This window comes from Aegilops tauschii, chromosome 5 (genome assembly GCF_002575655.3).
Source record: "Aegilops tauschii subsp. strangulata cultivar AL8/78 chromosome 5, Aet v6.0, whole genome shotgun sequence".
In the NCBI taxonomy this organism is placed as follows: Eukaryota; Viridiplantae; Streptophyta; class Magnoliopsida; order Poales; family Poaceae; genus Aegilops; species Aegilops tauschii.
The window spans coordinates 572,106,838-572,178,159 of NC_053039.3; the positions used below are offsets into that span (position 1 = coordinate 572,106,838).

Genomic DNA, 71,322 nt, shown 5'->3' on the forward strand with positions numbered 1-71,322 from the left:
TGCCTCATTCCGAGAACCTCCATTGCCGCTTCCATCTCTTCTACAAACAACCCACAAACATCTCTCTTCGAAGCCCGCAGTCGCAGGAGGAGGGCAATGGCGGAGGAAGCGTCTGCCAAGCGTCATTGTGGCCAGACGTCCCACCAGAGCGGCAACCTCGACGTCGTTCACGTTCCCGGTCAGAAGCGCGAGTACACCGTAACCCTCACAGGGGTTGAGCTTCACGGCAAGGAGACGCTGGAGGTCGTCTGCACCAGCGAACCAGACAAGGCCGACGAGATGATCTCTAGGATCAGGAGGAGCGCCTGCGGCTCGTACCCCCACATCATGGGCGTTGATGTGGAGTTTACCAAAGATGATGAACCTCCGCAGATGGCAGCGGTTCTGCAGATCAGCGTGGAGGGTCTCTGCCTCGTGTACCACATCGCTGCGGCCACAAAATGTTGAAGTATCCTACTCATTCACCCTCTTCCATTCATCAATACTTCTCCCTCGAAATTTCATTAGACTAGTTTCATACTAGATGTACTAGTGTAGTTTGTGAAAATGGATGCACTAGTGCAGTTCCTCAAAGTAGATGCACTAGAATATATTTTGACCCTGATGCACTTGATTAGTATCTGAAACTGTTGCACAAGATTAATTTGTGAGGTTGATGTACCAGTGTAGTTTCTCATCTTGATTCATTAGTGTAGTTTCTGAACTTCATGTAGTGAAGTAGTTTCTGAACTTGGTCTGGTGTTATTTTCACCACCAAAAAAACTTAAGAACTTGGTGAAGCAGAGGTATATGTTATTTTATTCAAAATAATAAAACTAAACTGGCACTTAGAAAGCAAATAGGTCATTGACTCAACTATATATTCCGAAAAGAAAAATAACATGGTGTACTTGATTTTAATTTCAGAACTTTGTGTACTAGTTTCTGAACTACATTCATCCATGACTTATACTGTATAAGCATCTACTCCATGTATTATTCACTTGTAAACCGTAAAAACAGAAGATTAAATCTTGAAAAATAAACACTAGTACTCCATGTATTCATCACTTGTCTCTCCCCTAGCAGGCCAAAGCGCCTCAAAGAGCTCCTACAGGAGGAGAAGTTGTTCACCTTTGCCGGTTTCAGCATTAAAAATGACAGGGACAAGCTGAAGTTGTCTGGTTTGGAGATAAACCCCAACAAGCACATCGACATTCAGCGCAACTGGAGAGTTCCATACAACGGAAAACCGTACGACTCCTTGGCTGATGTTGCAGCCAGCGTCATCCACCCATTCTACAGAAAGATGAAGAAGAAGATCGATAGGGAGGCAGACCATAAACTGTGGGGGGACAGCCCACTGCCAAATTACCTCATCGAGTATGCAGCAATAGATGCGTACGCCACCTACAAGTCGTGGAAGATAATCGACAACATCAAAAGAGGTCTGGAAATTTCAAAAGAGCAGGAAGCGGACCCCTACTACCACTGCCACTATGCGGGATGAGGAGACATCAAAGTCTGCCTTCGTGTTGCTTGTGCTTGTGCTTGTCGTTTATCAAAGTCTGCAACTATGTTTAGACACCCAAGACCGGTATCGCTTATGATTTTCTCTACGTGTTTTGATGACAACGATTTCATGACTTTGGCGAGCCTTGACGGTGAGCACACTAACTTCATATGGCCGTGTTTCCTCAAGATTTCCTGCAAAAGTGGCAATAGATTTTATCGAGTATGAAAGAAGGGTCTGCAAGTACAATTTTCAAACGAAATGTCAACTACGTACCTCATCGGTCATTTCGGAGACGTGTTTTTGTCCATTAGCAGGACTTTTAACAGTAGTTTCCATTTTACTGGCACCTATGGAACAGAAGCAAAACCGGTTCAATTTATTTGACCTTCACGTTGAGAAATGTGTAACAAAAATAAAATCTTATACGCAGGCACGGATGAGTTTATTAAATAATATGAACTACATGTAACTTTAAGCACACTACAGATTTTGGTCATGCCTAACATTGGGACAGTTCAACTAGGGTTTTGGGATTGCATAAACATACGACGTGTTATTTCATGAAAGAGATACCCTTGTTGTGGTATTACCTCTTCGGACGTTCGTGTAGTGTGCCAAGATTGATTACAAGATAGTTATTAATGAGAGCTATGATCAGGTAATCTTGATGACTGGAATAACTTGTGGGAAACCTATTAGGGCTTTACTAGTAGACGTGCGTGTCTGAGAAAGATTAAAAAGAGCTATGATCACATAACCTTCTGTCATCGGCGGTGGCGGCCCAATGCTCCACGCGGATAGTGCGTCCCACACTAGATGTCGATGTGTGGCGCTCGATGGCAGCAACAGGAGCAGTGGCGCATTGACGCGCGTAGTAGGCGGCGACAACACCACTCCCATCCGACCCCTCAGGCGACGTTGGCGGTGGGCGGTGGGCGGCGCGCGGCGGGCGGCGGCTACAAGCTGATCTTGCAGCGGTCGTGGGAGGTGGTAGGTACCTGGATGCTGCGGGTGCTTACGAGGGAGGAGCTGTAATCGTGGGATTTCGGGAGATCTGGGCGGCGTGAGTTATGGGAGGTTGAAACATTAGCATGTAATTGGCCAAAACAAATGTAATGTTCCGAAGAAAAAACAAATGTGCCGTCGAGAAAGGAATGCATTTTTTAAGTGGTAAAATATGTTGTTTGTTCTGAAAATGCCCGGAAATTGGCCGTACATGACTAAACTTGCAACCTCGCTGAAAATGGTTGAAATTTGAAAGTACCCCAATAATTACCATGGCTTGCAACCCTGCAAAGTTGGGTTGATTTCAGGTAGGTCAACAAACCAGCATGTGATTTCGGAGGTGCCAGTCAAGGCCGCAAGGGCGTGTTTGGGGGCACCCCCATGTTTAGTAGATCATCTACAATACAAAATGATGTGTACTAATTCCCATGGAATCCCATGACCAAAACAAGCTGCCATACGAAATGCTTCTAAGTTTAGACTAAGATTTACATATGAAAAAACTTTCAAACTTAGATGAAAATGGTTCAAACTTGGCATATGTATCCCTAACATGGCCATGGATTGTAACGATACAAACTTGGCGGCCATTTAATATAGGTCAATAAACTCGGAGGGTACAAGGATAGCCCGGAAGGGCCCGTCTTGGGCCACCTCCTTCAATACACCATGTACATAGGATTCCAAGTTATTTTGATGCCATCCCATGAACCAAATCAAGCATGCATGCACAATGCGTTCAAGGTTACACATGATTTTTATGATTTTTTCACCTCCCAGACAGTCTACCCGTAGACAACCATCGAAAGTGGTAGCACATGATGCCTTCAAGCTTTATTGCCTAAGGTTAGACCTAATTGACACCATACCAAGTGCGAACATTAGTTCAAACTAGATTCCATCCATGGAGTCGATGCAGTACACGCACTGCCTCCGTCGAGAACCTTCGTGCTACACTGTCGAATGTACAAACCAAGTAGATCATGCTTCATGTGGAATGAACCCAAGTTATGACATGCAATGGAAAATGTTTCATTACAGGCTTCCAGGACAACATCAAAATGAGTTTCAGCAAAATTTGCAAGTTTTGGCAATTGCGGCCACTTTTCGAGCATTTATGACCGAAAAATTGAAGAAAATGGAAAATCTAGTAGAAACTTACAACCATTGTGCATGCATGCTTCATTTGGTCATGGGAGGCCATGAAATATATTTGACAAAATATAAAGATGGTGTGAACATGGAGGTTCCCCGACACAAGCCCTTCCGGCCGAGCCTGGCGCCCTTTGAGATCCTGGCTCGGGATCGGTGTGGTGTCAGGGCGCATCGAAGCGCAGGCGGATCCCCGCCAACGCGCACGAGAAAGGGCCATCGCACGCACGCGCGTCGTCACCCGGAGACAGGCCGACCGAATTAATCTATGCGGGCCCTGCACATGTACGCCTGTCGGGCCCAGTTCGATAATCCCGCGCGATCCGCCTGCGGTGCAGTTCCATGCATGCACGTAGGTTTCCCACGTCCGCCACGCCTCCTCCCCCAAAGCCCGACCCATTCAAGCAATTCAGGGCGGGCCGGCCCACGTCGCGCCGATCTCGAGCCAGGATCACGTCTTAATATTTTTAGTCCCACCTCCCCCCCCCCCCCCCCCCCCCCGAGCAAGTGGTGCACCGGCTTAAATACCTTCATCTATTTGATTATCACAAGCATTGGTCTTCCTTGCACTCTACGTGGAGGATATGTAGGATGAGTATGATTAATCATCTGTATTCATCCTATATATTCTTCAATTGGAGAGCAAGGATGACTGATGTATTTTTTAGGATTTATAGAAAATGCAAACCAAATATCGCAAAATAGAGAATTTGAAATAAGATGTAACATGTTGTTTTTTGAGTGGTCAGGTAATTTTTATGTAAGCAAAAGGAAAAGGAAAAAATAAACAAAATGAAAAGCATGGGCCAGCCTAGACATCTAGACCCACGCGTGGTCCAGCACGCGGGATAGGCTGGCCTGTGAAAGCCCATCTAATCTAGCCCATCGCGTGGGCGCACCAGGGCAAAGCAGACTGTGGTGGGAGTTTAGTCCCACCTCGCCGAGCGAGAGGGAGACGCACCAGCTTATATACCCGGCTGTGCCTCCCCACTCAAGCTCCTCTCATATGCAGGCAGTACTTTGCCTAATGTTTCATGCTCTTTGCCCAGTTGGCCCCACCAGCAGAAGAGTAATCTGCACCCCGGGCCTGTATCCTGGCCCATAAACTGTTGGGTTCCTAGTCGTATACAGGCCATGGTGTATGAAAACTCCTGCCTCTGGTATGGTAGGTGTGCATTTTTTTTGCATTCATATTGAAATTAGTCAACAAAATTTAACACATGCTCACTGACTTACCTAGCTTTGTTTGTGCAAGAGATCATGTGTGCCAAAATTTGGGTGATTTGGAGGTGGTCGAAAAAATCACCGCATTCCGGAGGGACCATTTGGTCTAACTTAAGCCATTTTTTGAACAAAGTTGATTTTTTCCACCACCTCCAAATCACCCAAATTTTTTATGACACGGTGACCCACATGTGCCAAACATGTCCATGAAAGAAAAAATTTGGAAAAAAATATATTCTACAATGCCCTCTTGAGGTATAGACCGATGTTATGATCAGTCAGTCTAGAGGGCAGTATAAATTAAAAAAAATCAAAAAAATAAAACCTTGGAAACCTAGCTTTGTTTGTGCAAGAGATCATGTGTGCCAAAATTGAGGTGATTTGGAGGTGGTCGAAAAAATCACCGCATTCCGGAGGGACCATTTGGTCAACTTAAGCCATTTTTTTGAACAAAGGTGATTTTTTCCACCACCTCCAAATCACCCAATTTCTCTATGACACGGTGACCCACATGTGCCAAACATGTCCATGAAAGAAAATTTGAAAAAAAAAATTTACAATGCCCCCTTGAGGTATAGACCGATGTTTTGATCAGTCAGTCTAGAGGGCAGTATAAATTCAAGAAAATTCAAAAAAATATAAAACCTTGGAAACCTAGCTTTGTTTGTGCAAGAGATCATGTGTGCCAAAATTGAGGTGATTTGGAGGTGGTCGAAAACATCACCGCATTCCGGAGGGACCGTTTGGTCTAACTTAAGCCATTTTTTGAACAAAGTTGATTTTTTCCACCACCTCCAAATCACCCAATTTCTCTATGACACGGTGACCCACATGTGCCAAACATGTCCATGAAAGAAAATTTGGAAAAAATATATTTTACAATGCCCCCTTGAGGTATAGACCGATGTTTTGATCAGTCAGTCTAGAGGGCAGTATAAATTCAAAAACATTCAAAAAAATATAAAACCTTGGAAACCTAGCTTTGTTTGTGCAAGAGATCATGTGTGCCAAAATTGAGGTGATTTGGAGGTGGTCGAAAAAATCACCGCATTCCGGAGGGACCGTTTGGTCTAACTTAAGCCATTTTTTGAACAAAGGTGATTTTTTCCACCACCTCCAAATCACCCAAATTTTCTTTTACAGAGTGACCCATAGGTGCCAAACATGTCCATGAAATAAAATTTGGAAAAAAATATTTTACAATGCCCCCTTGAGGTATAGATCGATGTTTTGATCAGTCAGTGGCAGTATAAATTCAAATAAATTCAAAAAAATATAAAACCTTGGAAACCTAGCTTTGTTTGTGCAAGAGATCATGTGTGCCAAAATTGAGGTGATTTGAAGGTGGTCGAAAAAATCACCGCATTCCGGAGGGACCATTTGGTCAAACTTAAGCCATTTTTTGAACAAAGGTGATTTTTTCCACCACCTCCAAATCGCCCAAATTTTCTTTTACACAGTGACCCACATGTGCCAAACATGTCCATGAAAGAAAATTTGAAAAAAATATATTTTACAATGCCCCCTTGAGGTATAGACCGATGTTATGATCAGTCAGTCTAGAGGGTAGTATAAATTCAAAAAAAATCAAAAAAATATAAAACCTTGGAAACCTAGCTTTGTTTGTGCAAGAGATCATGTGTGCCAAAATTGAGGTGATTTGGAGGTGGTCGAAAAAATCACCGCATTCCGGAGGGACCATTGAGGTGCAGGAGAGTTCGTGGCCGCAGAATATCCCGTAGCCCTTTATGGAGACAGGATAGCGACAGAATTCGAGGCAGATTAGCCTGCAGCAGCCAGTTTCGGGCGGTCCTGATCTTCTGTGGCAGCGGGCCGAGGCGCTGGTGAGAGTGGAGCCGCAGAAGATCCAGGGCGGCTCGCAGACTCATCATGAGCCCATGATGTTGCAGGCCCACTGGAGTCAGGGCCTGTCTCCACGTCCGCCTGGCGAACGGCGGGGCGCCGCTTGTAGCACACGAGCTGGGCCGCAAAGCGCGTGCGTCCCTGACCATTATCTGGTTGCCGCGTGGCCGCCGGTTATTGGTGCGGGCCGGAGGGGCGCCTCGCCCGGTCCGAGGTGGCCGCGTGTCGAGCGGCGGGTCGGAGGCGCGCGTGCAGCCGACCGCAACTGGCGCGTCTGGTCGATATGCCGCGGATCCGCAGCTGTCACCTGGCGCTGATCCCGGAGACGATTGCCTGGGCTTCTGCGACGGAAATCCCGAGAAGGATATGTTCCCCACGCCGCGGCACACGCGATATAACTCGCCCTGAACGATTTCTTCACCAGTTTCTTTGCCGTTTTCACTGTTTTGTTCACCTGGCTCCCCTGTAGTATGGTGAGTTGTACATGCAGATACAAACACACTGTGATAAGAAGTCGCAAGCAGTTTTCCTATCACTCTACGTGGAGGATATGTAGGATGAGTATGATTCATCATCTGTATTCATCCTGTATATTCTTCAATTGGAGAGCATGGATGACTAATGTATTTTTCGTATTTATCAGGCTTTTATTTTGTTTTCAGGAGCGAAATATAATTCCTCCATTACATCTATTTCCAAATTTTATCGTGCAACCTAAACAAGCTACACGCTGGCCACGAAGAAACCACGATTCTTGAGGTTGCACTTGAAAAACTCACATATAAAATGCAAAAAAAAATATCCCAAACTAATACTGTTACAAGGGAGTGGACAACCAAATAGCTGAGTCATACAATATGAGTTAGTCACTAACTGACAGAATGAAGTATTTTAGAGAAAAGGTCACACGATACTAGACATAGACGACAATGCACACACCAACATCAGGTTGATCGTCGACGTACTTGATGTCCGACTGTGCGCACAATGTTGTAGCTATCATAGTTCTGCTTTGAGATCCTGCACATAAGGATATTATTAATGCCATGGAATATATTTGGACACATTAAAACATTAAATTACGGCATATTAGGTACCTCGACGTCTTGGAGAGCCTCGTTCAAGCGTCGCGACGCAAGGCAACGCTCATAGTGCTCTAGCATTTGAAACAATGTCATCTTAGCCTCAAGATGCGTATGTAGCACCGAGTTTAAACTCTCACTCCGCTGATTGCTGCTCAATCCTAGAAAACAACGGCCCTCAAGATATGGAGCACACCACAGTTTTCTCATCTTATACATCTGATGCAGCCAGGAGTCCGCACTTGTTACTTTATTTCGTTGTAAGAAGTGTAACCATTTTCTCTCATGCTCTTCAATGGAAGATGTATCATATATGAAAGATCGGAATTCCTCCTTTACCGCGTCATCATGCAGATGGCGTACAATATTCTGCTGAATGTGCCATATACAGAGCCTATGGTTTGAGTCAGGCCACACCACCCTGATTGCTCTCTGCATTGCAAGGTCCCCATCCGTGATCACAGATATAGGATGCTTCTGTCCCATAGCATCAGAAAAGGTCCGTAACATCCACTTGTATGCCTGGCTTGTTTCATGTGAAATGATACCACATGCAAAAATAACGGTGCTGCAGTGGTGATTCAACCCGACAAACGGCACAAATGGCAGATTGTACTTATTGGTTATGTATGTGCTAACAAAAACAATAACGTCTCCGAAAGCCTCGTAGTCAAGTCGGGATTGACTATCACACCAAAACAGTCCCTTCAGATGGCCAGCTTCATCAACCAAGTACCTGAAGAAAAAATCTGAATCTTGCTCTTGCCTCGCCACCATGTGATTGATCACCGTTTGAGCATCCCCGGAAGAAATTGTTTCCTGCTTGTTAGCATGGCAGAAATTGTAAATGTCCCTCATAATGCATCCAACCTCATCATATCCACCGTATTGCATGCACATAATATCCATAATATGGTGTTTTCTGATCCCAGATTTTTCCATGTCTGCAATGTCCGCTTTCTGCTCATCGCTAATTCTTCTGTGTGAACGCAAAAGACACGACAGATCCCGTGGGACTAGAGGATGGTTGTGTTCATCGATGAAATCCTTGACAAACCACTGACCTGTTTCCTCCTGTCTTGCAATCACCAATTTAGCTTTACACCCTACACGAGTTATACTCTGTGGCCTCCTCTTTCTATCTTCCATCTTCCTCTTCATGTGCTTCTCTTCACGAACCCCTTCACGACTACACACAAATTTCCTTAAAATTATATGGCAGTTGGATCCATCCCACTCGACATAGCTTCTCCGGACACTAAAACCTTTCTCAAGACCATATTTGTTATAGAATGTATAACCTTCATCCTCACTATTAAACATCTTGTTGGCAATATGATAGTACTCGATCATTGACTCGTGACTTACGTCCGCCATGTCTTCCTGCATCACAATTCGGACGAATAAAAATCTGAAAGGACAGACATAAATGCATGCAAAACCCAGTACGAAATCTTGCATGGAATTTTAAACTTTGCTCCTTGTACATGTTATGGCAAGCGATCATAAACGTCCATAAACTGGGTCCCCCGTAAACTAGTGAAGTGACCATGGATGATGAAAAATTCTAAATTGAATTGCATGCACTAGGGAAACCTAAATCGATGATGACTAAACAAATCTAAGTAGGAAGTGCAGGCTATGAATCAAAGTAAGTTGAGATTCGGGCGATTCATACCTTAAGATGCAAGTCCGGAAGCGATGGGATCAGCGGGGGGCTTTCTCCTATACCGCCGCCGCCGTCGCCGCCGACACCGCCGCCGCAGATGTCACTTCTTCTTCCTGCCGCCGACCACGTCTTTTATAGTGAAGGGGACCAGAAGGAGGACGAGAACGACGCCGACGACGATGAATTGGTTCCTCTCGCCGGGCTCGTCGGACAGAAGGAAGAGGACGAGACCGACGCCGACGACGGTGAATTGGTTCCTCTCGCCGGGCTCATCGGACAGAAGGAAGAGGACGGGAAGGAGGACTTGACCGAGCTACTAGATCTATACATGGTTCTGGTCGTGGACGTGATCGGTTGAATTTTTTTTACCCTAGATCATTATGCCCTTCTCTGATTAAACTAATTAAGTTAATTCATTCTTAATCTCCCACCAGATCGGACGGCTAATAAAAATCGGAGGGGTAAGTACTCGAAAGTACTCCCAGTACCGTCCCAATCACCGTAAAGGAGCTCATATTCTATTCTGCATGACCTTCGATGAACGACTCTAAATGAGCCGGCCCATGGAAAGCGTCGATACATTATGCATGTATCGTTAAGCTTAAGTTGATAGAATCCCCTAAAAAGAGATATGGGTTGTGTAGTATTGTTAGGTTTAAGTTGATAGAATTATTCCATGGAAAGATAATATAAGATGGAAAGAAGTACATTTATTGCCATCATGTGTGCTCCATGATGATGAACATAGAAATCCACGTTTATCCATACGTAGAAACATTGCCGTAGAAAGATGAGATGGAGAGAAGCACATTTATTCACATCATGCATGCTGCATTCTGCTACACACATGGAAATACACGCTGATACAATTCTAATAAGACCTGCTTATTGTAGCCGCGTATAGTGCATTCTACAGTACGAACACTCATGATGATGCTACTGGATAATATGTGTATACACCCTAGCGCGGCTTGAGGGAAGATGACGTGCGTTGCAAGGCTTGAAGGCGACACGCGCTTCAGGTGCGAGTTTGTGCTAGATCTCGGGGGACCGCGGCTGCATTTCCGGCCAGGAGTCCTTCTCCGGCGAGCGCACCGCCTGGCCCTCCTCGACCTCGACGGCAGGACGGTGGACGAGCGGTGGCGGCGAGCCGACGACGACCTTGAGGCAGGTCAGCTGATCCGCTTTCCATCTCACCTGGCCAGGATCGCCCCCTACGACGGGGAGAGGCTTTCAGTAGTGAGACTTGACCGCAACGAGCTCGCCGGTGACCTACCGGGGCTAACCTCGCCGGAGCAGAGAAGATGGCCTGCGCTGTATAGATCGCGGCTGTCGGAGGCATGTTTTCTACCTTACAAGAGAGGTACCATTGTCGAGTCGGGGATCAGAGCGCTGCTGCTCGACGACACCGAGCGGGTCGTGGACAGCCGTGGACTCCGGCCCAGCGAGGTGGTTGCGGTACATCGCGTTTTCGACTTCCCGTGTCATGTGGTACACGTTGGTTGCCATCTGGTGGTAGGTGCGGTGGTGCACTGGGGGAATTCGAGGCGTGCGGCTGCCATGAATGCGGGGGGAAGGTGGAGAATAAATCCCCTCACCCCGGGGTTGGGCCGACGCACTTGGAAACCGACTCGACAAACCATCCCACCCCGACCTCGTCAGATCCAACAGAGAAGAAGGTGAGGGAGGTGATAGATGGCGGATTGGAGGATGAGGATGGAGAGGGCCATTGTCGAACTGGCCAACGGAGACGAGGAGAGGATGGACAAGGCCAAGGAGATCGTATCCTGGTTCCCGTCTCGGAAGGAGATGCGCCACGCAGCAAAAAGAGTGTTCAGAAACCTGACGGTGGAGGAGGACATGCGGCTCACCCCGAACGGCTTCACCACACCGTTGGGCGGTCCAGTGAGCTCGCTGGCCGCTCTGGTGTGGGCAATGGAGGAGACAAAAGGAGAAGATCTGGAGCAGAAGAGGAAGTGGTGGGCGTTCCGCTCGCGCCGCCGCTTCCCCGCGGGTCCAGAGGACTTTGTGGTGGGTGGAGTCATGTCGTTTCCAGCACCGGGGACTCGCTGGGTTCCAATCTAGATTGAATCCAGCGAGGGAGAAATGGAGCAGGACTCCGAGGATGCAGAGATGGTGGTGGCCGAGGAGTTGGAGATCCCGAAGCGCAAGGGGAAAAGATGTTTCAGAGCTACCACGCAGGTCGCCGTGTTTTCTCCGTCGATCGCCGCGCAGCCGCGACCTCGCCTCCCGCCCGGCGGAGGATTAGGCTACTCCCCTGCCGGCAATCACTTCTGGTTCCTGGCCGGGGAGGAGTCTGATGAGGAGAATGGGTGCTCATCAGAGGATTCAGGTATGTTTCGATGCAAATCTGATAAATATTTGCACTCCGTTTCTGAAGATTATATTCAGACTAGAGTGAAGGGCAGTAGAGGAAAAAATATGCAAAGAGGGGACGATAAGAAACTGATTAGAGATAAATCTATTAAAATCAATGATAGAGAAAATCTTGATGTTGATGTTCTTGTGAGAAATGATAAAAAAGCCAATGAGGCTCTGATGAAAAAAAATGCTATGAGTGGAGAAGATGTTAAATCTAGAATGAATTCGATTATACCCATCCCAGATTTTTGGTCAGAGATTGGGTTGGATTCAGACATTTTGGTGGTTAAAGCTGATATACACAGCAGTAAACCATGGGGGGAGAGAAATGACATTAAGAAAATGAATAAGATTGGAGATGGGATTGTTGAGGACTGGCCCTTGACCTAGGCCCAACAGGGAGTGACGAGCTATTCTCTTTTGGGGGGGAGCGGAGAGGTCCAGTGGGCCATCCAGCTCTCCTTAGAATATATATATACCCACCCCCCGTAGCAGAGAGCGAGAGAAGAGGAGAGGGATCCAAATTAGGGTTTGTAGGGGAGTGATACGTCTATTTTTGCATCATGTTTTCCTGCTGTTATTTATGATGTTTTTATGTATAATAATGCTTTTTGGAGTAATTGTAATGCCTTTTCTCTCATAATATGCAAGGTACACACAAAGAGGGAGAATTCCGGCAGCTGGAAATATGGACCTAGAAAAGCTACGTCAGGCTACCTATTCTGCACAACACCAAACAAGGTGAAACTTCACGGAGAATTTTTATGGAGTATGTGAAGAATATTGGAGCAAATAAGTACCAGAGGGGGCCCACCAGGTGGGCACAACCCACCTGGGCGCTCCAAGGAGCCTAGGCGCGCCCTTGTGGGTTGTGCTCACCCAGGCCCACCTCCGGTGCCCATCTTTTGGTATATAGGTCATTTTGACCTAAAAAATAAGGAGAGGACTTTCGGGACGGAGCGCCGCCGTCTCGAGGCGGAACTTGGGCAGGAGCACTTTTGCCCTCCGGCGGAGCGATTCCGCTGGGGGAACTTCCCTCCCAAAGGGGGAAATCATGGTCCTCATCATCACCAACAACTCTCCCATCTTGGGGAGGGCAATCTCCATCAACATCTTCAACAACACCATCTCATCTCAAACCCTAGTTCATCTCTTGTGCTCAATCTTGTTGCCGGAACTATAGATTGATGCTTGTGGGTGACTAGTAGTGTTGATTACATCTTGTAGTTGATTACTATATGGTTTATTTGATGGAAGATTATATGTTCAGATCCAATAGGCTATTTAATACCCCTCTGATATTGATCATGATTATCATTTGTGAGAAGTTACTTTTGTTCTTGAGGTCACGGGAGAAATCATGTTGCAAGTAATCATGTGAACTTGATATGTGTTTGATATTTTGATAGTATGTATGTTGTGATTCCCATAGTGGTGTCATGTGAACGTCGACTACATGACACTTCACCATATTTGGGCCTAAGGGAATGCATTGTGGACTAGTTATTAGATGATGGGTTGCGAGAGTAACAGAAGCTTAAACCCTAGTTTATGCGCTATTTCATAAGGGACCGATTGGATCCAAAAGTTTAATGCTATGGTTAGAATTTATTCTTAATACTTTTCTCTTAGTTGTGGATGCTTGTTAGAGGGTTAATCATAAGTAGGAGGTAAGAACAGCACCTAAGCACCGGTCCACCCACATATCAAATTATCAAAGTAGCGAACACGAATCGAACCAACATGATGAAAGTGACTAGATGAAATTCCCGTGTACCCTCAAGAACGCTTTGCCTATTATAAGAGACTGTTTTGGCCTGTCCTTTGCCTCAACAGGATTGGGCTATGTCATGGACTTAACACGGCAAATGCACTAGCAAAAGGACTTAGGTGTGGAGCCATCACAGCTAGGTTAGCTTGAAGGGGTTAAACGGGACAAATGACATAGAGAGATTGCACGTGAATTAAAACTCACAACCGGAAGCCTGGAATTTTTGAAATCTCGACAATTCACAAGAAAATCTTACCATGGAAGAAAACTCAGCAAGTGACCGCATATATGTCGAAAGTTTAAGGTTCAGATGGATTTTCCTTTTTCTCCGTAGAAACTCTCAACCTTTCTCTAAACAAATGACCAGGTAAAACTGGTTTTCGAAACCCCATAAGTTTAGTAGCTAACGTGAGTAACAGAACAACAGAAGACCATGTTGATGTGTCAAACCATAACTAAACATGTTTTTTGAGTAGTAGCTAGAGGTATGCTACACGTCGGCTGGCAGATCTTTTTGAAGTTCCGTCGGATTGCAAGCCATTAGATCCGGCGTAATCTCTTGGTGAGCACTGTTCTCACTTTTATAATATAGAAGTTGAGTGGCGAGACCACTTTTGCAACACAATTCTTGCTACAGAAACATTTGCAACAAAGGCTGTGCTGTAGTTTTTTTTTGCAACAAAGGTCTTGTTGCCACATTTTGTTGCAACAAAGGTCTTGTTGCAGAACAGAGGCCTTGTTGCTGACCTTTTTATAATTTGTTTGCAACGGAGGTTTTGCTGCAGATTTTTCTTGCAACTGATACCTGCGGCAGAAACTCTCTGCGTCCCCGCCTGTTCACCTTCTTCAACCTTCGCTCAGGGGAGGTGGGGATGACGATGAACCTAGTGATTTCCACCTTATCGGTGTCGGACCTAATGAATTTGCCCTTATCCTTTAATGTCGAGCAGTGTGTTCTATGCTTTGCATGTCAATGGAGTATGGGTCCGCCGATCTCGAAGAAGAGTAAAGCTGTTGTTTGTTTTATCTTTTTTTTGAGAAATACTTGTAATTTTATTCATACTCATAACAATTACAGATACGCTGATTTAGATCTAAAATCCAAAAAAAATGAAAGTAACTCCTATGACTAAGTTTTTTTTGCCAGGTCCTATGACTAAGAATTACAATAAAATCTTTTGGAAACACCTTCCTTGTGGTAACAATCTCTGCTACTTCCTTTGTTCCTAAATATAAGTCTTTTTAGATATTTCATTATGGACTACATATAGAGCAAAATGAGTGAATTTACACTCTAAAATATGTTTATATTCCTCGTAATTCCCTTGCTAGCCCTCCAGAAAAGGAAAAGTATCTCTGTCCTGATTGTTTGTATCTCTTCTTGTAGCAAAAGAAGAAAAATATCTCTCTGTCGATTGCATGTGTATCTCATACTTTCCTGGACTAACTGATTTACTTGCCACTAACCAATAAATTTTCCAAGGGTAATTTCGTCCTAATATGTCTATAATTATGTTCCTTGGTCACCGTGTCAAAAATAATACACCTTACATAAAAGAACGGAGGTAGTAGTTTGTAGTGGAATATGTAAAAAGACTTATATTTAGGAACGGAGGGAGTAAAAAAAATACTTCAAGACTTCGCTAATTGATTCGCTGCCAAAGTTTGGCATTGCCAAAACTAGAAGTTGCCATTTTTTTGAGAGATGGGTAAGAACCAATTGGTAGCCAACCAATTGAGAGATAAATTTTTAGACTTGCCAACAATTGGCGTGCCAATTATTGGCACCAAACCAATTAGGCTCTGGAGGCCCTTATTTTGGCGGGTTTTTTTCTTAGTAGGGGTGGCGTTTGGCGAAATCACTAATTAAGAAGTACTCCTTCAAAAGATCTCCTCAGGTTGAGATAAGTGGCAGTTTTTTTGTAGATCCATTTATTCAAAATGTTTTATCTCATAAACCGCGCGTCCAAATGTCGAACCATTTTCACCATTGGATTCCTCGCGTTGTGATCTTCAAAACTAGATCCCATGTTGATAGATTTTGATGAACATTTTTGTTCATGAAAAAACGAACGAAAAACCGCAGTGGGAGCATCTTTTTTTCCATTTCTGAAAGCCGTTCCCGAGAGGCACGACCGTGCCTCTCGCGAAAGCAAAACAGTGCCTCTTGTGGAAGAAAAAAACACGTTAAGCCAAACCGTGACTCAAACGGAAGATACCGTTTCAACTGTGCTTCCAATAGTAAAACACATTTTTTTATTTGCTGACGATTCTCTAATTCTCATGAAAGCAGATGTGTTAAATGCAACTTCCTTACAGCAAACACTAGATACCTATTGTCAAAGCTCAGGACAGATGGTGAGTTTAGCCAAGTCAAGCATTTTCTTTAGCTCGAAGACAAGTGTAGTTTCAAAGGCAGAGATTTGTCAAATCTTACACACTGATACAGAAGCGCTCTCTGATAAGTACCTTGGTCTCCCAGCCTTAGTGGGTGCAGACAGAAGTGATTGCTTCAGGCACTTTGTAGAGAGAATTAAAGTTAGACTGATGGGATGGATGGAAAAGATATTGTCTGTTGGGGGTAAGGAGATTTTGTTAAAAGCGGTTGCTCAACCTATACCTGTTTTTGCCATGTCCGTGTTCAGCCTACCTAAAGGAATATGTAAAGAGATCACAGATATAATTGCACAGTTTTGGTGGGGTGATGATGAGGAGAATAAGAGGATGCACTGGATGGCATGGTGGAAGCTTTGTATCCCAAAAGGTGAGGGAGGTATGGGTTTTCGGGATCTTTATTCTTTTAATCTGGCGATGTTGGCTAAACAATGTTGGAGGTTAATTACTGACCCAGACTCACTGGTTGCAAGAGTTCTGAAGGCTAAATATTTTCCAAATGGCAGTATCCTAGATGCTACACCAAAAAATGGATCCTCGTTTACATGGCAAAGTATTCTGAACGGGTTAGATACCTTCAAAAAAGGTTATATTTGGAGAATTGGGTCTGGAGAGCATGTGAACATTTGGTCGGATCCGTGGATACCTTCTAGCCCGGATAGAAAGGTAATCATGCCACGGGGCCAGACAATATTAACTAGAGTTTGTGAACTAATTGATCCTACGAGTGGAACATGGTGTTGGAAATATGCCCTAGAGGCAATAATAAAATGGTTATTATTATATTTCCTTGTTCATGATAGTTGTCTATTGTTCATGCTATAATTGTATTAACTGGAAACCGTAATACATGTGTGAATACATAGACCACAACATGTCCCTAGTAAGCCTCTAGTTGACTAGCTCGTTGATCAATAGATGGTTATGGTTTCCTGACCATGCACATTGGATGTCATTGATAACGGGATCACATCATTAGGAGAATGATGTGATGGACAAGACCCAATCCTAAGCATAGCACAAGATCGTGTAGTTCGTTTGCTAGAGCTTTTCTAATGTCAAGTATCATTTCCTTAGACCATGAGATTGTGCAACTCCCGGATACCGTAGGAATGCTTTGGGTGTACCAAACGTCACAACGTAACTGGGTGGCTATAAAGGTGCACTACAGGTATCTCCGAAAGTGTCTGTTGGGTTGGCACGAATCGAGACTGGGATTTGTCACTCCGTATGACGGAGAGGTATCTCTGGGCCCACTCGGTAATGCATCATCATAATGAGCTCAATGTGACTAAGGAGTTAGCCACGGGATCATGCATTACGGTACGAGTAAAGTGACTTGCCGGTAACGAGATTGAACAAGGTATTGGGATACCGACGATCGAATCTCAAGCAAGTAACGTACCGATTGACAAAGGGAATTGTATACGGGATTGATTGAATCCTCGACATCGTGGTTCATCCGATGAGATCATTGTGGAACATGTGGGAGCCAACATGGGTATCCAGATCCCGCTGTTGGTTATTGACCGGAGAGTCGTCTCGGTCATGTCTGCATGTCTCCCGAACCCGTAGGGTCTACACACTTAAGGTTCAGTGATGCTAGAGTTGTAGAGATATTAGTATGCGGTTAACCGAAAGTTGTTCGTAGTCGTGGATGAGATCCCGGACGTCACGAGGAGTTCCGGAATGGTCCGGAGGTAAAGATTTATATATGGGAAGTCCTATTTTGGCCACCGGAAAATGTTCGCGATTTTTCGGTATTGTACCGGGAAGGTTCTAGAAGGTTTCGAAGTGGGTCCCACCTGCATGGGGGGACCCACATGAACGTGGGTAGTGGGGGCAAGGCCCCACACCCCTGGTCAAGGCACACCAAGATCCCACCTTAGAAGGAATAAGATCATATCCCGAAGGGATAAGATCAAGATCCCTAAAAAAGGGGGATAACAATCGGTGGGGAAGGGAAATGATGGGATTTCTTTCCCCCACCTTTGCCAACGCCCCAATGGATTTGGAGGGCAAGAAACCAGCCCCCTCCACCCCTATATATAGTGGGGAGGCGCATGGGAGCAGCACCCCTAGCCCTGGCGCCTCCCTCTCCCTCCCGTGACACATCTTCCTCCTCCCGCAGCGCTTGGCGAAGCCCTGTTGGAATCCCGCTACTTCCACCACCACGCCGTCGTGCTGCTGGATCTCCATCAACCTCTCCTCCCCCTTGCTGGATCAAGAAGGAGGAGACGTCGCTGCTCCGTACGTGTGTTGAACGCGGAGGTGCCGTCCGTTCAGCGCTAGGATCATCGGTGATTTGGATCACGACGAGTACGACTCCATCAACCCCGTTCTCTTGAACGCTTCCGCTCGCGATCTACAAGGGTATGTAGATGCACTCCTCCCCTCTCGTTGCTAGCATCTCCTAGATTGATCTTGGTGACACGTAGGAAAATTTTGAATTTCTGCTACGTTCCCCAACACATGGGATGAGATTTTGATCTCAAATTTATTCAACCCGGTTGATTCACGCAGGATACTCCAAATACCTATTCACTTACAAGGATTTGGTGATTTTATAGCATGGCACCCAAATAGAACTGGGATTTTTTCAGTTCGAAGTGCTTATCATATGAAGTGGATGCATACTTTTCGGGTGCATGCAAATATGATGGGGCGCCCAAGTGGATCCACCCCTTTGACTGTATGGAGTACTCTCTGGAAGCTGCAATTTCCACGTATATTCCGCTTCGTGCTATCCTTACTAATAGGCATGTTGGTTCAAATGGTGCATGCCCCATCTGTCATCAAGGCGCCAAGGACATCCGACATCTGCTATTCTTGTGCACTAATGCACGGTCCTTGTGGTCCCATCTTGGGTTAACTCGTATCATTGACCAAGCGATACATGTTGACAGATCAGGTTCGGCCATCTTTGAATATATACTCTCACTGCCGGATCAACAAGTAGCTATGCATCCATCTTTGAACTTGAAACAGGTTATAGTCGTGGGAGGTTGGTACCTATGGTGGATCAGAAGACAAATAACCCATAATGAATCGGTTCCACCACAATGGAGATGGGCGTTGTCAGTGCTATCCATTGCGAGCAATCATCAGAGGGCGTCATCGCTCACCCCTAGTTTCCCTGAAGCAAAATGGAGTAAGCCAGACCCTCAATTTATTAAACTGAATGTTGATGCAGCTTTTTATCCAGATGAAGGTGCGGGGGCTACAGCGGCCATACTACGGGATGTTAGAGGAAACTTTGTGGCGGCACAATGCAAATTTATCCCTTTCGCTGCAGATGTGATCACTACAGAAGCTTTGGCAATGAAAGACGGTCTAGTTTTTGCTAATTCTCTTGGATTCAATCGGTTGGAAGCGGAATCAGACTCCCTATAGGTTATTAACTTCTGTAATGGTCAAACTAGATGGCGGGACTCAGCGGCGGCAATCTTCGCGGAATGTGTGGATACTAGTTCCTTGATCGGGAGGGTCATTTTTAAGCATTGTTATCGTTCTTGTAATCAAGCAGTTCATGCGCTAGCTAATTTTTGTTTCTGTAATAAATCTTCTTTTAGTTGGTTGGATGAGCCTCCTGACTGTGTTGTGAGTAAGCTCGTAGACGATGTAAACATTGTTTAATTTTAATAAAGCTAGCCATGATGGCCTTTCCTAAAAAAACATATTTTTTTTTCGTTTCCAAGAGGCTCACATCCAGCTCGTGGGGTGGGCTTAAAATCACAGCAGCCCGCCAGTCCGTGAGCTTTTTCTTTCCGTGGGTTTAAAGGTCTCGCGGACGACCCGCAACGCAAGCCCAGGCCCAGCCCATCTCCATAGCGAGAAGCCGCCCGCCGCCTCTCCCTCCCCTCGGCTTCCGCTGCTAGGGTTCTTCTTCTCCCCCTCGCCGACTGCCACGCCTCTCTTGGCCACCCGCTCCCCGCTCCAAACCGCCGCCGCCGCCGCCATGGTGAGGCTCAACGCCGACCTGATATGGAAGAGCCCGCACTTCTTCAACGCCATCAAGGAGCGCGAGCTCGACCTCCGAGGTTCCTTTCCCCTTATCCCCTTCCTCTCGCCCGTCAGATAGATCTAGGGCTCTGCCTTTTTTTTCTCCCCTGTCTAACCGGTGGTTCGTTTGGTCTTCGCGGCGGCAGGCAACAAGATCGCCATCATCGAGAACATCGGCGCCACCGAGGTGAGCTCCGCCACCTACCCGTCCTTCCTCTCATTGTAAGCTGTAATAGGGTGCGGGCTCCTCGACCCAACCTCCCCGGCCGGCGGAATCTGCTTCTAGGAAAATTCGTACTACTTCCTTAGAACGGGTCCAGAGGCAGAAGCTGTTTGAGCTAGGTAGCAAGTGACGCGGGAGAATTTAGTATGCGGCCTATCGATTTGCTTGGCGTCCCTTTTCCAGTTAGTGATGCGGCAGTTGAAGAGGCTAGAGAGGCCGGGAGGGGTAATGCTGCACTGTATTTCAAGTTACCCCATGTTGCTGACGGTTTCGGTGCTAGCCAAGTGACATTTCTTCTCATGGATTTGTAATCCCTGACCATGTAATAAGCAGGACATTTAACCTTTATGAGTGGGTATTGTGCTGGAGTTGCTATCTGTGTTGTGAGTACTGTTTGAGCTTTTTAGCTTAGTGTGTGCGCCCGAGAGTGGTGATTTTGTTGTCACTGTTCAGACTACTGCTTTTTATTACTGCTATACCAGCTACGGTTGAGAGGAATGACTGGTACTGGAATGCATCGTGTAGTAATTGTACAAGAGGTACACATTATATGCGTGCTACTGCTATGCAATGTTATGCTGGGCTTGCAAGGCGTGATATAGGTACTGTTTGAGCATTTTACTGTATTCTTCTCCTAAGAGTGGTGATTTTGTTGTTACAGTTCAGAATAGTGTTTTTTATGCACTGCTATACCAGCTAAAGGTTGAGAGGAGTGAAGCATTAAACTGGCATTGTGTAGTAATTTTACAAGTGGTACATATATTAGGATTGGTGCATGCACAAGTTGCTGCTAGGACTGTTTATATACTTGATCACCACACCTTTTAGAGTTCTGGCTATCGATTTGCTTGGCTGCAATTGAAGTGGCTACAGAGGCTTGGGGAGGTAATGCGGTAGTGCTTTTCAGGTGAGTGGATGTTAGTGCTGGGATTATCTCTGTTGGTACCCAGATGCTAGCCGAGTAACATATCTGCTGGTGGATTCGTAATCCTTGGCCATGTAGTAAGCATTGAGTTTACCTTTATCAGTGTGTGCTATGCAGTGTTATGCTGGTGTTGCAAGGTTTGATATTGGTAATTGGGTACTCTTTGAGCACTTTTGCGTAGTGTCGACCAAAGAGTAGTGATCTTTCTGTTACAGTTCAGAATAGTGGGTTTTATACAACAACTATACCAGCTAAGGTTGAGAGGAATTAAGTATTGGACTGCATCGTCTAGTAGTATTTGAGCATATTTTGCGTAGTGTCCACCAAAGAGTGCTGATCTTGCTGTTACGGTTCAGAATAGTATTTTTTATGCACTGCTATACCAGCTAAGGTTTGAAGGAATGAAATATTGGAGTGCATTGTGTAGTAATTTTATAAGAGGTCCATATTGTAGGGGTGGTGAAGCTGGATGCTTTTCCTCCCCAACAAAATAATTTACTCTTCACTATGAGCGGTGCAATTATAGAATTTGCTGCTAGGAATGTTTACTGTTTATATACTTGATCACCACACCTGTGTTCTGGTTACTTTTGCTTTCTTGTATGTAGTTGTCCAGGACACGACAGTTCTCTATATGAGGCTTGTTATTGTGTTACCAGCCTACTTTCTTGTACTGACTCTACCATCAGTGACACCTCTTGGCGATTTTTTGTATTACCGATGGCTTAATATTTAAAATGTTTAGCTTGATTTGAAATTGAAATCATAGGGTTTTCTTTATCTCATTTTGAATTGTTTGCAGTTGCTCCAGTTCCTTCTCTAGCTGTGTTTATATAACTGTCTTTGTTCCTTTTCTGATAACAGGACCAGTTTGACACGATTGACTTGTCAGACAACGAGATTGTCAAGCTTGAGAACTTCCCTTTCATGAATCGCCTTGGCACTCTGTTAATCAACAACAACAGAATTACACGTATCAATCCGAACCTTGGTGGTAAGAGGAACAATATCTTGTCTTGTTGCCATGTACTTTTGCTCCATACCTTGTCTGTTTCTTCAATTCTCTTTGCTTTGCTGTCATGTAGAGTTTTTACCCAAGATGCATACTTTGGTGCTGACGAACAATCGCCTCACAAGTCTTGCGGAGATTGACCCCCTGGCCTCTCTTCCAAAGCTGCAATTTCTCAGCTTACTGGATAATACCGTAACTAAGCAACCAGATTACCGGTTATATGTGATCCACAAACTGAAGCATCTGCGTTTGCTGGACTTCAAGAAAGTGAAACAACAGGTTAGCAACCACCAAATTCTGATAACACTATTATGTTTGATATTTGAATCATCTGTAGTCAGGCTTGATTTCTTGGTTCTCATGTTGTCCAAATATACTTCTGCACAGTGCCAATGATTTTGTTCTGAATGACATCTGTTTAATTTCGCTGCAGTTTTCTCTCATTTGATAGCTAATCATAGTTTCTAAAGTCAACATCCTATGTTTGCATTTTCTTTAATGGTGAAACATCATTTACCATTTGTGTGCCACTGTGCTGCATTGAACTTTGCTTGGTTCTTCATATACGGGAAACCAACTGGTCATGATTTCTTCAATGAACCCAGAAATCTAGCGATATAATGTCCGGACATAATATATTGCATGTATCTACGGCCCACATACATCTGCCCATATATGTTTTACTTATCTAAGATATGAGTTAGTTCAAACGAGCTCAAAATTTAGCAGCATTGCAGGCTTATGTTGTTTATGGCTTTATGGTAATCAATAGACTATGTCTGCTCTAAGTCATGTTTATTTTAATTGAAGAAGTATCAGTTGAGAACACCATCTAGATGCATTCGTGCTAGCCCTTTAGAGCATCAAGTCAAGATAATTCTTGGGACTTCTAAAAGAAAAAGAGTAACTGTCATTAATTGACAGTTTATGAGTTCTGTCAGCAGCTAATACTCTTTTCTTCTAATCGTTTTCTTCATTTCTTTTTTAATGGAGCTAGGAGTTGTTGATTTATACCATGCCATAATCGTTTTATCATGAAGTTTTTTAGAAGTTGTAGATATGCACAGAAATCCTGTCGCTGCTTGATTTGTTGATTTATTCCCCACAGGTTGATTCATTTCCTTCGGAATGATTTCCAAAATGATTTTGGAATTGACCGCAGAAGTGCTGGCAGCAAAAGGGGGAAAAGAGCAACTCTTTTAACTGATTATCTGTGAATTAGATGCATGAATGCCATTGAATGTTTTTTGGTTGGCATGTTCACTAGCATTTTTTGCCGTGCCTGGTTTTGTGTATGTTTCTGAAATTTTGTATGAGATTTTGTGTTTGTGTAGGAGAGAGCTGACGCAGCACAAAAGTTCCACTCAAAGGAGGCAGAGGAGGCGGCAAAGAAGGTTGCTGCCAAAGCTTATACTCCAGTAGTGATGGATGCTCAAGGTACCACAAAAGACCAGGGCCCTAAAGTAGTCGCTCCAACGCCTGCACAAATCACAGCTATCAAGGTACTTGACTCCCTCTTTCTGTTTCGTACACAGGCTGTTCATGTCATTATTGGAAGTTGAGTAGAATCCCTATTACTTCTGCATTCAGGGGGAAAATTATGGTCTGGTCTTTTACCCGCATATGTTTGGTATGGGCTTGATATTTACTTTCATATGTTTTAGTCTTACCATGATGTCCATGTCCGTCCCAGGTATTGAGACATCATTTGTTCTCAGTTACCGTATATATGTCGTCGTTAAAATGCCAGTATCTTCTATTTTTCCTTTGTAATACATCTGGCCGTGAATTCGTGTTTAAACAACTCTTTTATCTGTATGTAGGCTGCTATCATTAACTCGCAGACGCTTGACGAAGTTACAAGGCTTGAGAAGGTAACATGCCGTGTGTCATTTAGCTCCAGCGCTTTGTGCAGTTTGAAGCACCCTATGCTATGTACTGACACGCACTCGTTCGTCACCATGATATCAGGCGCTGAGCACTGGCCAAGTTCCTGCTGAGTTTGCGCTCCCCAAGCCTGACACCAACATGGCTGAGGCGTCAGAGGAAGCTGAAGCTGAGAAGATGGAGACAGATGGTCAGGACCAGGAGGAGGATGGGGCTGATGAGCAGAAGCAAGCAGATGAAAGCACCCCAATTCAGGAGGTACTGATATTTGCAGTGTGTTTTCTGCCTTTTACCTCACACATGGTACCTGTTGGTTCAACTGGCTGCTTCTTACCTGCTTGTGTTTGTTTAACCTTTGCCGCAGGATTGATGTCACGCGCATACATCTTAATCGGCCAGTTCTCGTGGGGGGGATGAAACCATGTGTGGTGACTCGGCGCCTAATCTCACAGAATTCTTGGTGAACGCTCTCCTAGTGTCGGTATTGCTGTATCTTGTGGATGCTAACAACGATTTTCAGTACATGGTACTGTTGTCCGAGTTGAGGAAGGTTTACGCCCAGCGGACCTAGATGTGTTGGGGTGTTTTAGACTGTAGAAGATGATGCGTTGCGTGCTGAATGAATGTTGCTGAGACTCTACTCCCGCAATGTGTTGACGAGGCCAACTTGCTTGGGCTCCATTGTTGTTAAATTTGTTGCGCTACCTATTGATAGATGGTTTTTCCTGTTGAATTTGGATCTTGCTGGGGTTGTAATTTCATCAGGAGAGGTAATATCTGCATCAGTTTTTCAGGCCTTTTTGCTAGCGCATGTCCGAACCAACCTTGACACACAACTTGACGAAATTAACTCAGTTATTTGGAAGCATCATAATTGTTTTTTTCTTCTTTGGGCCCAACCTGCTCGTTGATCTTGTACTCCCTCTGTTCTGTGGAGAGATTTCATTGTGGACCATATATGGATGTATGTAGATTCATTTTGGAGTGTAGATTCACTTATTTTGCGTCGTATGTAGTCCATAGTGAAATGTCTACAAAGACTTTGTATTTAGGAACGGAGGAAGTAGTTAAGTCACTAGCACGATCAATACTCTCTGTTCAATTCAGTTGGGTTTAGGGTTTAGGGTCCGGTCTACCGCGCTTGGTTCCGACGCCCTCTCCTCCGTCAGCCCGCGCTGGACTGGAAGAGCCGCCACCAGGTCAGCTTCTGCCTTCCTCCTTGCACGCCAGGTGCTTGCGTTTATTCCCACCCGCTCCACTTGGTCCTTCCTAGCAAGCTAGCCACCGCTCACATCACTTATTGGAGGCATCATCATGTGGAAACATCCGCAGAAAGCACGTAAATATGCCAAGTGAAGTCCACACACACAAATATTACTCCATTAGGCAGCATCAAGCGACCCAACTTGCAGCGCGTCGCTGTATGTAGCCGCAAACGCCATTTCCTTAGTTACCCTTTTAAAGGAGAAAACTCATATATCAATGCGCCCATGTATGGACGAGCTTGGAATGACACAAGTTGGGTCCTCGGTCAGGTCAAGTAGAACATGATTTGATTTCGCAAAAAAAAAGGTCAAGTAGAATATATAAGCTGATAAGCATGAATGTATATAAGCAAGTAGCTAGATTTAGATCATACATTTAAGGCAAGTGCACCGAGCTATTTAACTTGGCCAAGGCAAGCAAGTAGGAGTGTAGTATCCTGGCAGGCATCACCTACAAATCAAGTCAAGGCCATTATAACACACCCCCTCTGTCGCAGGAGTAGCTGTAGTTCAACTACTACAGCGACATATATTTCGGTTGATACTACTCCCTCCATCGCATAACATATAAGACAATAACGAAGTGATTAAACTGGGCGAATAAGGACAAGACTCGTGTATATTGATGTGCCTATGGACGACGAGCTTGGGACGACTCAAGCTGGGTCTTCAGCCAAGTTAAATATAATATGAGCAAGTTCCGCCTACCGACACTTGTGGTGGTAGTGGTATACATATATAAGCAACTAGCTAGAGGCTGACCATACGTTTAAGGCAACTGCACTGAACTATGCATCTGGTCAGGTCAGGCAATTATATGATTAAGCCAGACCCTCGACACTTGTGGTGGTATACACTCGATGTAAGCACCTATGACAACAGCGCAGTTACCCAGCTTCAAAGGACCCAACCTCTCACTTCTGACTTCTGAGTGCAGTGTGTTGGATCGGCTGTAGGTGTGAGGGAGCAAGAGCCATAGGCAGAGATCGATGGGCATCTCAGGTGCTGTGGAGTGGTGGGAGGAGTGGCAGCTGCGCATCCTCGTCCTCGCCAGCCTCTTCCTCCAGTGGATCCTGTTTATCTCATCTACCCTGCGTAAGCTTGCTCTTCCTTCCTGGTTCAGGTCCTTAATCTGGCTAACGTACCTAGGCAGCGATGCTCTAGCCATATACGCCCTGGCTACCCTCTTTAGCCGCCAGCGGAAGCAGGATTATGGTTCTGCAAACAGCGATAGCATCCTCGAGGTGGTTTGGGCGCCCGTTCTCCTGGTCCACCTTGGTGGACAGGACGGCATAACCGCCTACAACATCGAGGACAACGAGCTGTGGACTCGGCATGTCCTCACTGCTGTGTCCCAAATCACCGTAGCCATCTATGTGTTTTGCAAATCATGGCCTGGTGGCGACAAGAGGTTATTGCAGGCGTCAATCTTGTTCTTCGTCCTGGGGATACTCAAATGCATAGAGAAGCCCTGGGCTCTCAAGAGCGCTAGCTTCAGTAGCCTAGTCAGCTTAGCCGACCCTTATCTCAATCATCGAAGGATGGCGAGAAGGGCAGCAATCAAAGCTGCTCGACCTCCTTGGTTGGTGCGGTATCAGCAAAGGCTGAACTCCCTCTTCCCGGAGGCGACGATCAAGGCTGATTCGCTTTCGAGGATGGTAAGCAGGATAGGCAAGGACATTTTGCTTGAAGACTATGTGCAAAAAGCAAGGGCTTTTGTCCTGGCCGACTGTCGTTCTCAAGCCAGAGTAGAAGGTGGCGGAATTGACCATCAGCACAGCCATGTTCCTCTAGCGCAAGAAGCCAATGAAGTGGACCTTGAGGGCAACCATCATCGTCAAGCCCAAGGAAAGGACAATGAGGCTGACGGTGAGCCTGACCATGTTCCTCAATCACAAGAAGAACATGGCGAAGCTGACCTTGAGCTCAACCATGTTCCTCGAGCACAAAAAGAAGGTGGCGTGGCTGACCCGCCCAACCATGTTCCTGAAGCCCAGGGAGAAGGCGATAGAGTAAACCGCCTAATCCAATTAGGGAGATTGGACCTTGACACCCGTAAGTTATTTGTAGACCTTGCATCATCGAATTCTGATCGGCTAACTGTCCTAGAATTCTTCCTGGCGCATGAAGCATATGCTTCTTTGCAAGGAGAGCTATTCAAGATGTTTGATCTTCTCTACACAAAAGCGAAGATGATAACCATGTTTGCAGAAACACCCACAACAGACGGCATTACATCAATGAGTTTTTTTTCTGGCTGCGTACGTTTAGCAGCTATATTTCTGCCATTAGCAGCCATTGGCCTCTTCCACAAGAGTCGCAGAGACGCTTATAACATTAACGATGTCCAGGTTACATATACATTGTTCTGTTGTACTGCTGTGCTGGAGTATATTTCCATGTCCACTGTAATGTTCGTGTCTGCGCTGATGGATGCGATAATCCCGTCCGGTATGGTTGCCCAATATAGCCTCGTAGGTTTCTTAATCCGCAACAAAAGACACAGCAAGAAAATGTGCATCCTTAGTTCCCTCAATTGCAAGGATTTCCTTGACCAGCGTTTGTGCACGAAGTCATGTTCCTCATCTTCCAGAATTACAAAGTTGGTTCTTCAGCATGTGAAAGGTTGGTGGAAGGAACACATAATAGATGCTGCCAGTTACAGGAGGTTCAGTGATCACAGGGGGCAATGGACTATTCAGCGTAAAGAATGCGACGAAAGCCAGGAATGGGGGCTAAACAGGTCGTTCGACGAGAGTGTCCTTCTCTGGCACATCGCAACGGACTTGTGCTTCTACCAAAAGGGCGACACATCAGCCAGTCACGGAAATGCCACGGAATGCCGAGAAATTTCCAGTTACATGATATACCTACTGTTTGTCAAGCCTGAGATGCTGTTGCCCGGCGCGAGACGGAGTCTGTTCAAGACTGCTAATGCTGAACTGGAGGAGTTCCTCAAGGACGACGAGGCATCAGTGATGGAGATCCTCAAGGGAAAAGGGACATTGCCTGAGGAGACTGAAAAAAGATTTGTGGACAGGATAGTTGTCAAGTTGCAGCGCACAGAATGCAGAGAAGAAGTCACAGGATGCACAGAATTGCCACCGGATGCAGAGAAATATCCAGCGCTACGGCAAGGTTTGATTATCCACGACGCCTGGAAGATTTCTAAAATGTTGTTGGCTCTGGGTGATGAGAAGAAGATGTGGGAGGTAATTGAAGGCGTGTGGGTGGAGATGCTCTGCTTCTCTGCTAGTAGGTGCCGAGGGTTCCTACACGCCAGGAGTTTGGGCACTGGCGGGGAGCTGCTCACATACATCTGGCTCCTGCTGTCACACATGGGGATGGAGACCTTGCCGGAGAGGGTGCAGAGGAGGGACCTTTCAAGTGGAGGAGGAAACACCGACACCACTCCATCAACTTCCCAGGTCAGCACCCGCCGGGAAAGCCATTGTTTTCACTGTGATGTTTCATTTGTCGTTGTGGTTTTCTAAGTGTTATTGTTCTTCACTGGTGCCAAGTTTAGAGATATTATAACTACGTGATGATGTGATCTACCAGATACCTGGGAGCGAAGATGCACGACCCTTGAAACGCCAGAGGCCTCATGAAGCTGCTGGTGCTGGCGCATCTACCTCTCGACCTGAAGAAATACAACCAGCTGAATAGTCTGAGAAATCATTATCTCTGTGGTGTTCATACAGGGAAATAATCATGTGTCTGTATCACCCATCTGTCGTTCGTTTCCTTGGAGTCGTTGCTTGCAGCTGCTCCGTTATGCAGAGCTTGATGCACCAGCCCAGTTTGATGCCTGTCAGTCTGTGTGTGTGTGTGTGATGTTAGAGCTGCCAGATGATGTCATATTAGTCCGCTGATGCGTGTCCCGTGTTGGATTCTGTAGCATCAGTGGGTTTGTTAGAGTGAATTTGGTTTTTTTTTTTGAGGGGTGAAAAACAGTTTATTCCTCACCATAATCCACATGAAGTGGGATACATGAAGGGTCATGGGGGTTTCCAAGCCACATATGGCGTCCCGGACCCTGCGAAAGAGCAAATTTAGCTAATCTATGTGCCTCATAGTTTACGGCACGACCCTCCCAAGTAAAATTGCAATTAAACGTCGTAGCACTGAGTTTTATTTCGCTGATGATAGTACCATATCGGCCTCTGGTCCCCTTTTGAATGTCTGAGACAACTTGTTTGCAGTCTGAGGCAATGATGAACTGTTGCAGGTTGAGGTCCTCCGCCAAGGCTAAGGCCTCCCGGCAGGCAATTGCCTCCAACACAGCAGGATCGCAAATACCATAAGTGACGAGTGCAGAGCTCCCAAGATAGAATCCTTGGTCATCCCTACAGATAGCAGCAGCAGAGCCTCCCCGCTCGAACCTGACTCCTGCGTCCACATGAATTTTTGCATATCCCATAGGAGGTGCCTTAGGTCTAGCAGCAGGCGACGCATGCAATACCGGTCCCTGGACGGCCCGCGGATTGCTAGTACCAACGATATCCAAATCTGATATATACCTGTTTACAAACGCATGTGTGGACTGAGGGCTCTGAAAAATACCTTCATGTATCGCCTTTCGTCGTGCCGACCAGATAGCCCACAAAGTGACCGCAAACAACGTGAATTTCTGCTGCGATAGAGTTTCTATGAGAGTAAACATCCATTGCTTGGCAGAGGGTTCAGAGATTTCCATGATTTGCTGCACAAGATCACTGTCGCTGAGAGCCCAAGTGCACCTTGAAGCAGTGCAATCGATGAGAGAGTGCCGCCAAGAGTCAGGCGCGCCACACAGCCCACAGCTGGCTGAATCTGCCATGCGACGATGCATGCGTACATCATTCGTTGGTAGCGAGTGTCTGGAAAGACGCCACAAGAACATCCTCACCTTAGCCGGAACACTCGTCTTCCACAGTCGTTTCCAGCTGTTCTGCTCTGTGTTTGAACTCGAGGTGCCCGCGGTTCCCTCCAACCATGCTTCTCTTCGCTGCTTCGTTGCTACGAGCATGTTGTAGGCTGATTTCACAGTAAAAAGGCCATGCTTATCGTAGTGCCAACTCCAAAAGTCAGGAATATTGCGTGTGCAGAGAGGAATCCCAAGAATAACGGTGGCGTCCATTGGCATGAAAGTTGCATCCACTACCGTTCTGTTCCATGTTGCGGATGTATGGTCAATTAGTTCTGAGACCAAAGCCGGCGGGTTCTGTACTCGGCTGCCGTATGGGCGAAGCATCTCATCCCTGGGAAGCCAGTTATCGTTCCAGATGTGTGTTGTGGCACCATTACCCACCCTTCTTATTAAACCCTGCTTTAAGGTGTCTCTTCCTTCGATGATTGCCCTCCATATCTGACTAGGGTGGCCCCCAAGGCTAGCCTGCAAGATATCTGAATTTGGAAAGTAAATGCTCTTCAAAAGCCTTGCACTCAAAGTCTCAGGGTTCTGTAACAACCTCCATGATTGCCTTGCCAACATAGCAAGATTAAACAGCTCGAAATCTTTAAAACCCAGACCACCCATACCTTTCGGTTGGGTCATAGTTTGCCATGAGACCCAATGAGGTTTGCGTTTGCCTTCCTTGCTTCCCCACCAGAATTTTCTTATCAGCATATTGAGGTGTTCACACAATCCTCTTGGGAGCTTGAAGCAAGACATAGAGAAAACTGGCACTGCCTGAGCTACAGATTTGACAAGGACTTCCTTACCTGCTGCTGACATTGTGTTTGCAATCCACCCCTGGACTTTGCTCCACAACCGATCCTTAAGATATTTGAAGGCACCGTTCTTTGAGTTACCGATGTCAGACGGCATTCCCAAATACTTTTCGTTTAAAGTCTCGGTTGGAACATTGAGCAGCTCTTTGATCTCATTCCTCACAGCCTCAGGCACTCCTTTGCTGAAGAAGATTGATGACTTTGCAAAATTTATACGTTGACCAGTTGCCTGACAGTATGTGTCCAGAACCTGGGTTACCTCATCAGCACCCACACTATTGGCCTTGAAGAACAGCAGGCTGTCATCAGCAAATAATAGATGATTAACTGGTGGAGCCGAGGGGGCTACCTGCAAACCACTTAAATTGGATGACTCATTTCTGGATTTAAGGAGGCACGAAAGGCCCTCTGCTACTAACAAGAACAAGTATGGGGAGATGGGGTCCCCCTATCTGATTCCACGAGTTGGTGTGAACTCCTGCAATTTATTGCCATTGAACATTACGGAGAACTTGACTGTGGTGACAAGATTCATCACTATATCCACCCACCGCTCTGTGAAGCCCAGCTTTAGCATTATAGCTCTCAAATATTCCCACTCGACCCTATCATATGCCTTCATCATATCAAGTTTCAGTGCACACGTTTGGTGCTTCTTCGCCTTATTTCGCTTCATAAAATGCAGGCATTCATAAGCAGTTATAATGTTGTCGGTGATCAGTCTGCCTGGGACAAAAGCTGACTGCTCCTCAGAAATAATGTCAGGTAAAACTAACTTTAGGCGGTTGGATATTACCTTTGATGCAATCTTGTACAGTACATTGCATAGGCTGGTCGGTCGAAACTGGGTTAAAAGTGTGGGATTCTTTACCTTAGGTATTAGGACTAACACAGTCTCATTGATACTCGCCGCCGTCTCAGTACCCTCAACAATTTTCAGCACCACTTTGGTGACTTCCTCACCACATATCTCCCAATGACGTTGAAAAAAATGTGCAGGGTATCCATCCGGGCCAGGTGCTTTGAGTGGGAACATTTGGAATAAAGCATCCTTGACCTCCTGTTGGGTATACGGCGCGTTAAGCGAATCATTCATTGCCTGGGTGACCTTACAAGGCACAGTGTCCAGGACTTGATTCATATTTTGAACCCCCTCCGATGTGTACAAGTTCTCATAGAAAGCTGTAGTCAGCGACTCCATCTCACTTTTATCAGTGGTCATTTGCCCGTCCGATCTCTGTAAGGATTTGATCTGATTTTTTCTTCTCCTTCTGCTAGCTCTAAGGTGGAAAAAATACGTGTTTCTGTCCCCATGTGCCAGCCACTCCAATCTTGCCCTTTGTCTCCATAGCATTTCTTCTCTGTGATACAATTCCGTGAGGCGATCAACAATTTTAATCTCCAAATGATTGGGACCTGATCTACCTTGGGAGTCGCGTAACTCCTGTAGCTGTCTCCTTAACCGAGAGATCTCCTGCCGAACATTGCCGAAATGAGTGCGATCCCACCTCGATAGGTCCCCTGCCAGCACCTGCATTTTGTCCTTTAGCTCTCGGACCGAGGAAGCCCCTGTCGCTGTCCATGCAGTCGCGACCACAGCCGGCAGCGCTGGGTCTCTCTCCCAGCATGTTTCGTATTTAAAAGGCCTTGGCCCAGAGCTGCATGCATGCACCTCGCTGTAGCTTACGTAAACTGGTACGTGATCGGATGTAGCTGCTGTTTTGTGCTCCACCGTAGCTCCCGGATAAGCAATTGACCAGGCAGGATTTGCAACGCCTCTGTCCAGCCTGACTCTAGTAAAGGTTCCTCCGGTGACCTTCTTTTCGAAAGTCCAGTTGTTCCCAATATATCCTATATCTGAGAGGCCACACGTATCCAAAGCATCTCGGAACAGATCCATCTGTGCCTGACTCCTCCTGCCGACGCCGTCGTGTTCGTGCGCATGGAGGACCTCATTGAAATCCCCCACGACTAGCCAAGGCAAGTCACTCGATCCGACAATACCCCTCAACGTATCCCAGGTTTTATACCGTTCATTGACTTGTGCCTCCCCGTACACAAAAGTAACTCTTGTCCTGTGATCAACCATTGCATCAATAATAGCATCAATGTGGTAATCAGAGTACCCGACAACTTCAAGCTTTATTTCATCATTCCAAAAAATACATAGTCCTCCACTCCTTCCACGACTACTAACAGCAAAACTTTTATTGAAACCTAAATTGCCTGCTAGATTCTCTACTCGAGAGCCCTCTATTTGAGTTTCGACGATACATGCGATAGAGGGGGCAAGTTGCCTCGTGAGATCACGAAGCTCACGAACTGTTGCGGGTTTGCCAGCCCCGCGACAGTTCCAGCATAGAAGACTCATTGCGCTCGGCGCGACTCCTCAAGGGAGCCCGCCAAACGCGCATCAGAAAGGTTGTTGCTGCTTGTTGCATTCAGGTTTCCTTGTTCAAACATCAACACAGCAGCTTTCGTCCTCTTTGGTTCTTGCTTAGATGTTGGGCTAGGGGGTACCATCGCAGGGGGTAAAGCCAGAGGAGCTCGACCCGAACTGTTTTTTGCAACATATTCTGGCACAACCGGTCCCCCAGAGCTGGCTTGTGTTGCTCCACGCTTTCTGTTGCCTTCAGCCCCTACCATGTCTATATCATCATTAAGACTGGGGTCATCCCGTCCCCTGTATTCTGTACTTTCATGCTGGCCTGCGCCCCTTTGACTGGCACCGCGGCCTGTTCCACGGCCAGCTCTGCCTCGACCTCTACCACCACCTGATGCCCTGTCAGCTCCAGGTCCTCGCCCTGGCCCCTTAAACCAATCAGCTCAAAGATTTTTAAAAACTAGAGCAGATGGAGGATGTATCCCGTTGCCACATTCTTTATATAAGTGACCTAACATACCACAGACGGCGCACCAGTCGGGCAGTCGTTCATATTTGACCCTGAAGATCTCCCTCTTCTTCTTAATCACCAAAGAAACAACGTTCCTGAGAGGTTTTGTGACATCCACCTTGACACGCACCCTGAAAAAATTGCCTTCAAAATCTTGGGATTTGGGTTCAGCATAGATGAAGTCTCCTACTGTGCTAGCAAGGGATTTGATCAGGCCAAAAAACAGTTCCGGGAGGTCATGGATCTGAATCCACATCTCAATCTTGTTCAAGCTAATCGATGTCGGTCTGGTGATTCCATCATAAGGCTCGATGACGACCGCCTTGCCTTTGAAGGTCCATGGCCCGTCTTCAATTACTCGCTCCCAATCCCCGAGGCAAGAGAACTTCAGGGTGTATAGGTTATCCTCCAGGGGACGAAATTTAACTTCCTGAGCAAGATCCCAGGCAACCCTCATGTTGCGAAAGAACCAATACTGACTATACGGCCTGTCGCTGTGCACGCGAGCAATTGCCATCCAACGAGCAGCTTCCTCCGGCAAGTCACCGTCCTCCACAACTATGTCCACCAAGTCATCCTCCTTCAACCCTAGCTCCTTCATCATTGATTCCATGTCGCTCATCGTCGTTCCAGAAGCCGACGTCGAGCCCTCCATCGTATCTCTTGCCCGAGAAAAACTGCGAGTTCCGCGGGCGGGATGTTCCCAAAACCGGTCTCCAGACTGCCACAGCGCCAGCCACCACTCAGGCGTCGGCGTTCGGTAGCAGGGGAGCGGTGGGGATCGCGATCTCCACGTCGGGGCGCGCCGCCGTCGGGAGGAAGAAAACCCTAACTAGAGGGGAATTTGGTGCGATTAGAAACATTTGAGCCGATGGTTTTACCCGGTTGTTGTAATAAATGTACTGCTACCCCAAGGTCAGAAATTGCAGTCATTTTTAAAATTTTATTTCCCTCAATCTCCATGATTTTTTTCCTTTTCGAAATGGCAGAATTTCTGCAGAAAAAAGTTGCTCGGTTAATTAGGGAAGGTTTACCCGGTTGTTGTAATTAATGTATCCCTACCCCAAGGTCAGAAATTGCAGTTTTTTTTTATTTTCTTCAATCTCCATGATTTTATAGGTTTGTGAATTGTGAGCATGTGACCTACCATATAGACCAGCTGAATAACCTGTGAAACTATTGCTCTTTATTTACGCGTGGAAATAATCCCGTGGGTCCTGATTTGCTGTTGCGCCATTGTGCAGAAGTTAATACACTGCAGTTGTTGTGTGTCTGCACTACCAGCTGTTCGACTCTGATTTGCTGTTGCGCCATTATGCAGAAGTTAATACACTACAGTTGTTGGTAACTGACGATGAATTTTCTGTATGCAAATCGATGTACATATGCTATTAGTGATTTAGTGTGACATGCACACTAGTAGAAAACCCACCATTTGTCCCGGTTCCAAAGGCCCATTAGCCCCGGTTCAGGAACCGGGACTAAAGGGTCGGGAGTAAAGCCCAACACTTTTAGTCCCGGTTCAGTTACGAACCGAGACAGATGGTGGTCCACGTGGCCGCTGCGGCGAGCCCAGGTAGGAGGGCCTTTAGTCCCGGTTGATAACATCAACCGGGACCAAAAAGCATCCACGCGTCAGCAACTCAGGAGCTGGTTTTTTTGTTTATTTAGGGGGGGGGGGGGGGGGGGGGTTAGGGGGTTTTGGAGGGTTAATTTAGGGGTTTCATATATTGTGTTAGCTAGCTAATAGAGAGAAGTGACCTCTCTTATCTCCGTGCTTGGTCGACGCTAACTACTATACGTATAGAAAGAACTCGACACGCTAGCTAGTAAGAAAATGAAGGAACCATTAAATACACAAGATCGTCATGAACATATACAGAGAGGCCGGAGTGCACCTCTCTTTCTCCGAGAGATTTGTCGAACAACAAGTTTCCGTATATCTAGCCGACGCTACTAGCTACATAAATAAAATATAAGATCTCTTACAATCCCTAACATCTCATCTCTATATCAATTTCCACATGGTATTCTCCGGCTTTATTGATGACGTGGTCAAGAAAGAATCCCGCCAATTCCTCTTGAATTGCTCGTATGCGATCTTGTGGTAGGAGTTCATCCCGCATCTGCCAGATTTAATTTAAAGAAGGGGGTCAATACATATATATGAATGAAACTCAACACAAAATGATGGTAATAAAATAAAATTGTGAATATTATTGCTTACGCACTTGATATTGTTTTTCAGTGTAGCCCTTGCTCACAGGTCGAGTGGCGGATGAACTCGCAAACGTAGTATCCACAAAAATCATTCCCGCCTTCCTGCCACAAGTACTTTACGAGAAATAGAGTTCAATCAAACTGATAATCAAGCATGATAGATGGTATTGATGAAACTAGCTAAAATCAATGGGAGATGCACGGAACTAGCTAGTAGTACTTACTTTCGGGTGTGTAAATCACAGCTCCCTCGGTAGTCCCGGAGCTATTGCGGTGAACTCTTTCCAAACCCTGCCAGACAAAAATAATAATTACTTGATATCAGGAAATGAACAAAGTTGCCGATATGGTACGGTAATGATCGATTGAACTTACTTCTGAAGCATTTCAGTCATGTCCGCATACTCCTGGGGATCTTTTCGTCTCGAGTCTAAGACAGTTACTACTCCCTGCTCAAGCTTAATCTCTAGCAGAATAAAGTGAAAGCTGCGCACGCATGCATAACTAAGCAATTACATTACCATAACCTCGAGTAATAAGGGAAACCAAATATGCACAAGACAGTAACACTCACTTGAAGTTGTAAGGAAAGAGTATTTTATCTTTGTTTTGATTTTTGAGCAACGATTGTAGCACGTTGTCCTCGGTTTCTGTGATATTCTTTTTAACCGTCCATTCATGTATGACATTTGGGTTAATGAAGCCAATGTCCCAGATTTGTGCTTTTCTGCATTCAACGATCTTCAATCGGCATAATATAATGAGGATAGTTATATATACATGCAATGAAAGAGCTGAGCTATATATAGAGACTTAATTACAGAAGTAGTACTTACAGACAGTAGCAAGTCAAGATTGTTTTGTCGAGGGCCTTTTGATTGTATAACTGGAATAACTCTTCAAATGCAACAGAAAACAGACCAGTTCCAACGAGGTCATGCTCCTCTTTAATTCTCATCGTCAAAACATCCTTCCCAGACTCGCTGCAGGTTTTCAGGTACCATTGAATGGAATCTTCGCATCATCGTTGTTAGAGGAGGATGATCAGGTTTGACGAGAGGCTTCTCATACTGGTATCTGAATTCGTCCACCTCCATTGTTTCAAACACCATATCATCGCTCAGGTAATCAGCAGAATTGGTACCGGGCATCATCCCCGGCAGATTAGCGACGATATCGCTAGACACCTTGAGCGGGGGGCACGATTGGTTCGCCTGTTCGCCGAGCTGGGGAATTTTTTCCCACTTCTTCGTTCTGCTAACCCTTTATCACTGGAAGTAGTTCCCGACCGCCGTGCATCTTGATATGTACTTTGAAGAGCGCGGAAATAGTTGGAATCCGGCGGAGGCGGTGGTGGTCGCTTCAGGGCATCGATAGTGCGCTTCAATTTTACCGGATCTATCATCTCCTTCGGAGGTGGAGGTTTCTTTGCAAAATGGTCCCTCACTTGGGCATGACAGATGTCCTCGTTTTCCTTCTCGGTCCTCTCATATGGTAACTTTTCCAGAGGCTTGAGAGATGGACCGTATCTGTATTGCCTCTCGCCTCTGGCTGTACTGCTAGCCGCCAGAGCGGCGGCGTCTCTCTTCCGTCGTTGCTTACGAGGCGGAGAAGGAGGCGGAGTGCTCCGACGCACCGGAGCAGCCAGAGCGGCGGCGTCTGTCTTCCGCCGTTGCTGACGAGGTGGAGGAGGAGGCGGACTGCTCGGACGCGCCGGAGGAGGCGAAGGAGGAGGCGGAGTGCCGGCCTCACGCGCCGGAGCAGCTGGAGAAGGAGGCGGAGTGCCCTGATCACTCACCGGAGGAGGAGGAGGAGGAGGAGGCGGAGGCGTCCAGTTCGGAAACTTGATATGCTCCTTCCGCCATAGACATGGAGTCTTCAGAGCAAGACCCAACTAAGTCTCCCCTTCACCTGTAGGGTGGTCAAGCTCGAGCTCCTCAAATCCCTCCGTTACTTCATCCACCATCACAACAGCATAGCCATGTGGAATTGTACGACAGTGAAAAGTTCCGTCAGGTTGAGGAGGTGCAACAGAGCCGACAGCTGCCTTGACTTTGAGGTTCTGCCATTGCGTCATAAGCTGGCAATGTTGAGCCTCCATGATAGCATCCACGGGGTAGCTAGGAGCCGTGAAGTCAGGCTGCTGAACGAGCTCGGTGGAAGCCACGCTGCTTCTCCGCTGAGATGACGGGGTAGCTTCTAGGGTAGCTCCGGCAGCTCGCTGGCTCTCAACTTGTTCCTCTAGCTTTTGTACTCTTGCATTCAGCTTCTGCATTTCATTGATCTCCAGTTTCCTCATCCTCTCCCGGGTTTTGTAACCGCCTGCGTTGGGAAACCTAACCTTCCATGCAATGGAGCCTGGCGTGCCTCGTGTTCGTCCAGGGTGCTCAGGATTCCCGAGGGCCTCGGTCAGCTTGTCATTCTCTCTGTCGGGAATTAACGTCCCTTGCTGCGCTGCGGCGATACACTTCTAAAGCTTCTTGACGGGTATTGCAAGTTGCTCGTCCGTCCAAATGCACTTCCCTGTTTCAGGGTCCAAGGTTCCCCCAGCCCCGAAGAACCAAGTCCTTGAACGGTTTGGCCAGTTCAATGTCTCTGGTTCGACCACTTTAGCAAGAAGGTCATTCTCAGCTTTGTCCCATAGCGGCCGGGATTTGAGTTAGCCACCTGACCCCGTGCGATGGTGAAACTTCTTCTTTGCAGCATTTATCTTATTCGTCTCTGAGATCTTCTTACTCTTGTCCGATGTCTTGCAGGACACAAATGCGGGCCAGTGATTTCTTATCTTCTCAAATCGGCCGGTGAATTCTGGAGTCTTCCCTTTGTCGACAAACGTTGATTTCAACTCATTCTTCCACCTCCTGAATAGATCTGCCATCTTCTTAAGAGCACACGCCTTGACCAATGGCTCTATAACTGGCTTATCCGGATCCTCCTCTGGCGGTAGGGTGAAATTCGCCTTCAGCGAGGTCCAAATATCTTCTTTCTGTCTATCCTGGACATAAGGAACTTGAGGGTCTTTGTTCTTAGGCTTATTCCATAGCTGGATGCTGATCGGGATCATGTCCCTAACAATAGCCCCGCATTGAGCATAAAATGCTTCCTTGGTCCGCCTGGGTTCAATCGGTTAGCCATTGTCCGAGATTGCCGTGATCATGAACCTTTCATCCGGGCGCAACCTTTTCTTCGGGCTCGTCTCGTTACCGAAGTTTGGCTCGATCCGGAGGGCTATAAAAGAAGAAAGAAGAGTTAATATATGTACATACCAAAACAATTAATGCATCAATTAGCTAGTCAGCACAAGCTTAATTAATATATATACCTCGCCAGACTTTGCAACAGCTCCCTCCTCCGTTCGGTCACCGGAGCCGTCATCACGGTCTCCTTCTTCCACCGGCATTCGGTCACCGGAGCCATCATGATCATGTCCTTCCTCCTCCATTCTTCGATCAACGGAGCCTTCACCCTCTCCTTCCAGACCATCGGTGTCGTTGCGATACAACAAGACATCACCTCCGCCGAGGATTATGTCCCCCAACAACTGTTCTGTTTCCAAGTCTCTTTGCTCCATAGTTTCTGCAAATATTACAACATGGTAATTAATATACAAACATGAGAGATGGATATATTAGTGGCAAACATAGACCTAGCTAGCTAATCACAACAAGGAATATTAATTAGTGGCCTCGACGCTTCTACGGTTTGGGGTGGCCTCGACAACGCTTCTAGGCTTTGGGTTGGCCTCGACAACGCTTCTAGGGTTTGGGGTGGCCTTGACAACGCTCTTTTAACTTGGTAAATTTGGGTGGCCTCGACGCTTCTAGGGTTTGGGGTGGCCTCGGCAACGCTTCTAGGGTTTGGCCCGGACCGCCTCTCTCATATAATGTCCGACGTCCGGACCGCCTCTCTCAGGAATGTCAAACAAGGGATTTAATAAAATGGCGCCATTCTGGATGTGCAGAAAATGGTCCCTATTTTTCCCGATCTCATCTACCCTTCTATATGTCACGTTGTCTAGTGTCAAAGGATTCAAGAAAACCATGGCTTCATCATTAGCCGGAAGTAACAGGCGCATGATGGTATGAAGCTCTCCAAAGTTATTTTGGAACGGAGTCCTGATAGGATAATTCACTTTTTGGTACGAAGTTCAGCAAGAGCCTTTCGGATATCGCTATTTGGAAGGCCTTTGCTGAACTTCGTACCAAAAAGAGAATTATCCTATCAGGACTCCTTTCCAAAATAACTTTGGATAGCTTCATACCATCATGCGCCTGTTACTTCCGGCTAATTATGAAACCATGGATTTCTTCAATACTTTGACACAAGAGAACGTGCACATATAGAAGCGTAGATGAGATCAGGAAAATATGGATCAACTTAATTATGCACATCCATAATGGGGGCATTCTTGATAAATCTCTTATAAATCTCGAGAGAGTTTGTCGGGTAGGGGCGGGAGGGGGTAGGAGATCGACAACCTTTTTTTTCTAGGGTTTGGGTGTCCTCGAGAGTTGGTCGAGCGAGAGGGGGTTGATCGACGTCCCCCTCTCGACCCCTTGGCGATCCTCGAACTCGACCCTCGACCCTCGACCCCTCGGCAAACCTCGACCCTCTACCCTAGTTCCCGACCCTCGACCCTCGACCCCTCGGCGATCCTCGAACCTCGACCCCTCGGTGACCCTCGACCCTCTACCCTTTCTCGACCCTCGAACGCTCGGCGATCCTCGACACCCTCGTTCCCGATAAAAAATAAGAAGAGGAAGAAGAAGAAAAAAAAGAGGAGAAGAAGAAGGAATAGAGGAGAAGAAGAAAAAAAATAGAATAATATATAAGAAGAAGGATAATATATTTTTCTTCTTGTCCTCTATTCCTTCTTCTTCTCCTCTTTTTTTTTCTTCTTCTTCCTCTTCTTATTTTTTCTCCTCTTCTTCTCCTTTTCTTCTCCTTCTTCCTCTTCTTATTCTTATTTTCCTTTTTCCTCTCCTTTTTCTTCTTCTTCCTTCTTCCTTCTTCTTTCTTCCCCTTTTCTTCTTTTTCCTTATTTCCCTTTTTCCTCTCCACTAACCTAAAATGCACTAACAGTACAACTAACCTAGAATGCACTAAATCAACTAACCTAAAATGCACTAAGCTAAAATCAATATCTACTAACAACCTAAATAAAAAAATTAATACATATATGAAAAAAATCATCATATGAACAAAAAAAAGCATACATCATCTATCATCAACACCATCATATCTATCATCAACATAATCTAACAAAATCTAATGAAAAAATGTATATGAACAAAGCAAGCTAGCTAAGGAAGGAGGATCGGACAAGGAGGAAGGGGGCCGGCCAGATCATAGCGCGGGGCAGCGCGGACCGGGGCGATGACGGGGCGGGGGCGGTGACGGCGCGGGGCAGGGGCGTCGGGGGCAGGGCGCGCGCGACGACGAGGGCTCGGGGCAGGGGCGCGGCGACGGCGTCGGAGGCAGGGGCACGCGGCGACGGTGTCGGAGTCAGGGGCGACGACGGCGACGGCAGGGCAGCCTGGCGTCATCGTCAGAGGGATCGAAGACGGACTGAATGAAATTTTCACAAGTGCTGCTTATATAGACGAAGCATTGGTCTCGGTTCGGGGCACCAACCGGGACCAATGCACCCCTTTAGTCCCGGTTGGTGCCACAAACCGGGACCAAAGGTTAGTTTTTAGCAGCCCGAAGGGCGGGGAACAGAGACCTTTGGTCCCGATTGGTGGCACCAACCAGACTAAAGGGGGGCATTGGTCCCGGTTGGTGCCACGAACCAGTACCAATGCACCCCTTTCATCCCGGTTGGTGCTACCAACCGGGACCAAAAGCCTTGCGCTGGCACGGTGCAGTGGGATGTTTAGTCCCACCTCGCTAGTTGAGAGAGCTCGAGAGTGGTTTATAAGTTGAAAGGATCGATACGGTCGACTAGAGGGGGGGGGGGGGGGGGGTGAATAGGAGACTACAAATTTTAATCTTTCTTGTCGTTTTTAAGGCTTAGCGGATAAAAGAGTTCACTAGATATGCAACTAGGTGAAAGCAAACTATATGACAAGCAAGCTCCAAGATAAATATGCTAGGCAACAAACTAAGTAGCAAGCCAACAAGCATACAACAACAAAGTAAGGTGCGGGAATGGATTAACCACAAGTGAGACGAGGACGCGGATTTTAACCCGAAGTTCACTCTTCCTTGGGGAAGAGCTACTCTCCGTTTGGAGCGGTGCCGGAGCCAAAGCTTGCGGAACGCCACCAAAGGCTCACCGTATTCTCCTTCGAGTCACCCCTAACGGATGAGCCTCGAAACACTCGGGGTTGGTCTTGAAGGCGACCACCACACCTTTACAAACTTCTCCGGAGCACACCACAAGCAAGGAAGCTTCCGGAGGAACCTCTAGCCGCCTAGGAGCCCAAGCTCCAAGAGTAACAAGTCAATGGGGAAGAAATGTTGCGGGGAACGCGATTTGGTTTGGTTAAGTTGTAGATCGGGTCTTGCTCTCCCAATCCCCAAAGTTTCAACAAGTTTGGGTGGAGGGATTGAGAGTATTGAGCAAAATGGGGTGTAGCAATGGTGGAGCTCAACAAGACATTAGGGTTAGGGGTTGGAGGTGGAAGAAGGGCATATATATAGTGTTCTTGGCCGGTGGGGATTTCTGCCCGTTGGACCCCGTGCGCACGGGCTAAGTCAGCCCCGTGTGCACGGGGTACTCAGAGACTTTCACACCACCCCGTGCGCACGGGGTCTTTTGAGACCCCGTGCGCATGGGGTACTCAGAGAGTTACGCAGTACCCCGTGCGCACGGGGGTCAAAAGACCCCGTGCGCACGGGGTACCCAGTAACTTTTTGTTGCAAGCTTTCTGAGTACCACAGCACACACACTAGGCTCTTTAAGTGGTCGGAGTGGGAAGGATAAGAGAGTAAGGTTTGGCAATGGCATTCCCACACAACTTTCATCCACACAGACCCCTCTTAATAGTGCGGTCTTTCCTACGACTCGAAGCAAACCAAAACTAAAACCTTCGAAGCATCGAAAGACCACGCCTTTGCCCTTTTCGAAATGGGGGGGGGGGGGTCGCACATCTCCATCGTGGGCACTTAGAACCAATATCCTGAGATAAACTTTAGCAACCGATATTAGTTCAACTAACCACATTGTCATCACACCAAAATATAGTATAAGTGCCACTTGCACTTTCAATCTCCCCCTTTTTGGTGCATTGATGACAACGTGGTTAGAGCATGGCATAGAGGATAAACAGATAAAAAGCCATGGGACAAATAATGATCATGATAGCTCCCCCTATATGTGTGCCCGAAAACAAGAATGCTTCTAGTACATACATAGGAGGCTCTACCAAGATCACTATTGTCAAGTCATGAGATTAACCATAATGAACCTATAACGGTGCCTAGATCTCATGACAAAGTGTGGTGAGCAAATAATGTGAGACCCAAGATAAGCATAAAGAGATACTTGCAATAGGTTCAATGATAAAGCTAGAGTCTCACAACCATAACTGAGAGGCTCACACAACCACACAAACGGAAAGTAAATAAGAGTATCTCAAGCCAACTAAAACCAACCAACAGCGAGAAACACGAGGCTTGAGATCTCAACACACACACAACACACCCACGAACACACCACTTCTCCCCCTTTGTCACCAAGACAACAAAAAGGAGACAAATGGCGTCACCCAGACCCACTAGACAAGAGGAGCACTCGAGGCATCATCATCATCATCAAAACGCCACCCGGCCATCGGAAAAGATCGAGCAGTGGCCTCACTGTCGTTGTCCTCTGAACCTGGACCGACCTCCTCACCAGCTGCAGCCCTTGCTGCCTTCTGCTCACGGCGAACAAGCTTCTCCTTGTTGATTTCCTTGATCTGACGGCGCTGAATCGACTGGCACATCTTGATCATGTTGCTCAAGGTCTTCAACAGAGACTTCCTCTCTCCCCTGGCAAAGACGGCCTCAGAACCAACAGACTTGGCCTTACCACGAGGGATCCGTGCAGTAGAGGACATGCCCGGGGTGTAAGTAGCACGATCCTCAGGCCTAGGGTTACACCCCTTCTTGATAGGCACATAAGGAGCAGGAGCAGCTGGGGTCCAGTTGGAGTTGCGCTTGGGAATAAAGGTCTTGAAAGAGGAAATGTACTTGGCAGGACAAACGGTCTCAATCAAAGCCTATATGAATGGAGCATAGATCAAAGACTTGTTCTCTTGCACACACTGATGAAGCTCATAGTACATGAAACCCAGAACATCCACTTTCTTCTTCTGATGAAGATACACAAAGACATCTAGCATGGAGCTCCGAATGTTATGGGAATCCCCGGCCTTTGGAGTGAGGGTATACCTCAGGATATGGCGCATGGTGTCATAGAGGGGCAAGAGATCTTTGATTGACCCAGTGACAAACGACTTCTCTTGTTTGTAAGCAAAGACAATCTCATCCTTAGTGCGCTGCCCACTTTCCCTAACAATGCCAAACTCATCAGAAACAGCCTCTGCATCCATAAATGGGTAGGGAATGATCTGAGAGAACTTTGCCATAGGAGCTGAGCACCGATGCGTTCCGGACATCCAAGTGAGGGTGCGAGCAGAGTCATTGGAGAAATACAGAGTGGCAAAGAACTGCATCACTAGATCTTCATTATAGGGATGGTTGAAGGTGACAAACAGAATAAGACCCAATCTGCCAAGAGCGGAGTACACACCGGGATACAGATGATCATCGTCGCGCAAACTCTCAGTGTTGACTTGCTTGTGAGGAGCAAACTTCTTTGACTTGGTCATAAGAAGCTCATGATAGACCCTTTGCTGAAACTCGTTCTTGAAGCGGGGATCCACTCCCATACCAGTGGCAGCTGCATAAGGATGGCTCTGTCTCTCAGCCCAGAGCTCTGGCTTGGTCCACTTGGCAAGAGGCATATTCCGGAGGTCACACCTGCCCGGAATGGCTTGCTCGGGACTAGACACCTTTTCCTCTCCTCAACACGATCATCCTCTTCTTCTATCTCATCATCAACATTGGGGTTGTCATAGTAAGCATCATCTTGCGAGTCATATTCTTCCTCAGAATCATCGGAGGCCTCAACAACTGGCCGCTTTGAGGCTGCACGGCGAACACGGCCCTGACCAGACCCAGACTCCTGACCCATGCCTTCAGATGGCTGACGACGAGCAATGGTGAAGTCCTTTGATCCTCCTTTTGCGCGCTTGCGATGAAGCTCAGCCCTCTTGTCAGCGGAGTCTGAAACACACGCAAACACCCAACAACACAAAGCATGAAACACAAATGAGTACAAGTGCATGAAGGATGGCAAAGAGATAGACAGACGACAAGCAGATAGGTCCTGGATAGCCCGTGCGCACGGTACATGACCGTGGACACGGGGCCCCGTGCGCACGGGGGTCAAACACCTCGTGGACACGGGGGTCTCCCAGCGGCAGCCACTTCCAAAACAAACTTCGGGAGTGGGTGTAGCAGAGGGACCATAGGATCTATGCACTAGACATCTATCTACAAATTAGTTGAGGCCAAACAAATCTAGGAAGCAAGGAAACCCTAAGGCTAGAAAACTAGATAGGAACTCATGGAGAGAGAGCAAGGGGACAGGACCAACCGGAGGAGGACCCCATCTTGATGCAGATCCACGGAGGAAGAAGCCCGGCGAAGCCCGGAGGAGCTCCGGCGAGCGGAGGCGACGGCGGCGGCGCTGGAGGTTTCCAGGGGAGTGGAGAGGGCGAATGGGTGGGAATGAACACGAGCCCCCCACGCCCCACCTCTTCAGGGCCAGAAACCGCAGACCCCGTGCGCACGGGCTAAGTGAGCCCCGTGCGCACGGGGGTCCCGTGCGCATGGTACAGAGACCGTGGGCATGGGGGCCCCGTGCACACGGTACACAACCTATGGGCACGGGGTATTCAGGAACTTTGACATGAGTGATTTTTTGAATACAGGGCTGAGTGTAGACTCTTACCCCTTCTTCACAAAACACTCGGTCTATATTTCTGAATACGCCGCGAGGAATGTCCTATTACTACGAGAAGGGTATATGTGGAGCACTTGTACCAAACGAGAAGCGAGAAACACCCACCAAGAAAAAGAGAGAAAAAGACACAAAAACAACACACCACACATAGGAAACAAACACGGACACAACCCTCAAGAGAGGGCGGTGGCCGAGGCCACCATGTTTGAGTTTATTTGGTATGGCACCGCGAAGATATGAACCTTGGGCCCAAGACCAATACTCATCTTTGAAGCACAAGTACCACCTAAAGTGGCTAATGTGAAAGATTGCGTTTGATTTATGCACTTCTAGGATAAGATAGCTCATGAGTTGAGCTAGCTTCCCCTAGACATGTGCCTACATCTAAGCAAGATAATACATGAGTATGTGTGTATGAGCAAGGATTTCATCCCAAGTTACTAATATCCACGATATTTAGCTCATGCCTTAACTCGCGGAATCTTGCTTGTTCAAGAGGCTTGGTGAAGATGTCTGCTAGTTGATTCTCGGTGTTGACATGGAGCAACTCAATGTTTCCCTTGGCCACATGATCTCTAATGAAATGATGGCGAATCTCAATATGCTTGGTCTTGCTATGTTGAACCGGATTCTTGGCGATCTTGATGGCACTTTCATTGTCACACCAAAGAGGCACTTTGTCACATTTGACACCATAATCCATCAAAGTTTGCCTCATCCATAATAATTGAGCACAACAACTTCCGGCGGCAATGTACTCGGCTTCGGCGGTGGAGAGAGATATACAATTTTGCTTCTTTGAAGACCAACTTACCAACGACCTCCCTAAGAATTGACACGAACTGGAAATGGACTTGCGATCAACCTTGTCTCCGGCCCAATCCGAATCCAAGTAACCCATTAACTCAAATGATGATCCCTTGGGATACCAAAGGCCCAAGTTTGGGGTATGAACCAAATATCGAAGGATCCTTTTCACTGCCGAATAGTGGCTCTCCTTAGGAGCGGATTGAAATCTTGCACACATACACACACTCAACATAATATCTGGCCTAGATGCACAAAGGTAAAGCAAGGAACCGATTATAGAGCAATATACCTTTTGATCCACTTCTTTACCATTTGGATCAAGATGAAGTTGACCATTTGTGGGCATGGGTGTCTTCATTGGCTTGACATCTTGCATTTTGAATCTCTTGAGCATGTCTTGGATATAACGAGATTGATTGATGAAGGTTCCTCCTCTCAATTGCTTCACTTGAAAACCGAGAAAGAACTTCAACTCTCCCATCATGCTCATCACAAATTCCTTAGTCATAAGATTCTCAAACTCAACGTTAATAGCATGGTTAGTGGACCCAAAGATAATATCATCAACATATATTTGGCAGACAAACAACTCTCCTTTTACCCTCTTTGTAAAGAGAGTGGAATCTATTACCCCAATATGGAACCCCTTCTCGCTTAGGAATGCCGTAAGGTGATCATACCAAGCACGAGGTGCTTGTTTGAGTCCATAGAGTGCCTTATGGAGTTCATAAACGTGAGAGGGATGATCGGGGTCTTCAAAACTAGGAGGTTGCTTGACATACACCAACTCCTTAAGAGGACTATTAAGAAATGCACTCTTAACATCCATTTGATATAATTTGAAATCATGATGAGAGGCATAAGCAAGAAAGTTGCGAATGGATTCGAGACGGGCAACGGGGGCAAAAGTTTCACCAAAGTCCAAACCTTCAACTTGGGTGAAACCTTGTGCCACTAACCTTGCCTTGTTCCTTATTACTTGTCCATGTTCATCTTATTTGTTCTTGAAAATCCACTTTGTTCCAATGACATTATGAAAGTCCTTGGGTCTTTCTACAAGGGTCCACACTTTGTTGCGGGTGAAGTTGTTGAGTTCTTCATGCATGGCATCAATCCAATCCGGATCGTCAAGTGCATCTTCCACCTTAAGGGGCTCAACACAAGAGACAAACGAGTGATGTTCACAAAAGTTTGCCAAACATCTACGAGTAGTTTCCCCCTTGTTGATGCTTCCGTAAATGTTCTTGGTGAGGTGTTGAAGATGCTTTAGCTTGGCGGCCACTTTTTGCTCTTTGAGGTCAAGCTCTTCTTCACTTGGTTTTGGACTTGATGAAGAAGCTTGCCCTTGGGATTGTTTTAGCCTTGGAGACACTCTTCTCTTTGCAACCACAAGTTCTTGCTCATTAGGAAGTGATGAAGACGAAGACACTTGCGGTTGGGGTTGATCTTGATCTTGATCATGACCTTGAGCTTGATCTTGAGCCTCAATGATTGGTTCTTTATTATTTGGAAGAGTTTGCTCTTGATCTTGCTCAGGAATATGAGGGACTTGATCTTGTTCTTGGATAGGTTCATGATCTCCCGAAGCATCTTGTACAAGTGGTGTCGGTGATGACTTCCCTTGTGGAGACTCCACAAGAGGGGCTCTTACTCCTTCTTCTTCTACTTGGACATGGGGTGTTTCTTGTGGAAGAATGTGGCCTATCCCCATTATCCTTATAGCTTGTGAAGGAGCCTCATAACCTACAACACTAGGAACAATTTGCTCTGCACGGGAGCCATTATCTTCATCAAACTCCACATTTACCGTTTCCTCAATGCACCCGGTGGATTTATTGAGAACTCGGTAAGCATGAGAGTTTGATGCATATCCAACAAATATGCCCTCATAAGTTCTAGACTCAAATTTAGCTAACCGGGATTTCTTGTTTAAAATGAAACACTTACAACCGAATACCCGAAAGTATTTGACGTTAGGCTTTCTCCCGATTAGGAGCTCATACGGGGTCTTGTTCTTGAGCTTGCGAAGGTAAAGCCGGTTTGAAGCATGGCACGCGGTGTTGATGGCTTCCGCCCAAAGCTTGTATGGTGATTTGTACTCATCAAGCATGGTCCTAGCCATCTCAATCAGAGTCCGATTCTTCCTCTCCGCAACACCATTTTGTTGGGGAGTATATGGTGTGGCATATTGGTGCTTTATCCCTCCTTCACTCAAGAATTCATCCATTGTATAGTTTTTGAACTCAGTGCCATTGTCACTTCAGATTGCCTTGATCTCACAATTATGTTGACGTTGAGCTTCTTTGGCAAAGTTGATGAAGGTTTCTTGAGTTTCATCTTTAGTCTTGAGAAAGAACACCCAAGTATATCTTGTGAAGTCATCAACAATGACAAGGCAATACCTCCTCCCTCCCAGACTATCATATGTTGGAGGCCCAAATAGATCCAAATGGATGGCCTCAAGGTGGTGATGATAGTCTTCACTTTATGAGCTTTTTCATGAAGCTTTCCGGCAATGCAAGCACTACAAGGACGATCTTTGGCAAAAGACACATTGGTTAGTCCAAGAATGTGCTCCCCCTTTAAGAGAGCTTGTAAATTTCTCATGCCCACGTGGGCTAGCCTACGGTGCCATAGCCACCCCACGTCAGCCTTGGCCATTAGGCATGTTGCAAGATGAGTTTTCTCTTTTGAGAAATCAACCACGTAAAGGTTGTCTTCAACATGCCCAACAAAGACCACTTTGAGATTGCTTCTCTTCAAGACGGTCACATGGAATCCACCAAAATGTGAATCATATCCGGCATGAGTCAATTGAATAGTTGAAAGTAAATTGTAGTGAAGGGATTGGACAAGCATGACATTTGAAAGTGACGAATCATTAGAGATTACCACCTTGCCCAAACCCAATACCTTTCCCTTGCTATTGTCACCAAAGGACATGTTCGAAGAGGCCTTGAGTGAATCAACGAACTCCACAAGCATCTCCCTTTCTCCGGTCATATGATTGGTGCATCCACTGTCGATCACCCATTGAGTTCCACCGGAGACATAGTCCTACAATAATCAAGCTTTGGTTATAGGTACCCATTTTGCAATGGGTCCTGGTGAGTTAGCAACAAGGGTCTTGGGAACCCAAATAGTCCAAGCATAATCATCATAGTTAGTTCCAATTTTTTTTGCAAAGGTATAGCCATCATCTCCTCTCATGAGAACATATGATGGATTGTTCTTGCCGGCAAAATTCTTGGGAATGGCCTTGTCCCTAATGACCTTGCCATTCCCAACACCCTTCATTTCCTTCTCCTTCTCCTTGTGCCCTTCTTGCACAAACACTACCTTTTGGGGAGGGGAAGGAGTCGGACCGATCTTCTTCTTGTTGTTGTTGTTGTTGTTGTTGTTGTTGTTGTTCTTCTTCTTCTTCTTCTTCTTACCACTCTTAGATGCGGGATTAAACCCAACTCCCTCCTTGGCAACACACTCCTTTTGGTTGCTCAAGAGGTCGTTTAGGTTTTTCTCCCCTTGGATGCATGATACAAGCCCTTTCTCAATTTGGGCTTTCAACTTCTTATTCTCCTCTTGAAGGGAGGTGCAATCATGAACAAAGTTAGCCGTACAAGCATCATCATTTAAATCTATATGAGGTAAGGAAGTGAGAGCTTTAATGGTTGTAGCTTTTAGTTGGGCATAAGACTCGGTGAGGGCAATGAGGTCACCTTTGACAACCTTGGAACTAATCACAAGGAACTCATGCTCCTCAACAAGTCTTGTATGGTCAACTAGAAGCTTTTCAACTCTAACATTAAGAGCATCTTTGTTCTCAAGAGCAAGTTGCCAAGCATCGTTGGTTTTAACAAAGTCAACTTGATGAGCAGATAAGGCTTCCTCAAGTGATGCTCTCATGACACTCTCTTCATTAAGTTCGTGCTCGAGGAGATCAACTCTCTCTTTTTCCTCTATAAGGAGGTTTTCAACGTTCTCAATAAAGTCATCGCATTCGGCAAGTGACTTAAGGAGATCTCCAAAATGAGCACGAGCTTCACCATGAAGAGTTTTCATGAAAGCCATTAAGGATTCCTCATCATTATCCACCCCCTCCTCACACTCATCCTCCACTATCTCACATGAGACATTGGGAGTGTAGTTGTCGGGTTTCTTGGATTTGGACTTAGTTTTTACCTCTTTGGCCATGAGGCACCGATGAGTGAACGGCTTGTCCTCATTTGGAGAGTCGAAGAGGCCGGTGGTGGAGGAGGAGGTAGTGGCATGCATGGCAAAGGCGGCCGTGCCCACTTGATCATCATCACCGTCATCTTCATCTCCAGACATGTATTCTTCATGAACAAGAGCCTTGTCATCCTTCCTCTTTGCAAACTTGGTGAACTTCTTCTTCTTAAGCACAAGCTTCTCAGACTTGTCTTCACGTCTCTCATACGGACAATCATGAACAAAGTGTCTTGGGCTATCACAATTGTAGCATTTCCTTCGTCCAAAGGATCTTCCTTGAAGATTTTTTCCTTTGTTTGCCATGCTCCCGGATTACTTCTTGACTAAGAGAGCCAAGTCTTCTGCAAAATCATTTACCGGGCACGAGGTGTCATTGTCCTCCACACATATCTCTTCACTCACTTCTTCCTCCCTTGAGGGTTGGATTATCACTTTCTTGGCCTTCAAAGCAAGATTGGAGTTCTTGGTTGCTTGAGCTATTGCAAATGTTTTCTTGGACTTGGTTTCCAAAAGAGCATGGGTAGAGAAAGTGGAAACAACTTGAGCCGCGGTCAACTTGTGATAGTCCGGACGTTGATGAACCATCATGACCATGGTATGTTCCGTGAGAACCATAGCATCTATGAACTTGTCCTTGATAAAATCATCATTTGCCCAAGTGCACCCAAAGGTTCTCAAGTTGAGCACAAGGGACTTCAACCTTTGGTAAACCTCTTCTGCGGACTCACCCTCATTCCTCACAAAGAGATTGACTTCTTGCTTGAGCAAAGCCAACCGAGATCTTCGAATTTCTTCATCTCCTTCAAGAGCCTCCACAAGGCAATCCCAAATTTCCTTTGCGGTTTTGAGAAGAGCAATGGAGTCACTATAGTCTTCAGTCACAGCGGTGCGAAGCATGTTGTGTGCAGTTGCATTGAGTTGGTCATCAACCGCTTCCCTTGGAGTGAGATTCATTGGGTCCCTGGGGTTGAATCCATTGACCACAATCCACCACAATTGAGTTGAAGCACTGCGCATGTGAGACTCCATATCTAGCTTCCACTTAGCAAACACATTAGCTTTCAAAGGGGGCGGAGGCCCAACAGGATTAATGCGAGGATGTTGCAAGGGTTGAGGAGAGTAAAAGGGTTCCACGGCATTGTACTTGGGAACTTGAGTACGAGCCGGAGAAGCAAGAGGTTCCCTCGAGTCATCCGCATCATGAACATCATTTGGATCAAACGAGTTTGATGCGGATGTCAATGGCTTTAAGCGAGCATCAATTTCCTCCTTGACCGATGACCGAACCTCTTTCAACATAGAGGCTTTGAGGTCCGCAAACATTGAAAGAATATCGGCCGCGGTCAAAGGGACACTCGGGTTAGGAGGAGCGGCGGGAGCAATGACAGGGTCACCAAGTGCCTTGGTCGTGGCGGGGGGTTGGTTTTGACCATCCCCCGCAACGGGTGCGCCACCTCCCTCATTCCCTAGATCGACCATATCCTCTAAGGTTGTAAAACCTTATATTAGAGCACGAGGCTCTGATACCAATTGAAAGGATCGATACGGTCGACTAGAGGGGGGGTGAATAGGAGACTACAAATTTTAATCTTTCTTGTCGTTTTTAAGGCTTAGCGGATAAAAGAGTTCACTAGATATGCAACTAGGTGAAAGCAACCTATATGACAAGCAAGCTCCAAGATAAATATGCTAGGCAACAAACTAAGTAGCAAGCCAACAAGCATACAACAACAAAGTAAGGTGCGGGAATGGATTAACCACAAGTGAGACGAGGACGCGGATTTTAACCAGAAGTTCACTCTTCCTTGGGGAAGAGCTACTCTCCGTTTGGAGCGGTGCCGGAGCCAAAGCTTGAGGAACGCCACCAAAGGCTCACCGTATTCTCCTTTGAGTCACCCCCAACGGATGAGCCTCGAAACACTCGGGGTTGGTCTTGAAGGCGACCACCACACCTTTACAAACTTCTCCAGAGCACACCACAAGCAAGGAAGCTTCCGGAGGAACCTCTAGCCGCCTAGGAGCCCAAGCTCCAAGAGTAACAAGTCAATGGGGAAGAAATGTTGAGGGGAACGCGATTTGGTTTGGTTAAGTTGTAGATCGGGTCTTGCTCTCCCAATCCCCAAAGTTTCAACAAGTTTGGGTGGAGGGATTGAGAGTATTGAGCAAAATGGGGTGTAGCAATGGTGGAGCTCAACAAGACATTAGGGTTAGGGGTTGGAGGTGGAAGAAGGGCATATATATAGTGTTCTTGGCCGGTGGGGATTTCTGCCCGTTGGACCCCGTGCGCACGGGCTAAGTCAGCCCCGTGCGCACGGGGTACTCAGAGACTTTCACACCACCCCGTGCGCACGGGGGTCAAAAGACCCCATGCGCACGGGGTACTCAGAGAGTTTACATGGTACCCCGTGTGCACGGGGGTCAAAAAACCCCGTGCGCACGGGGTACTCAGAGACTTATGCAGTACCCCGTGCACATGGGGGTCAAAAGACCCCGTGCGCATGGGGTACCCAGTAACTTTCTGTTGCAAGCTTTCTGAGTACCACATCACACACACTAGGTTCTTTAAGTGGTCGGAGTGGGAAGGATAAGAGAGTAAGGTTTGGCAATGGCATTCCCACACGACTTTCATCCACACAGACCCCTCTTAATAGTGCAGTCTTTCCTACGACTCGAAGCAAACCAAAACTAAAACCTTCGAAGCGTCGAAAGACCACGCCTTTGCCCTTTTCGAAATGGGGGGGTCGCACATCTCCATCGTGGGCACTTAGAACCAATATCCTGAGATAAACTTTAGCAACCGATATTAGTTCAACTAACCACATTGTCATCACACCAAAATATAGTATAAGTGCCACTTGCACTTTCATAAGTGCTGCTACGCCCACCCTCTCGAGCTCCTCTCAACTGCAGGCTTTTGGGCCTAATCTGTCACTCCTTGCCTGTGGGCCTATTGGGCCTGCTGCGGGCCTGAATCCTGGCCCATGGTTGGGTTTCTAGTCGTATTCAGGCTGTGGTGGCCCAGTAGGTGGCATTTTTTCTAAAAAAAATCCAGTTTTTTGTTTATTTTATTTTATTTCTACTTACAGCAAAATACTTACTGTTTTTCAGTGATTCTTTTTTGCTTTTAGATAATAAAATTTAAAAACTTTCTGTTAGTGCCATTAGTTTTCCAATTTGAATAGTTTAAATTTGAATTTTTTGAAATTTGTGTGAATCACTAGTTTGTGAATAACTTTCCTATACAAATAGATTTTTTAGTGATTGTTTTTCCTGCTATTTAATATTACTGTTTTATCATTATATTCGATTTGGTAATGTTTAGGTTATTTGAAATGTCTGTTTTAATCAAAAACAGATTTTGTTATTTTAGTTTGCTATTAAAGTTTCAAACAAAAATATTCTTTATGAAAATTCTTTTTGCTATTAATGTTTTGAACAAAAAATACTTTGATAATTTTAGTTGCATAAATTTTATATAATTTTAGTTTCAAAAATACTAGAGGTTTATAAAAGCTTTTTAGTTGATTCCTTTTGCTATTAGAGTTTCATTAAGGTTTTCTAGTTCATTCTTTTTTCTATTAGAGTTTCATTAAAGTTTTCTAGTTCATTATTTTTGCTATTAGAGTTTCATAAAAGTTTTCTAGTTCATTCTATTTGCTATTAGTTCATACTTTGAGCTAAATGACTCTGAAATTGGAAAGCACTTCAAATGAACTCTGAAGAGGTTGAAAGTTGGTATGGTATCATCATTTCACCCACATAGCATGTGCTAAAAAGTTGAGACGGTTACGGTAAAAACTGGATGCACTTCGTGTACAAAATGGACAATCTCTCGAAGTATCAATGTTTTGGACGAAAACTCATCTGTTACAAAGGGATTTCATTTTTTTGAACTTATTTGAACTCCAGACTTTTTTTGTGTTCAAAATGCACCATTCAAAGCCACATCATCAATTTTCAACCCTTCTGACTTCATTTGTTATTTTTCATGCATTTACTGATTCTTTTGAGCTATATGACCCTGAAATTGAAAAGCACTACAAATGAACTCTCAAAAGGTTGAAAGTTGGCATGGTATCATCATTTCACCCACATAGCATGTGCTAAAAAGTTGAGAGGGTTACGGCAAAAACTGGTTGCACTTCATGTACAAAACGGACAATCTCTTTTGAAGTATCAAGGTTTCATACGGAAACTCGTCTATTACAAAAGGCATTTCATTTCTTCACATGTAACTACAGTGATATTCTAGATCGAAGGCATCATCATAATAGTTGTGGAGAGAAAGTCTTCACTTTTTCTTCGCTTGTGTCCTTTGCTTATTGCGCCGTAACCATGGATAATCTTCATCGTTTAACAGGGTGCTTGGGTCAGCCTTGACTTTGAAGGGAGGAATTTCATGAAACTTTTCATAAACTTCAGACATGTTTGTCTTGCCCTCCAATCCCACGATATCTCTTTTTCTTGAAAGAACTATGTGGCACTTTGGCTCATCGTATGATGTATTCGCTTCCTTATCTTTTCCTTTTCCCGGTTTGGTAGACATGTCCTTCACATAGAAAACCTGCGCCACATCATTGGCTAGGACGGATGGTTCGTCTGTGTACCCAAGATTGTTCAGATCCACTATTGTCATTCCGTACTGTGGGTCTACTTGTACCCCGCCTCCTGACAGATTGACCCATTTGCACTGAAACAAAGGGACCTTAAAATCATGTCCGTAGTCCATATGTCCACTATGTAACCATAATATGTGTCCTTTCCCCTCTTGGTTGCTGCATCAAAGCGGACACCGCTGTTTTGGTTGGTGGTGTTTTGATCTTGGGCGATTATGTAAAATGTATTCCCATTTATCTCGTACCCTTTGTAAGTCAATAAAGTCGAAGATGGTCCCCTGGCCAACGAGTACAACTCATCAAAAACAGTGTTGTCACCCCTAAGACGTGTTTGCAACCAACTGCCGAAAGTCATGATGTGTTCACATGTAATCCAGTCGTCACACTGCTTCGGGTGTTTGGAGCGCAGAATGTTCTTGTGTTCATCGACATACGGGGTCACCAAGGTAGAGTTCAGTAGAACTGTGTAGTGTGCTTGAGACCAAGAATGCCCGTCCCCACATATTATTGAGTCCCCTCCTAGCATGCCTTTTCCATTCAGTCTCCCCTCATACCGCGATTGAGGGAGACCAATCTTCTTAAGGTCAGGAATGAAGTCAACACAAAACCCAATGACATTCTCTGTTTGATGGCCCATGGAGATGCTTCCTTCTGGCCTAGCGCGGTTACAGACATATTTCTTTAGGACTCCCATGAACCTCTCAAAGGGGAACATATTGTGTAGAAATACAGGGCCCAGAACGGCAATCTCATCGACTAGATGAACTAGGACGTGCGTCATGATATTGAAGAAGGATGGTGGGAACACCAGCTCGAAACTGACAAGACATTGCGCCACATCACTCCTTAACCTTGGTAGGATTTCTGGATCGATCACCTTCTGAGAGATTGCATTGAGGAATGAACATAGCTTCACAATGGCTAATCGAACGTTTTTCGGTAGAAGCCCCCTCAATGCAACCGGAAGCAGTTGCGTCATAATCCCGTGACAGTCATGAGACTTTAGGTTCTGGAACTTTTTCTCTGGCATATTTAGTATTCCCTTTATATTCGACGAGAAGCCAGACGGGACCTTCATACTGAGCAAGCATTCAAAGAAGATTTCCTTCTCTTCTTTGGTAAGAGCGTAGCTGGCAGGACCTTCATACTGCTTTGGAGGCATGCCGTCTTTTTCGTGCACACGTTGCTGGTCCTCCCGTGCCTCCGGTGTATCTTTTGTCTTCCCGTACACGCCCAAGAAGCCTAGTAGGTTCACACAAAGATTCTTCGTCACGTGCATCACGTCGATTGAAGAGCGGACATCTAGGTCTTTCTAGTAGGGTAGGTCCCAAAATATAGATTTCTTCTTCCACATGGGTGCGCGTCCCTCAGCGTCATTCGGAACAAATAGTCCGGCGGGACCCTTTCCAAAGATTACTTGTAAATCATTGACCATAGCAAGTATGTGATCACCGATACGGATGGCGGGCTTCTTTCGGTGATCTGCCTCGCCTTTGAAATGCTTGCCTTTCTTTCGACATAGATGGTTTGTCGGAAGAAATTGACGATACCCCAGGTACACATTCTTCCTGCATTTGTCCAGGTATATACTTTCGGTGTCATCTAAACAGTGCGTGCATGCCTGAAAGGTTAATGAGAGCAGTCCAATCATTGATGGTTACAAACAGCAACGCATGCAGGTCAAATTCCTGATATTTGTGCTCATCCACACACGTACACCGTTTCCATTCCATAGCTGTAGAAGTTCTTCAACTAATGGCCTTAGGTACACATCAACGTCGTTGCCGGGTTGCTTAGAGCCTTGGATGAGAACTTGCATCATAGTGAACTTCCGCTTCATGCACAGCCAAGGAGGAAGGTTATAGATACATAGAGTCACGGGCCATGTGCTGTCATTGCTCCTCTGCTCCCCAAAAGGATTAATGCCATCCGCGCTTAAACCAAACCGTACGTTCCTTGCGTCACCTGCAAAGTCCTCCCAGTACTTTCTCTCGATTTTTCTCCACTGTGACCCGTTAGCGGGTGCTCTCAACTTCCCGTCTTTCTTACGGACCTCTCTGTGCCATCGCATCAACTTGGCATGCTCTTTGTTTCTGAACAGACGTTTCAACCGTGGTATTATAGGAGCATACCACATCACCTTGGCAGGAACCCTCTTCCTGGGGCGCTCGCCATCAACATCACCAGGGTCATCTCGTCTGATCTTATACCGCAATGCACCGCATATCGGGCATGCGTTCAAATCTTCATACGCACCGCGGTAGAGGATGCAGTCATTAGGGCATGCATGTATCTTCTGCACCTCCAATCCTAGAGGGCATACAACCTTGTTTGCTGCGTACATACTGTCGGGCAATTCGTTATCCTTTGGAAGCTTCTTCTTCAATATTTTCAGTAGCTTCTCAAATCCTTTGTCAGGTACACCATTCTCTGTCTTCCACTGCAGCAATTCTAGTACGGTACCGAGCTTTGTGTTGCCATCTTCGCAATTTGGGTACAACCCTTTTTATGATCCTCTAACATGCGATCGAACTTCAGCTTCTCCTTTTTCACTTTCGCACTGTCTCTTTGCATCAACAATGACCCGGCGAAGATCATCATCGGGCACATCGTCTGGTTCCACTTGATCTTCAGCTTCCCCCTTGCAGCATCACCATATTCAGGGGGCACATAGTTGTCATCATCCTCTTCTTCTTCGCTGTCTTCCATCATAATCCCTCTTTCTCCATGCTTGGTCCAAACATTATAGTGTGGCATGAAACCCTTATAAAGCAGGTGGGTGTGAAGGGTTTTCGAGTTAGAGTAAGACCTCGTATTCCCACAGCTAGGGCATGAACAACACATAAAACCATTCTGCTTGTTTGCCTCAGGCACAACGAGAAAATTATGCACGCTCTCAATGTACTCAGAGGTGCGTCTGTTACCGTACATCCATTGCAGGTTCATCTGCGTGCATTATATATAATTAAGTGTGTCAAAAACCATTATAGAATATCATGAATAGATAAGTGACCAAATTAATAGAAGTTCATCATCACATTAAAACCAAAGTACATACATAGTTCTCATTGAACAACATATAGCTCTCCAGAGCATCTAATTAAACCATACATTGAAACTATGTAAAACATTTCAATGCAACAACAAATGCGATCATAATCGCAACTAAGGTAACAATTGATCCAACGACATAATGATACCAAGCCTCGGTATGAATGGCATATTTTCTAATCTTTCTAATCTTCAAGCGCATTGCATCCATCTTGATCTTGTGATCATCGACGACATCCGCAACATGCAACTCCAATATCATCTTCTCCTCCTCAATTTTTTTCAATTTTTCCTTCAAGTAATTGTTTTCTTCTTCAACTAAATTTAACCTCTTGACAATAGGGTCGGTTGGAATTTCCGGTTCACATACCTCCTAGATAAAAAAATCTATGTCACGTTGCTCGGCATAATTGCCATAAACACTAAATGAACCAAATAGTTATAAAATATAATATATACCACATCCGAATCATAGATAGGACGAGGGCCGACGGAGGCGGATACCAAAACCATCGCACTATATAATAACAAACAATAATAAAAGTAAGAAAATTACACAAGTATCTATCTAAATCATACAAGTAAGAACTTTTTTCTTTTAGAAAGAAGATAAGATTAAGAGGCTCACCACGGTGGTGCCGACGACGAGATCGACGCGGGCGATCGACGGCGGTGAGGACGGGGACGGGACAGGCCGGACCGCCAAACCTAGACAAATCTCAAGGAAAATGGAGCCTGGAAAAGGAGCTTCGAGAGGAGAAACCTTAAGTGTGGCTCGGGCATTTCATCGAACACCTCATGTGCATGGGAGGTGAGCTAGAGCACCACAAAGGTCTCCCATGGCCGGCCGAAAAACAGAGCACTCTCCACTGCTCTGCTCGCGGACGAGGGGGTATATATAGGCATCTCATTGGTCCTGGTTTATGGCTGGAACCGGACTAAAGGACCCCCTTTGGTCCCGGTTCCAGCCACAAACCGAGACCAATGGTTGTGGGCTAGGAGCGAGGCTCATTGGTCTGTTTTCTACTAGTGGCATGCTATTTTCCGCAACTGGAGAACCAAACCGACAGAAAGCGCATATGACCAAGACAAATCTCCCGCAGTTGAGATGGAGCAATATTGCAACAGCACCGCACAGATGCTATTAAAGAACATAAACAGCACCGCTGTTCGATCCACTCACACCAAATCCATCAACAGCGTACTCAAACGTTCTTAGAGCATCTCCAACAGAATTTCTTTCTCCACTATTTTTCATGAATTAGGAGAGTTGAGAAGAAAAATATGCTCTAACAGACTCCCTTTCCCCAATAAATTACCGGAAAGACTAAAAATATGATGTCAGATTTTTAGACATGGCAAATCAAATACAATATTTTTTATGGCAATTTATATGGCGTAAGGATGGCAAATTTAGTTTGCAAGCACGACAATATTTCTGGCAAAAAATGAACTGAGGTTGTGGATATGCACAGAAACCCTGTCGCTGCTTGATTTGTTGATTTATTCCCCACAAGTTCATTCATATCCTTGGGAATGATTTCCAAAATGATTTTGAAACTGACAGCAGAAGTGGTGGCAGCAAAAGGGGGAAAAGAGCAACTCTTTTAACTAATTATCTGTGAATTAGATGAGTGTTAGACAAAAAACTACTCCCTTCGATTTCTAAATATAAGTCTTTTTAGATATTCTAATTTGGACTACCTATGAAGCAAAAATGAATGAATCAACATTCTAAAATATGTTTATATACATCTACATGTAGTCCATATAGAAATCTCTAAAAAGACTTGTATTTAGACTAACCACAATGCATAGTAACATACACTAGTAACATACACATATCCCTACACTATGTTCAAATACGAATCCAGCGATATAATTTTGTGTCAAATTTTGACCATAGATTGAACTCACAAAATGTTCATGCATGTCATAAAAAAATATCATTGAAAACTATGTTCAAATACGAATCCAGCGATATAATTTTTGTTGACATGCATTAACATTTTGTTAGTTAAATCTTTGGTCAAAATTTGGCACAAACTACAAAGGGGACCTATAAACCAGGACGGAGGTAGTAGTGGGTAGTAACATACTCCCTCTTTTCCGGTTTATAGGGCTTATCTCAAAATTTTAGTTTTTTCCATTTTATAAGGCTTAATTTGGTTGTTCCCCATCACATATTCAGATTTTAAGGTGCATTAAATCATTGCATGCAAGTATTAAGAGAAAATTAACCAATACATGTACTTTATGCACGCATGTATTGCAATTAATGCATTGATAAACATAACCTTTTGAGAAAAACAAGAGCATTAATTGGGTGCTTTTTCAAACTACAAAAAGTATTTCACCACTCATCATCTACCTTGGTTGGTGAGATTTTTTAATTGAGCCCTATAAACCGGAAAGGAAGGAGTAAGAGCATGGTTAATAGTATAGCCAACTACCAGCTATATGGAGTTGCCATGTCACATATAGTCGACCTAATAGCCAACACGTATAGTAGCAAGTTACTAAGAAATAGTACTTTATTAATACATGGCCCACCTTACATCCTTACATTGTTTCTTGGAGCCTGTGCTACAGCCGGCTATTAATCTGCAGCCCGCTTCTCTTCTCTCTCCTATTCTCTCTCATCTAACTCAGCAAAAATATAATAGTTTAATCCTTACAGCCTGCTGACTGTACCTTATTATACTTGCTCTAAGTGCGGTGTCATGCAAAGCTTCATTTATTAGGTTATAGACTCATAATGCATTGGGACATGTGATGTTACGGTAACTAGCTAAGTTACTCAAACTACCTCTCTCCTCATTAACTCATTGTCACATAAGCAAATTTGCTTAATTGGACTTGATGTTACTGCTGAAATTGCTTCCACTATGGCTAGTCTTAAAAACAGAGGGAGTACCACATTACAGGCATGCGTCCCAGAGAACTACCACATTTTTAAAAAAATGACCAAAAACTAGCAAAAATTTGTACTTTTGTGACAAAAAGTTGGAGCCGGACGCGCATTCATTGTTAGTTCAGCTCGACACGCGCATTCATTGCTGGTTCGAGGCTCAAGGCTCAAGGACAGGAGCAGCCGGGATATCCAGGGCAGGGCCCAGCGCTCATCCACTCGGCGCATGCGTGCGTACTGCATGCATGCAGGGAAAGTGGCAGGCAGACAGCCCGCGGATTTGCTAGTCCTCGATAGAAACGAAATCGATCCTGCCGGATGATGAGTTTGCCCGGCCCCGTTGATCGAACCTCTGAATATCAGAGACCAGACACACACGACACGGACGCACGTCGCATGTCGCCGGACCCCTCCATCTCCATGCTCGCCGCACCACCCCCGCGCTCTTCTCGTACCAAAATAAATCTGTCTTAATTGGACAAGTTGGCCCACACTGAACGCGTGACGGTCCCTTATTGGCCCTGCACAATATTTCCTGCACGGATCCCTGCAGGTGAGCCGGGTGCAGGCTGGGCCAGATCAACAGGGCCAACACCGGCGTCCCCTACCTCAACTTCTTCTTCATCCGGGTCCTCTGCCTCGGCGCCGGTAAGACCTATATATAGCCACGGTGTGTCGTTCGGTGGCGGTGAATGGTGGGCGAGGTGAAAACCTGTTCTATCTTCGGACGGGCCGGCGGCGGTGAAGCTCGTTTTCTTCTTGAAGGCGTCGTCGCGGCTCTCATTGCCCGTCGTGTTGCTCCAGGGGAAACTCTAATCCTCGGACCGGGCGGTGGCGGCGCTCCGGTGTCATCTTCTTCCTGAAGGGGCCGCCTTGGAGCCCACGGTTCGTCATTTGCGGCTTCACCTCTTGGCGTAGTGCTAGGTGTTGAGCGTACGTTGTACACTGCATATGTATAGGACTAGGGTCTGTATTTATACCGGTGTATCTCTCTCTCCCCCCGTATATTTGTATATCTTGGGAGACAAGTAGAGGCCGGTCCACCCTGTACCTATATATGTGCACCATGCACACGATCAATGATTATCGATTCGTGCAATCTCATTCTTCCTAACTAACATGGTATCAGTTTAGCACGCCGATCCCTTTCCCACCTTCCGCACTAGCCGCCGCCACGCCCTACAGCAGCCGCCGCCGCCTCCCTTGCGCCGCCACCGCCGCTGCCGCGCCCTCCCCTTCCCTCTGTAACGCCCGGATAATCATGCTACAGTAATCTCACGTTAATGATGGCACGTCACCTCTGTCACTGTAATTAATCTCGGGATAATTCGAAACCGTTTCAAAAGTTAAATTCAATTTAATGTCAATAATAAAAGTTTTCAAAAATTTAAACAAAAATGTTCGGTGGGTGCCAGATATTGCACTGATAATTATTGTGGAGAAAACACATTTTTATAAAATGCCTAAATACTTTTAAATGAATTAAAACAGAAAAGAAAATAAATAAAAAAAGAAAGAAAGGAGGAGAAGCCCCCCCACTGGACCCCTTGGCCCAACTGGGCCACGACCCAGCCAGGCCGGCCCATGCCCATGGCCTACTTAGGCCTCTACCCCCCCGAAACCCTAGCCGCACCCCACACCCCCACGATCCCCTCTCTCCCTCGTCTCTCACTCGATCTGGATCGGGGGGCAGCGACCCCGACCCCGATCCCGCGTCGCCGCCCGGATCGCCGTTGCCACCGTAGCTCCCCGCCGGCCAGCATCCTCTACGCCGCCGTCCCCGCCATCCCCCTCGACCACCGCTGCCACGAGCCCTACACCCCCCCCGTGAGCGCTCCCCTCTCCTCTCCCCCTGCCCCGGCTCGGCCGCTCCGCGCGCTCCTCAGTTGCGCCCCGCCGCGGCCAGCGCCCCCCCCCTCGCCGCGGCCTCGACTGGCCGCGTCCAGTTCGGGCGCCCCGGCGCCCGTCGCCCGCGCCCGGCGACGCCCGCGGCCGCCCCTGCTTCGCCTCCGCCGCTCCGCGACCGGCTTCCCCGGGGCTCGGCCTCTGCCCCGCGGTGCCGCGCCCCGCACCTGGCCGTGCCCGCAGTCGCCTGGGTCGCCGCCGTCCTGCGCCCCGCCGGGGACCGCCCTCGCCCCGCGGCCATCCCCTGTGCCCGGGCGGGCCTCGCCCCGTCACCGCCCGCATGGGCCACCGCGGCGCCTCCCGCCTTCGGCCGCCGTAGGCCCCGCCCCGCCGCACCTTGCTCGCCGGCGGCGCGCCTTGGCCGCGGCCACGCCTCGGGCGTGTGCTCGCGAGCCCTGGCGGGTTCGTCCCGCGCCCGCGCCCGTAACCCGCACCCGCATCGCCCCCTCTGGGCCACTGCCAAACGGGGCCCGCGCCCCCCCCCCCACACAGAACGTTTACAAAAAAAAATTATAAAATAAAAATAATAAATAAAATAATAAAATTAATAAATTAATTAATAAAAATTAATGAATAAATAAATAAAGAAAATAAAAATAAAAATAATTTTAATTAATTAATTAATTAACTAAATTAATTAATCCTGTATAAATTAATCTAATTAGATAATTAATTTAATTAAACAGTAATTTTTTAGCTAAACCCTAATTAACCTAAACAAAGAATGACAGGCGGGTCCCACTGGACCCACATGTCAGTTTGACTTAGTCAACCCCTGTTGACTGCTGATGTCAGCATGACATCATGCTGATGTCATAAATCCAGATTTCGAATTAAATTAAATAAATAATTAAATTCTAGAAATTAATAAAATCTTTAGAAAATCATATCTTTTAATCCGTAACTCGGATTAAAATATTTTCAACATGAAAGTTGCTCAGAACGACGAGACGAATCCGAATACACAGTCCGTTCGTCCACCACACCTCCCTAACCTATTGAACTAGCAACTTTCCCCCTCTGGTCCGTCTGTCCGAAAACGCGAAACATCGGAAATACTTCCCGGATGTTCCCCCCTTCGCCGGTACCACCTACTGTCGCGTTAGGACACACCTAGCACCGCTCATTGTCATGTCACGCATCGTCATGCTTATGTTTGCATTGTATTTACTGTTTCTTCCCCCTCTTCTCTCCGGTAGACTACGAGACCGACACTGCTGCTGCCCAGTTCGACTACGGAGTCGACGACCCCTCCTACTTGCCAGAGCAACCAGGCAAGCCCCCCTTGATCACCAGATATCGCCTATTCTTCTCTATACTGCTTGCATTAGAGTAGTGTAGCATGTTACTGCTTTTCGATATCCTATCCTGATGCATAGCCTATCCTTGCTACTACTGTTGTTACCTGTACCTGCAATCCTACATGCTTAGTATAGGATGCTAGTTTTCCATCAGTGGCCCTACATTCTTGTCCGTCTGCTGTGCTATACTATCGGGCCGTGATCACCTGGGCGGTGATCACGGGTATATACTTATATACTATATACATGACACATGTGATGACTAAAGTCGGGTCGGCTTGTAGGAGTACCCGCGAGTGGATCTTTGTGGCGGAGCGACAGGGCAGGTTGAGACCGCCTAGGTGAGAGGTGGGCCTGGCCCTGGTCGGCGTTCGCGGTTACTTAACACGCTTAACGAGATCTTGGTATTTGATCTGAGTCTGGCCATTTGGTCTATACGCACTAACCATCTACGTGGGAGTAGTTATGGGTATCCCGACGTCGTGGTATCAGCCGAAGCTCTTTTGACGTCAGCAACTGAGTGGCGCGCGCCGCATTGGACCGTAAGCTCGCGCTTGTATTAAGGGAGCTAGGTCTGCTTCCGGCCGCGTACGCAACGTGCTGGTGTGCATAGGGCGATGGGCCCAGACCCCTGCGCGCATAGGTTTAGACCGGCGTGCTGACCTCTCTGTTGAGCCTAGGTGGGGCTGCGACGTGTTGATCTTACGAGGCCGGGCATGACCCAGAAAAGTGTGTCCGGCCAAATGGGATCGAGCGTGTTGGGTTATGTGGTGCACCCCTGCAGGGAAGTTTATCTATTCGAATAGCCGTGTCCCTCGGTAAAAGGACGACCCGGAGTTGTACCTTGACCTTATGACAACTAGAACTGGATACTGAATAAAATTCACCCTTCCAAGTGCCAGATACAACCCGGTGATCGCTCTCTAACAGGGCGACGAGGAGGGGATCGCCGGGTAGGATTATACTATGCGATGCTACTTGGAGGACTTCAATCTACTCTCTTCTACATGCTGCAAGATGGAGATGACCAGAAGCGTAGTCTTCGACATGACTAGCTTTCCCCCTTTTATTCTGGCATTCTGCAGTTCAGTCCACTGATATGCCCCTTTACACATATACCCATGCATATGTAGTGTAGCTCCTTGCTTGCGAGTACTTTGGATGAGTACTCACGGTTGCTTCTCTCCCTCTTTTCCCCTTTTCCTTTCTATCTGGTTGTCGCAACCAGATGCTGGAGTCCAGGAGCCAGACGCCACCGTCGACGACGACTCCTACGACACTGGAGGTGCCTACTACTACGTGCAGGCTGCTGACGACGACCAGGAGTAGTTAGGAGGATCCCAGGCAGGAGGCCTGCGCCTCGTTCGATCTGTATCCCAGTTTGTGCTAGCCTTCTTAAGGCAAACTTGTTTAACTTATGTCTGTACTCAGATATTGTGGCTTCCGCTGACTCGTCTGTGATCGAGCACTTGTATTCGAGCCCTCGAGGCCCCTGACTTGTATTATGATGCTTGTATGACTTATTTATGTTTTAGAGTTGTGTTGTGATATCTTCCCGTGAGTCCCTGATCTTGATCGTACACATTTGCGTGCATGATTAGTGTACGGTCAAATCGGGGGCGTCACACCCTCGCAGCCGCCGCTTTCCCCTCTGCCGTCGCTGCCCTCCTCCCCAAGTTGCCGCCGCACCCCCCAAACCCTAACCCTACACCGCGCCGCCGCCACTCTCCCCCTCCCACCCGAGCCGCCGCACCCCTCCCCTTGCCGCCGCTCCCATGGCGTCCCCTCAATCCAGCAACTCCAATCCGTTCGCCGGACTCGTACCCGACGCCACCGCCGTCCGTTATCTCGACATCCACACCCGTGTTCCCATCAAGCTTGATCAGTCCACCTCCTCGTACTACGCATGGAAGACCTACTTCAACCTCGTCTTCCGCGAGTACCACCTCCTCGAGCACGTCGACGGGACCGTGGATGGCGATCTCATGGTGGATGATCCGGACTGGGCGGCCATTGAGGCCTCTCTCATCCGGTGGTTCTACCTCACCGTCTCCCCGGACATCTTTCACACGGTCGTCTCGGAGGATGACGACGCGTGTGCCGTATGGACCAAGATCAACAACCTCTTCACCGACAACAAGCTTCAACGTCTTGTGTTTTTGCAGCAGGAATTTTTCGGGTGCCACCAAGATGATTCCTCCATCGATGACTAGTGCATGCGTCTCAAGCGCCTCGCCGATGAGCTCCGTGATATCGGCGCCAAGGTGTCGGACGCGCTCATGCTTAGCACCCTCACCGCCGGCCTCAATGAGGACTTCGGCAACGTGGCTTCGAACCTCTCCCTGCTGCCGAACCCGACTTTCCAGTCCGTCACAGCGTACTTACGCTTGGAGGAACAGCGGATGAAGAAGGTCAAGGCCCGCGTCCACCACACCGTCCTCGCCGCCGGGACATCTCGCGGGCAGCCGCCGCCCGCCCCGCCCCAACCGCGTCCGCCGGCGCCATCGGGGTACTACCCCCTCCCGCCCACTCCGCCCGCACCTCCCGCTCCTCAGCAGCAGCAGCAGGGCGGGGGCGGCGCCCGCCGCAATAGGCGTCGTGGGGGAGGGGCGGCGGTCGTTCCCAGCAGCAGCAGCACCAGCCGCCAGGGTACGGGGGGGCCCAGCGCCAACATCAGCCCTCCCCGCCCTGGGCCGTCGGCCCTAACCCGTGGACCGGCGTGGTCCACGCTTACCACATGCCGGTCCCACGGGCCCCGGGCATCCTTGGGCCGCACCCGGCCGGGCCGCAGGCACACCTCGCCGCTGCACCCTACCAGGCGGGTGGGGGCGGCCACGCCCCCGGTGGCTACGCGCCTCCGCCGGCGTCCTTCGGCTATGCGCCGCCGCCTGCACCAGCTCCGCCCGGTAGCTACTCGCTCCCTCCGGCTCCATGGGATCCCGCTCTGCTCGCTGCACTTCACTCGGCGCCGTCTCCCTCCAATTACGGAGGTGGCGGTGATTGGTACATGGACACGGGGGCTACCGCCCACATGACGTCGCGCCCCGGTAACCTTGCATCTTCCTTCCCGGTCACCACTTCGAACCGCATCACCTTTGGTGATGGTTCCTCCGTACCCATTACTCATGTCGGTCATAGTTTCTTTCCATCTAATTCTATGCCTATTAACATGACTAATGTTCTTGTCTCACCTAACCTAGTTAAAAATCTTGTCTCCGTTCGTCGTCTTGCACGTGACAATCCTCTCACCGTTGAATTTGATGGCCTTGGTTTCTCTGTGAAGGACGCCCGTACGCGGATGGTGCTCCACCGATGTGACAGCCCCGACGACTTATACCCGGTGCACTCCGCCTCCACCGCCACCGCCTCACCAGTCGCCCTCGCCGCCGGTGTCGACCTCTGGCACGCACGCTTGGGTCACCCCAACTCCACCGTCCTTCGCCAGATTCTCAAGAGTTTTTCATTTTCATGTAATAAATTCGACGAGCACACTTGTCATGCTTGCCGTCTCGGCAAGCACGTTCGTCGACCGTTTAGCGAGTCAAACACTATTTCTTCTTTTCCGTTTCAGTTAATCCATAGTGATGTTTGGACATCTCCCGTTGCGAGCAACACCGGTTTCATATATTATCTTGTTTTACTTGATGATTTCTCTCACTATGCGTGGACGTTTCCGCTCCGTCGCAAATCCGATGTTCTCGCCACTCTCACGGCCTTTTACTCCTACGTCACTACCCAGTTCGGGCGCCCTATCCTCGCCCTTCAGACTAACAACGGCAAAGAGTTTGACAATGCTGCCACTCGCCATCTTCTCACCTCTCACGGTACCACTTTTCGTCTCACATGTCCCTACACATCTCAGCAGAACGGCCGCGCCGAGCGGATCCTCCGCACTCTTAACGACTGCGTCCGCACGTTGTTGTTTCACTCCAACGTGCCCCCTCGGTTCTGGCCTGACGCTCTCGCCACCGCCACTCTCCTAGTTAACATTAGGCCTTGTCGTCCACGCTGGAACTACACACCCCATCACCTTCTTTTTGGTTCCCCTCCCTCCTACGATGGTCTTCGCATCTTCGGATGTTTGTGTTATCCCAGCACCGCCTCCACCTCACCACACAAACTCGCTCCTCGCTCCGTAGCATGTATCTTCCTAGGCTACCCTCCTAACACCAAAGGTTACCGGTGCTACGACCCCGTCTCCCACCGTGTGTACACCTCTCGACATGTGTACTTTGACGAGCGGGTTTTTCCTTTTCATAAGGTTCCACCCTCTGCAGCAGACTCGGCGCTCCCTGATGGTGTCCCGGATGCGGACTCGGTGCTGCCCCCGGCGCGGCCTCTCCTGGCCCCGGCGCGGCTCCTGCCGGCTCCTCCTGGTGCGGCCTCGGCGCCCCCCCCCCCCCGCAGGCCCCTCTGCCGCGGCCCAGGCTGCACGCCCCCGGCGCGGCCCTGCATGGCCCCGGGTGGCCCTTCAGCTTCCACCCCGCCGGGCGACGTACCTGGCCCCGCCCCGGCCGGCTCCACCTCGGCTGGCCCCGCCCCTGCAGCCGGCTTCGGTCCCGCTGTGACGCCAGGCGTGACGGACTCTTCATCACCCCCGTCTGTCACCCCCGCCGCAGCCGACCCACCTTCCACCGGCATGGTGACATGGTCCCGCGCCGGCATCCACCGCACCAGCACACGCTATGCTGCTGACGAGTACGCGTGCGCGGTGTCGACATCATCCTCTCCACCGTCGCCCATACCCTCGTCCGCACGCGCCGCTCTCCGTGATCCACATTGGCTCGCCGCGATGCGCGAGGAGTTTGATGCGTTGCAGCGCAACCGCACATAGCATCTTGTGCCGCGACCCCCTCACGCCAACGTCATCAGTGGCAAATGGGTGTTCCGCCACAAGACCAACCCCGACGGTTCTCTCGAGCGCTACAAGGCTCGTTGGGTGGTGCGCGGTTTCCGCCAGCGCGCCGGTGTGGACTTCACCGACACCTTCGCTCCGGTTGTTAAACCGGGCACGATCCGTACGGTGCTTCAGCTAGCGGTCTCCCGGGCCTGGCCAGTGCATCAGTTGGATGTTTCCAACGCGTTTCTGCACGGCCATCTCACGGAGCGGGTCTTCTGCGAGCAGCCGACTGGTTTTGTTGATGCCGAGCATCCCGACCATGTCTGCCTGCTCTCTCGGTCCCTCTATGGACTGAAGCAGGCCCCTAGGGCATGGTACCAGCGTATGGCCGGGTTCCTACAGCAGCTTGGGTTTCATACAACCCGCTCCGACGCGTCGTTGTTCGTCTATCATCAGGGCACTGCCACTGCCTATCTGCTGCTCTATGTGGACGACATTATCCTGACGGCATCCTCGCCTGGGCTTCTTCAGCAGCTCACGGCTCGTCTACGTGATGAGTTTGCCCTCAAGGATCTTGGAGCGCTGCACTACTTCCTTGGCATTGAGGTCGTTCGTCGTGCCGACGGGTTCTTTCTGCATCAGCAGAAGTACGCTCATGAGCTTCTTGAGCGCGCGGGCATGCTTAATTGCAAGACCGCGTCCACGCCTGTTGACACCAAGGCGAAGGTTTCTACTTTGGAGGGTTCCCCTGCGCCAGATGCGGCGTTCTACCGCTCCATCGTTGGCGCCCTGCAGTATCTCACCCTCACTCGGCCTGACCTGCAGTATGCAGTTCAGCAGGTGTGCCTCCATATGCACTCCCCGCGTGATTCCCATTGGACTCTGGTGAAGCGTATCCTTCGGTATATACGCGGCACTATGACCATGGGGCTCACCCTGACGGCTTCCTCCTCCATCGACATGGTCGCCTACTCCGATGCTGATTGGGCTGGCTGCCCAGACACGCGTCGTTCTACGTCAGGCTATTGTGTCTACCTCGGGCCTTCGCTGATATCGTGGTCGTCCAAGCGGCAACCCACGGTCTCTCGCTCGAGCGCCGAGGCGGAGTATCGGGCAGTGGCTAACGCCGTTGCTGAGTGCTCTTGGCTCTGTCAGCTTCTTCAGGAGTTGCTCTGTGTGGTTCCCAAGGCCACGATCGTCTACTGTGACAACGTCTCCGCCGTCTACCTCTCCGCCAACCCCGTACACCATCGCCGTATGAAGCATATTGAGCTCGACATTCACTTCGTTCGCGAGCAGGTGGCTCTTGGGAAGGTTCGTGTTCTACACGTTCCTACCACTCAGCAGTTTGCCGATGTCATGACTAAGGGACTACCGACCCCAGTCTTTGAGGAGTTTCGGTCCATTCTCTGTGTCTCCGGCGACGCTTCGACTGCGGAGGGTTGTTGAGCGTACGTTGTACA

General features: G+C 47.3%; 4 protein-coding genes across 7 annotated transcripts; all 4 read left to right on the forward strand.

The window, feature by feature from the left end:
- Positions 1-96: 96 nt before the first annotated feature.
- Positions 97-1,489, forward strand: LOC141023203 (uncharacterized). Its single transcript, XM_073499546.1, has 2 exons — positions 97-416; positions 1,069-1,489. Exons 1-2 carry the CDS (start codon positions 97-99, stop codon positions 1,487-1,489), a joined length of 741 nt encoding a protein of 246 aa, XP_073355647.1.
- Positions 1,490-19,846: 18,357 nt separating this feature from the next.
- LOC109769645 (U2 small nuclear ribonucleoprotein A') lies at positions 19,847-24,819 on the forward strand. The gene is made up of 8 exons (XM_020328381.4): positions 19,847-20,077; positions 20,186-20,226; positions 22,052-22,181; positions 22,273-22,478; positions 23,534-23,701; positions 24,023-24,073; positions 24,171-24,344; positions 24,451-24,819. Exons 1-8 carry the CDS (start codon positions 19,996-19,998, stop codon positions 24,454-24,456), a joined length of 858 nt encoding a protein of 285 aa, XP_020183970.1. The 5' UTR covers positions 19,847-19,995; the 3' UTR covers positions 24,457-24,819.
- Positions 24,820-25,210: 391 nt separating this feature from the next.
- Positions 25,211-34,916, forward strand: LOC109769644 (uncharacterized). Of its 4 annotated transcripts, XR_012183495.1 has the most exons (4): positions 25,211-25,285; positions 26,289-28,779; positions 28,913-29,271; positions 34,799-34,916. XR_012183495.1 is itself a non-coding variant. In XM_020328379.4 (2 exons), the coding sequence occupies exons 1-2, from the start codon at positions 26,341-26,343 to the stop codon at positions 29,018-29,020; spliced, it is 2,547 nt and encodes an 848-aa protein (XP_020183968.1). In that variant the 5' UTR covers positions 26,240-26,340; the 3' UTR covers positions 29,021-29,288. The 4 variants fall into 4 exon arrangements, 1 of the variants encoding a protein (XP_020183968.1); XR_012183496.1 differs by lacking the exon at positions 25,211-25,285 and having other exon boundaries at positions 26,240-28,779; XR_012183497.1 differs by lacking the exons at positions 26,289-28,779; positions 34,799-34,916 and having other exon boundaries at positions 28,913-29,136.
- Positions 34,917-66,794: 31,878 nt separating this feature from the next.
- Positions 66,795-67,232, forward strand: LOC141023204 (uncharacterized). The gene has a single exon (XM_073499547.1). The coding sequence runs from the start codon at positions 66,795-66,797 to the stop codon at positions 67,230-67,232; it is 438 nt and encodes a 145-aa protein (XP_073355648.1).
- Positions 67,233-71,322: the final 4,090 nt, after the last annotated feature.

Bases quoted from the DNA above. Each gene is read 5' to 3' on its own strand.
- LOC109769645 (XM_020328381.4), top strand. From the start codon at position 19,996: ATGGTGAGGCTCAACGCCGACCTGATATGGAAGAGCCCGCACTTCTTC. The intron at 20,078-20,185 runs GTTCCTTTCCCC...TCGCGGCGGCAG, and splicing joins GCGCGAGCTCGACCTCCGAG to GCAACAAGATCGCCATCATC. The intron at 24,074-24,170 runs GTAACATGCCGT...CCATGATATCAG, and splicing joins AAGTTACAAGGCTTGAGAAG to GCGCTGAGCACTGGCCAAGT.
- LOC141023204 (XM_073499547.1), top strand. From the start codon at position 66,795: ATGGCGTCCCCTCAATCCAGCAACTCCAATCCGTTCGCCGGACTCGTA.
- LOC109769644 (XM_020328379.4), top strand. From the start codon at position 26,341: ATGGGCATCTCAGGTGCTGTGGAGTGGTGGGAGGAGTGGCAGCTGCGC. The intron at 28,780-28,912 runs GTCAGCACCCGC...GTGATCTACCAG, and splicing joins CCACTCCATCAACTTCCCAG to ATACCTGGGAGCGAAGATGC.
- LOC141023203 (XM_073499546.1), top strand. From the start codon at position 97: ATGGCGGAGGAAGCGTCTGCCAAGCGTCATTGTGGCCAGACGTCCCAC. The intron at 417-1,068 runs GTACCACATCGC...CTCCCCTAGCAG, and splicing joins GTGGAGGGTCTCTGCCTCGT to GCCAAAGCGCCTCAAAGAGC.